This window comes from Capsicum annuum, chromosome 1 (genome assembly GCF_002878395.1).
Source record: "Capsicum annuum cultivar UCD-10X-F1 chromosome 1, UCD10Xv1.1, whole genome shotgun sequence".
Taxonomy (NCBI): Eukaryota; Viridiplantae; Streptophyta; class Magnoliopsida; order Solanales; family Solanaceae; genus Capsicum; species Capsicum annuum.
Window position 1 is genome coordinate 58,767,862 of NC_061111.1, and position 51,134 is coordinate 58,818,995.

The 51,134-nt window shown below is 31.9% G+C and overlaps 2 protein-coding genes across 6 annotated transcripts; both read left to right on the forward strand.

Moving 5' to 3' along the window:
- The first annotated feature begins 18,110 nt into the window (after window positions 1-18,110).
- LOC107875278 (Holliday junction resolvase MOC1, chloroplastic) lies at window positions 18,111-36,462 on the forward strand. Of its 4 annotated transcripts, none has more exons than XM_016721928.2 (6): window positions 18,175-18,620; window positions 22,450-22,555; window positions 23,718-23,770; window positions 24,106-24,237; window positions 34,767-34,839; window positions 36,000-36,462. In XM_016721928.2, exons 1-6 carry the CDS (start codon window positions 18,240-18,242, stop codon window positions 36,137-36,139), a joined length of 885 nt encoding a protein of 294 aa, XP_016577414.2. In that variant the 5' UTR covers window positions 18,175-18,239; the 3' UTR covers window positions 36,140-36,462. The 4 variants fall into 4 exon arrangements, with proteins under 4 accessions (XP_047251566.1, XP_016577414.2, XP_047251526.1 ...); XM_047395636.1 differs by lacking the exon at window positions 18,175-18,620 and adding an exon at window positions 22,022-22,372; XM_047395610.1 differs by lacking the exons at window positions 34,767-34,839; window positions 36,000-36,462 and adding an exon at window positions 25,532-25,754 and having other exon boundaries at window positions 18,111-18,620.
- A 2,836-nt stretch (window positions 36,463-39,298) lies between these two features.
- On the forward strand, window positions 39,299-44,813 carry LOC107875285 (GDP-mannose transporter GONST1). 2 transcript variants are annotated; one of them, XM_016721941.2, is made up of 11 exons: window positions 39,303-39,456; window positions 39,638-39,730; window positions 40,812-40,979; window positions 41,092-41,317; window positions 41,389-41,528; window positions 41,775-41,904; window positions 42,752-42,850; window positions 43,070-43,224; window positions 43,881-43,997; window positions 44,251-44,348; window positions 44,461-44,813. In XM_016721941.2, the coding sequence occupies exons 1-11, from the start codon at window positions 39,446-39,448 to the stop codon at window positions 44,517-44,519; spliced, it is 1,296 nt and encodes a 431-aa protein (XP_016577427.2). In that variant the 5' UTR covers window positions 39,303-39,445; the 3' UTR covers window positions 44,520-44,813. The 2 variants fall into 2 exon arrangements, with proteins under 2 accessions (XP_016577436.2, XP_016577427.2); XM_016721950.2 differs by lacking the exon at window positions 39,638-39,730 and having other exon boundaries at window positions 39,299-39,456.
- The last annotated feature ends 6,321 nt before the right edge of the window (window positions 44,814-51,134 follow it).

A 51,134-nucleotide genomic window follows, 5' to 3' on the forward strand; every position in this document is an offset into this window, starting at 1 on the left:
AAGACCAAAGATATAATGTCAGTGGGGTACAAATGATTTACTATGCAAAAGTAAAATTCGTAGGATATAAAGTATGACTTGTGCCTTGGGACATAAAGGCTTCACAAAGTTCCTGTCGTTATTGTAGGAGAATTGTTCTCCTCTAATGGATGAAATGAGGTTTATTTTAGTCTGACAATATTGAAAATCTTGAATATGTATAATAAATTATTGTCATATCTAGCTAGATGACAAAAGCTATATGAAAATTCTTAAAGGATTTAAAAGCGAGTCCACTAAATGCCCCAATGATTATAAGATCGCTTAATTTGAAAATAAATCAATTAAGTAACATATTTTAGTGCACTTATGAATTGTGGAGCATCATTTATAAGAGTAAAGTAATGTTTTAATCTATACGAGTATAATACGCTCCGCACTTTTTTTCCTTAGCCGAGGTTTTATCACACAGATTTTTCCTGATAAGGATTTTAATGAGGCAGCTAAGAGTGTGTATTACTGGATGTGTACTCGAAGTGTTTGACAAATGAAATATTTGTTCATTGATAAACATACATTGAAAAGGTATTTATCTGATAAACATGAAATTCAATCTCAAATGGACTATTTACTTATATATGGAGATACAATTATATCATGGCGTTCGGTGAAGTATACAACAACTGTCACTTTTTAAAATCATGTTGAGATAATTTCTATTCATAAAGCAAGCGGAGAATATGTGTAGTTGAGATCCATGATACATCGCATCCGAGAAAAATATAGTCTGGAATGTGATAAAGTGCCTAAGATTTTATATGAAGATAATGCGGCATGCATAATGCAATTAAAGGGGAAATTCATAAAAGAAGATAGAATGAAGCACATTTCATCAAAACTTTTCTACATACAAGAGTTCCAGAAGAATGGTGATATCAACGTGTGACAGATTCGTTCCAGTGACAATATTGTTGATTTATTCACCAAGTCTTTATCAACTACAAATTTTGAGAAGATGGTGCACAAGATTGAAATGTGGAGATTCAAGTCATTAAATTGAAGTTCCATCAGGGGGAGTAAAATACACGTTGTACTCTTTTTTTCTTAACCAAGATTTTGTCCCATTCAAATTTTCCTGGTAAGGTTGTTAATAAGGCAACACTAAAGGCGTATTACAAGATGTGTGTACTCTTTTACTTTCACTTGACTTTTTTTCATTGAATTTTTTCTAGTAAAAATTTAACGAGACACATTATCTATTAATGAACGTCAAAGGGGGAGTGTTATATAGTATGGATGTCATGTGACATGTATATGTGTGATATCATTTATTAGAGATAATAGTTAGTAGTCAAGTTGAATTTGAAGACCAAAGTTACTTGTTCAATTTGAATTTGAATATCTAAATAGTTGGCCAAATTGTCAACTTGCTGTCAAGTTTAGCAACTTTAAGGAGTAAGTTTGGAGTTCATAAATAGCCACCCTTTTGTACATTTTTATATATGTCAAAGTAGCAAAACAAAAGTATTACTAAAGTTCTCTTCTTTCTTTAAATTTGACTAGTTTATGTACCCGAGCGATGCGCGATCATTATAAATAAGAATATTGAACCAGTTTAGAGTCTTATGCATTAAAAGGTAAAAATTTAAAGTCTTACTAAAAAATTATGATTTATATGCAAATGCATTATGAACAAAAAAAAATTGTGTTTGAGCTGAGATATGTCTCAATTTTTGTTATTTTCTCTTTCATAATTTAATGAGAAAATGGTCAAAAGCCTCCCCAACCTTTACCCCAAATCTCAACTACACACTTATACTTTGCGAGAGTCCTATGACCCCTCTAAACTATTTTAAAATGAAATTATTACCCCCCCCCCCCTCCAACGCTGACATGACAAGAGAGTGTGTTTCACTCTCTTTAAAGAGAATGAGAATGAAAATAATTTATTAAAAAATTATTTTTATATAATTTTAATTATTATTTTTCTTTCTTCTTCTTCTTCCATTCTTCTTCTTCTTCTTCTTCAATGACATCCAAGAACTCATCAATGGCATTTCTTCTTCTTCTATTCTTCTTCAATTTTTCTTCTTCTTCTTCAATGACATCCTAGAACTCATCAATGTCATTTCTTCTTCTTCTTCTTCTTCTTCTTCTTCTTCTTCTTCTTCAATAACATAATGAATCATATGTAATTCATACGATAGGTAATCTTATCAAAATCAAATCAACAATTAATGTCCAAAAGATATTCGATTTTCACAAAATGGCACCGCTTTCAATTGTGCAGCTTCAATGGTGCACAATTTGTGGCAATGAAACGCCGCTGGACAGTGACGGCACCGGCAAAATTTAAAATTCCAACAACTTTATTTTTTCAATGAATTTCAACATTCTCAACGTTAATCAATTTTAGGGGAGCTAAGGAATGATTCTAACCTAGAAATTAATTTGAATTTTTCAATCTGAATTGATTTAATATTCTCACGTAATTCGAGTTCTTAGATGCCATTGATGAGTTCTTAGATGTCGTTGAAGAAGAAGACGAAGAAGAAGAAATGTCATTGATGTGTTCTTGGATGCCATTGAAGAAGAAGAAGAAGAAGAAATGAAGAAATGTCATTGATGTGTTCTTGGATGCCATTGAAGAAGAAGAAGAAGAAAACTTGAAGAAGAAGAAGAAGAAATGAAGAAGAGGATAATAATAATAATAATAATAATAATAATAATAATAATAATAATAATAATAGGAAGAGGAAGAGGAAGAGGAAGAGGAAGGGGTGGAAGAGGAAGAGGAGGAGGAGAAGAAGAAGAAAGAGGAGAAAGAGGAGGAAAAGGAAGAGGAAAAAGAATATGAAATAACACATTACACATATTTCATTCAAAATTCACATTATAATTTGTTGTACATATTAAAATTAAATCGTAAAAATCGAACAACTCATACAAATTTAGATAAAGAATAAATAAATTCAGAGAGCACTGTCAAATACATCCAAAACATTTCGCTTGTTAGGAATCACAAACATATCTAAACTGAAAAAAGACATCTCAGAAATTTTCTAATGCAAAACTTTTCTAATGCAAGAATGCATATAAAATTGAATAACCAAAGGAAAGGGAGTTTTTGAATCTTACAATCGGAAAATCTAGAGAACACTGAGTGGTGTTGTCGTCTTTCGATGCCGTACATCTGCCTTTTTTTGTATAGCACTTTTATAATTTTATGCAATTATCATATCATGTTCGATTTCTCACCTACACAAAAAATCGACACAAGCACACACTTCACTATGAAATGGGGAACTTGGGTGACGGTTTGGGGTTTAGTTTAAATATAAGAAGTTAATTTTGATTTTAAAAAGTGAATGTTAAAAATACTTAAATTGTTAAATTAATTTTTCTTTATATTACGATTACAAATTTATTTAAAGTCTCAAAAGATAGGACTTACAAATAAAAAAAAAAATATTTTTAATTTAAAAATAGTATATTAATTATTAAATCAAATATGTGATAAAGTTGCGATAAATTAATAACCATTATATAAAATTGAGAATAGTTTAAAAGTTGAGTAAATTAAGCCACAAATTTAAAACCTGATGTTATTTGAATATTCCATGTGCAGTTATTGAAGAAAAAATGTGCAGTTATTTTCTAAGCGTATTTATTTGTGGGAAATATACTTATGTCATTTTCATAGAAATATGCAACAATTGAAACTAAATTATAAGTTTATTTTAATAAGTTAATAATAATTAGTTTTAGTTAATGATAATTTCAAGTACATAAGTATTACGATGTCACTTACATTCCTTTCTTTTTATTTTTACTTTATTTATAAAAGATTTTTAGATAGATTTTTTAAATTATTTATTAAAAAAAAAAATTACTGATTTTCTATGATGATGTTACATAATAGTTTTGTATCTCTAATTATATACATATTTATTTATTATTTATAAAAGATTTTGGATTTAATTTTTATTTTTTAAAAAAGAAATTGATGACTTTTGTGACACATGATATTTTGCCCCTCCTATTATATATATAGAGATAGATAGATACATAGATAGATAGATAAATAGATATTGATATTTTGACTTTATTTTATAGCATATAGAATATATTATCCTATCATATATATTAGATAAATTATTCCATTATTATAATATAAATAGAAAAATAAATATCACAAAATTAAGTAATGCCCCTAACTACATATAGTATTTTATTTCAAAATTATCCAAATCCCTTCCACCAAACAAGTCAAAAATGACAAGAGTCAGTCAAATGTAAAGACTCTTCGGAACCTCATTTCTGAAGGTCATGAGCTTGATAATTAAAAAATATTTAAAATACCAACAATAAAAAATATATTTAGTAGAAAAAAAGACTACATAGTAAGCCAAAAAAACATGTAATAAACTGTAGATATGCAAAAGAAAGAGTTAGTATACCACTAGTAACAAAAAGAATAATTAATAAAGAAATAAACATATAAAAAAGTAAAGACCCAATAAAATATGTACACCTTGGAAGAACATAGATATTAATAAAAGCATGTTTTAGAGAAAGAATAGATACACCAATAGAATTATATTTAGCAAATGATAGAATTATAAAACCTATAGAAAAAAGCGTAATAACAGTCATAAAAGGAAATTTAAATTTATCATAAGCGTGAATTATTCAGTAGCAATAACAGATAAAAATGTAGATAAATCATTAGTATTATATTAGAAAATATCAGGAATATAACTAACCCCAATAAATAAAATATTTACAACAAGATGTAAAAATCTATATGTATTAACAACAAAACATAAAATAACACAAAAAAATAAAATTAATAAAATACAAATAGAAAGTCCTTTTGAATAATTTGTAAAAACAATTGATAATAATGATTATAGTTACAAAAATATAGACATAGAAGAAGATTTAGAAATAATAAATGATAGAATAAGTACATAAAAAAAATAGCTCATTAAAATCAGAATCATCAAGATCATCAAAAAGGACAAGTTATGAAACAACTTCAACAATTAATTTAAATAAATATTACATAACGGGAACAATAAATGAAAAAGAATATTTAATACGCTTAAACAAAGGACAAGAAGAAAATTATATAGCAAAATATCTAGTAAAAAGTGAAGAAATAAAATCTAATAATAATATATGCCCAGATCTACTAAGGAATCTAATAAACATTAAGGATACAACAGAAAAAGAAATAATAATAGAAGTTAGGAAAAAAAATAAAATTTCAAATAAAGGAAGAAATGTAAAAAACAGATATAATATTAGTAATAAAATGGTTAGAACAAATAAAACCATACAATATAGAACATACACAATTATCTATAACATATAATAAAGAGAAATTATTCATAAAAAGAACTTTGACATGACATGAAAATATATGTACTTGTAAAAATAATAGTAAAAGGATATTATAATAGGTATTATACACCTATGATAGATACAGGAACAGAAACAAACTTATGTAGATACAACTGTTTACCAGAAAATAAATGGAATAAATTAAAAACATCAATAGTAGTCAAAGAATTTAATCATGAAGAAAGTTTAATTACATATAAAGCTAAAAATGTAAAAATACAGATATGCGATAAAATAATAATAATAGAAAAATCTATAATCATGAACTAACATTAAAAGATTTGCTTTTAAGAATGTCATTTTTAGATAAACTATATCCACATATAATAATTAAAACAGATTGGTGGTTTACAACACCATGTAAACAAAAACTAAGAGCGAAAAAAGTTATTAATAAAATAAGAAAGAAAACTGATTAGATAAAAGGAAGTGAAAAAATTACACAAAAGTTAGAAAATGTAAAAAATATAGAAGACACAGTAGAACTAGTAATATTTTCGATAAATAAAAAAGAAATAACCATATTTTCAATAGATAAGGTAGAAATAATAAAGAAAATATTAAGACAATTATATAGTGAAGATCCATTAAAAGGACGGGGAAAATATAAAACTACTATAAAAATTAAATTAATAGATAAAAATAGCATAACTCAAAAACCATTAACATATAATTTTGATGATTTAAAAAAATTTAAAATGCATATAGATGAATTATTAGAAAAACAATATATACAAAAAAACAATAGTAAACATAATAGTCCAGCATTTATAGTAAATAAACATAATGATTAAAAAAGAGGAAAAAGTAGAATGGTTATTGACTAAAGAAATTTAAATGCAAAAACTATGACATACAATTATCCAATACCAAATAAGATATTAAAAATAAGACAAATACAAGGATATAACTACTTTAGTAAATTTGACTGTAAATCAGGATTTTATCACTCAAAGTTAGATGAAGATTCTAAAGAATTAACCGCATTTACGGTACCACAAGAATTTTATGAATGGAACGTATTACCATTCAGATATAAAAATGCACCAGGTAGATACCAACACTTTATGGATAGTTACTTTAAACAATTACCTAATTGTATAGTAGACATAGATGATATACTACTATACACAAAAACTAAACAAGAACATTTAAAATTATTAGAACAATTTACAGATACAATAGAAAAATCAGGAATAAGTTTAAGAGAAAAGAAAGATGAAATTAGGAAAAATCAGATTGAATTTTTAGGAATACAAATAGATAAAAATGGAGTAAAAATACAACAATATATAGTACAAAAAATAATAAATTCAAAAGAAGAATTAGATACAAAAAAGAAATTACAATCATTTTTAGGATTAGTAAACCAAGTAAGAGAATATATACCAAAATTAGCAGAAAACCTAAAGCCTTTACAGAAAAAAATTAAAAAAGGATGTAGAATATAATTACAACGAAGAAGATAAAAAACAAGTTCAGAAAATAAAAATACTTTGTAAAGAATTACCAAAATTATAATTTTCAGACGAAAATAAAAAATTTACATATATAGTAGAAGCAGATGCAAGTGAATATAGTTATGGGGGAGTACTTAAATATAGGTACGAAAATAAAAAAAATAGAACATCATTGTAGATATTACTCAGGTACATTTAATGAAACAGAAATAAAATGAGAAATAAATAGAAAAGAATTATGTTCATTATATAAATGTTTATTAACATTTGAACCATATATTGTATATAACAAATTTATTGTGTGAATAGATAATACCCAGGTTCGATGGTGGTTAACAAGAAAAATACAAAACTCGGTTATGATGAAGGAAATTCGAAGATTAGTATTGAATATATTAAATTTTACATTTACGATTGAAGTAATTAAGACTGACAAGAATGTTATTGCAGATTACATATCAAGACAAAACTACTCAAACTGATTTACCAATTGAAGAAGCTGATGTCAAAGATACCCAAACAGACCTAATATTATAAGTGTTTGAACAAATGAAGTTATTACAAGAACGAGTTATCACATTAACTATTGAAGTTACAAATGTAAATGTGCAGGTTGAGCACTATAAAAAACAAGAAGCTATTAGCAAAGATACTGTGCAGGAAGAGCACATTTAAAAAAATAGACCTAGAAGGTGACGATGAGAAACACCTAAAAACTCAAATTACTAACAAAATTATAGTTACAGCTGCAGACGCAGGTGATGTATCCAAGGGAAAGTATATAGTCACTCAAAATAAACCTAAACTACCAAAGAAAAAGAATTATAACCTCAACCAGATATTCTCAAAACCACATACACCAAATATACAAAAATCAGAGTCAGTATACCTCCCCAAGTACACACATATTCCGAATCAATCAATCAACAAAAGCAGACTTATAACTATATCACTCGTACATATATTGATAATATTTATACATTACAAAAATTGTTAAATACAAAACCTATCCAGAATAAAGACTTAGCAAAATAAAACCAAGAATATATTACACAAAAATGTCAGAACTATAACAAACTTATTATTTTGCCTGGCACCAGTGCAAACTTAATTTCTTCATGTTACTATTATGGACTATTATCTACAATTTACATAGTTACTGGAGAAGAGTTAACAAGAATTTCAGATATTCACAAAAAATTTATAGATTATAAAAAGATTACGAAGGGACAGTTATTCTATGTTGGTTTCTACTCAGCACCAGCAGAAATATTATTTGATAGAATAAAACAGACAATTACTGTTGTCAAGATAGGAATGACACGAGATTATATTATCCCTGAAGAAATATGCGAACCAAAAGAGACAACCAAAAATCAGATACCGGACTTCTACCAAAACAAGAGAGTTATTGGACTTAGCAGTATATTGACTGAGTTAGAGAATAATTATATAAATCAAAACCCAGTTTGGATTTACTATAGCAGAAATCAATTATTGGTTTACTCTACTTGTAAAAATATTAGAGAAAATGACAGAGAAGAGATAAGAAAATGGATCATAACGATCCTAAAATCAGAAGAGTTACTAGTCACAAGATCTATTATGAAATGAGTTATTTCAGAAGAAGTTATGGATCAATTCTGTAAACAAGTTGGCCAAAGATACGATGACCACATATGCAGCAGATGCAGTGGAAGACACAACTTTATTTCAGATAAGATGCTACAATAGCAAGAAGATAAAAAAGCAGCAGATACGACAAGAATAAAATAACAACTGATCAATAATAGAGAAATAAAAGACAAAAGAGACAAGTTAATAAAAGTTAGAAAGCGACATATGGCAAAATAGTTAGTTTTTCTTAACTTATTTTTACGTAAAATGTATGGCATTATTAGAGTGTCATTATTACACTTGACTTTTTGGCGCCTATCATTATTAGTCTTAAGTAGCCTTTAAGACTTTTTGATTTCTACTTTTTGTAAAGTAGTTTTTGTAGAAGTATATTAGAACAGGTGTAAAGATGTAAATAGGATAAACGTTTTCTTTATCTTTTTTAGATTATAAATAGAGGAGCATCCGCTCAGATGAAGGGCAAGCCTTCATGAGTTGAAGCAAAAACCCTTTCTTGTACACAAAAAACTTTTGAATTATTTAATAAAAAAATAGGTATATTTCTAAGGAAAAGCTATGAATCAGACATCTATGAAAAATCTAGAATTATCGGATTTACCAGAGCAAGTATTTATATTTATGATTATGAATAGCTAAATTCATAAATTCCTGACAATCATAATATGATAAAATAAGTTCATGTTAGTTACTTTATAGTAGAATTATTCGAAAAATAGCATGTTAAGAATTTTATTAGCAGAGAGGGAAAAGGAGAAAAATTCCTAAGAACTATGACATCCTAAAGGTGAAACCAGTGAGGCAAGAAAGCCGTGATAGGGGAATAGCTAGAGTAGAGGCATTGTATAAGGAAAAGAATCCAGATTATCATGCTAATAGTGACAGAAGAACATGTTATTTAAAAATAATCTAGTACATAGTAATCTAAAATGATCATATTTTGTTATGTGTATGATTGAAGGAAATATTTTGAAAAAGCATCATATGAAAAATTAATACTTATTTATCTGACGAAATGGTAGAAAAAATCAAATTACTTGTTTTGTATATACTTAAGGATATAGAAATTGTAGATATAAGAAAAATCATATTGAAAAAAATATTTGATAAATATTTTATGACTAGAATAAATTATATACCACACCTACATACCTACTCTTACAAATACTTACATACCAAACCTACACATCAACCATGATAAATTACATATATTTAGAAAATTGGAAAATGGATATGAAAAATATACAATTAATAGAAAAACTAATGAAAACAAATTTAGAAGAATATATGAGAACTAAAGATATTAAATATATAGAATTTCTTAATGAAAATATAGAGGAATTATTAAGATTAAAACAAACAACTAATAAATACTATGATAAAGCAATTAATTACTAGAATCCAATTCCAAGTTATCCAAGTTATTCGTAGAAACCTAAGCATAATATGAACAATATGGCAAGATATATATCTGATGAAACTAAGATACTAGTTTTATATATCATAAAAGACTTAGAATTAGAAAACATAAAGAAAATAATATGGGAAAAAATATTTGATTATGAAGATGAGTTACTAAGTACTAATTGGATAGAAGATGAATTAGAAAATATAGATTTCTATGGTAGAAATAATTCAGACAGTTATTATTCAGATAGATATTATACAAATTAAAAATGCTAGAATATATTCAGAGAGTTAGAGAAAAACAAAGTTGGCTATACGGAGAAATTAATTATAAAAACCAGCTTAGAAAAGGAAGAGAACAATTAAAATAAAAATTGATTTGGATAATTAAAACCATAAAACAACTAGAAATAAAAGACAGTATAGAATATGATTTAGACATAAAATTATTCATAGACGAAAAAGACAGGATAATTAATGAAATAGATAACCTAGAATTTAATATCAGATATAGTACAATTAGAATAAATTATTACAAAGAATTTGCAATATCACAACTACTTTAGGATAAAATGATAGACTATGAGTATTTAAAATATTGAAGACAAGATATGGAAGAAATAAGATTAACAGAAATACTTATGAAAGAGAATTTAATTGAGTATTTTAGAACAAAAGATATAGAATATTTAGAATACCTCTAAAATAATATACAAGAATTACAAAGACTAAGAGAAAAAACTAAAGAATATTATAGTAAAACATTTAATCAAATACCATCCAATCACCCCCAAAGATATGAACATTAATAAAATTAAAATAAATAAACTAAAAATAAAAATGATTAAAGAAGTTAAGAAATATCCATGCACAAACAAAAATAGATTCATTAGAGCTATAATAGATCTATTTTAGTTACCCAAGTTATCATCAAGCTCATAAAAAAGAACAATTTATGAAACAATTTCAATAGTTAATTCAACCCAATATTACATAACAATAATAATAAAAGTTATTATTACATATAAAGCTAAGAATATAAAAATACAGATATGCGATAAAATAATAACAATAGAAGAAAACTATAATTAAGAACTAACATCAAAAGTTATGCTTTTAGGAATGTCATTTTTAGATAAATTATACCCACATATAATAACTAAAATAGATTGGTGGTTTACAACACCATGTAAACAAAAACTAAGAGCAAAAAGAGTTATTAATAAAATAAGAAAGAAGACTGATTGGATAAAAGGAAATGAAAAAATTACACAAAAGTTAGAAAATATAAAAAATACAGAAGACACAGTAGAACTAGTTGTATTTTCGATAAATAAAAAAGAAATAACTATACTTTCAATAGATAAGGTAGAAATAATAAAGAAAAAATTAAGACAATTATATAGTGAAGATCCATTAAAAGGACGGAAAAAATATAAAACTACTATAAAAATTGAATTAATAGATAAAAATAGCATAATAACTCAAAAACCATTAACATGTAATTTTGACGATTTAAAATAATTTAAAATGCATATAGATGAATTATTAGAAAAACAATATATACAAAAAAACAATAGTAAACATAATAGTCTAGCATTTATAGTAAATAAACATACTGAACAAAAAAGAAGAAAAAGTAGAATGGTTATTGACTAAAGAAATTTAAATGCAAAAACTATGACATACAATTATCCAATACCAAATAAGATATTAAAAATAAGACAAATACAAGGATATAACTATTTTAGTAAATTTGACTGTGAATCAGGATTTTATCACTTAAAGTTAGATGAAAATTCTAAAAAATTAACCGCATTTACGGTACCACAAGGATTATATGAATGGAACGTATTACCATTCAGATATAAAAATGCACCAGGTACATACCAACACTTTATGGATAGTTACTTTAAATAATTTCCTAATTGTATAGTATACATAGATGATATACTACTATACACAAAAACTAAACAAGAACATTTAAAATTATTAGAACAATTTACAGATATAATAGAAAAATCAGGAATAAGTTTAAGAGAAAAGAAAGATGAAATTATGAAAAACCAGATAGAAACTTTAGGAATACAAATAGATAAAAGTGGAGTAAAAATACAACAACATATAGTACAAAAAATAATAAATTCAAAAGAAGAATTAGATACAAAAAAGAAATTACAATCATTTTTATGATTAGTAAACCAAGTAAGAGAATATATACCAAAATTAGCAGAAAACCTAAAGCCTTTACAGAAAAAAATTAAAAAAGGATGTAGAATAAAACTACAACGAAGAAGGTAAAAAACAAGCTCAAAAAATAAAAATACTTTGTAAAGAATTACCAAAATTACAATTTCCAGACGAAAATAAAAAATTTACATATATAGTAGAAGCAGATGCAAGTGTATATAGTTATGGAGTAATTAAATATAGGTACAAAAATGAAAAAATAGAACATCATTGTAGATATTATTCAGGAACATTTAATGAAACAGAAATAAAATGAGAAATAAATAGAAAAGAATTATGTTCATTATATAAATGTTTATTAGTATTTGAACCATATATTGTATATAACAAATTTATTGTGAGAATAGATAATACCCAGGTTCGATGATGGTTAACAAGAAAAATACAAAACTCCGTTACGATGAAGGAACTTCAGAGATTAGTATTGAATATATTAAATTTTACATTTACGATTGAAGTAATTAAGACTGACAAGAATGTTATTGCAGATTACATATCAAGACAAAGCTACTCAAACTGATTTAACAATGGAAGAAGTTGATGTCATAGATACCTAAACAGACCTAATATTATAAGTGTTTGAACAAATGAAGTTATTACAAGAACGAGTTATCACATTAACTACTGAAGTTATAAATGTAAAAGTGCAGGTTGAGCACTATAAAAAACAAGAAGCTATTAGCAAAGATACTGTGCAGGAAGAGCACATTAAAAAACTAAACCTAAAAGGTGACGATGAGAAACACCTAAAAACTCAAATTACTAATGAAATTACAGTTACAGCTGTAGGCGCAAGTGATGTATCCAAGTGAAAGAATATAGTCACTCAAAATAAACCTGAACTACCAAAGAAAAAGAATTATAACCTCAACCAGATATTCTCAAAACCATATACACCAAATATACAAAAATCAGAGTCATCCATACCTCCCCAAATACACACATATTCCGAATCACTTAATCAACAAAAGCAGACTTATAACTATATCACTCGTACATATATTGATAATATTTATACCTCACAAAAATTGTTAAATACAAAACCTATCCAGAATAAAGATTTAGCAAAACAAAATCAAAGATGTATTGCACAAAAATGTCAGAACTATAACAAACTTATTCCTTTGTCTGGCACCAGTGCAAACTTAATTTCTTCATGTTACTATTATGGACTATTATTTACAGTTTACACAATTACTGGAGAAGAGTTAACAAGAATTCCAGATATTCACAAAAAATTTATGGATTATAAAAGGATTACGAAGGGACAGTTATTCTATGTCCGTTTCTACTCAGCACTAGCAGAAATATTGTTTGATGAAATAAAATAGACAATTACTATTGTCAAGATAGGAATGACGCTAGACTATATTATCCCCGAAGAAATATGTGAACAAGAAGAGATAACCAAAAATCAGATACCGAACTTCTATCGAAACAAGAGAGTTATTGGATTTAGCAGTATATTGATTGAGTTAGCGAATAATTATATAAATCAAAATCCAGTTTGGATTTGCTATAATAGAAATCAATTATTGGTTTACTCTACTTGTAAAAATATTAGAGAAACTGACAGAGAAGAGATAAGAAAATGGATCATAACGATCCTAAAACCAGAAGAGTTATTTGTCACAAGATCTATTATGAAAGGAGTTATTTCAGAAGAAGCTATGGATCAATTCTGCAAACAAGTTGGCCAAAGATACGATGACCACATATGCAGCAGATGTAGTGGAAGACATAATTTTATTCCAGATGTGATGCTACCATAGCAAGAAGATAAAAAAGCAGCAGATACGACAACGAGAAGATGAAAAAAAGATAACAACGGAGCAATAATGGAAGAGATAAAAAACAAAGATAATAAAAGCTAGAAAGCGACATGTGAATTATTGTATAGCCTTTTAAATCTTGTTACGTAAATTGTATAGTTAGGAAGACTTTTTAGTAATAACCGTTAATAACTTTAACTCTTTAGGCATAGGCTTTTTGACTTTTCATGTATAGCATTATTAATTCTTATCTTTCTAACAAAAATAGGAGATGTAAATTAGGAAACGTGTAAAGTGTGTTAATAGTTTACGCGCTTTTTTAGGATTATAAATAGAGAGCATTTTGGTCAGTTAGAGGTAAGCCTTCAAGAGTTGAAGCAAACATTCTTTCTTGTATACAAAAAACTTTTGAATTATTTAATAAAAAATAGGTATATTTCTAACGAAAAGCTATGAATCAGACAGCTATGGAAAATCTAGAATTATCAAATTTACCAGAACATGTATTTATATTTATGATTATGAATAGCTAAATTCATAAATTCATGACAATCATAATATGATAAAATAAGTTCATGTTAGTTACTTTATAGTAGAATTATTCGAAAAATAGCATGTTAATAATTTTATTAGCAAAGAGGAAAAAGGAGAAAAATTCCTTAGAACTATGCCATCCTAAAGCTGAAATCGGTGAGGTAAGAAAGTCGTGATAGGGGAATAGCCAGACTAGAGGCGTTGTTTAAGGGAAAAGTATCCAGATTATCATGCTAATAGTGACAGAAGAACATGTTATTTAAGAATAATCTAGTATATAGTAATCTAAAATGATCATATTTTGTTATGTGTATGATTGAAGGAAATATTTTGAAAAAGCATCATATGAAAAATGAATACTTATTTATCTGATGAAATGGTAGATAAATTCAAAATACTTGTTTTGTATATATATTTAAGGATGTAGAAATTGTAGATATAATAAAAATCATATTGAAAAAAATATTTGATAAATATTTTATGACTAGAATAAATTATATACCACACCTACATACCTACTCTTACAAATACTTACATACCAAACCTACACATCAACCATGATAACTTACGTATATTTAGAAAATTGGAAAATGGATATGAAAAATATACAATTAATAGAAAAACTAATGAAAATAAATTTAGAAGAATATATGAGAACTAAAGATATAAAATATATAGAATTCCTTAATGAAAATATAGATGGATTGTTAAGATTAAAACAAACAACTAATAAATACTATGATAAAGCAATTAATTACTAGAATCCAATTCCAAGTTATTCAAGTTATTCGTAGAAACCTAAGCATAATATGGATAATATGACAAGATATATATCTGATTAAACTAAGATACTAGTTTTATATATCATAAAAGACTTAGAATTAGAAGACATAAAGAAAATAATATGGGAAAAAATATTTGATTTTGAAGACGAGTTACTAAGTACTAATTGGATAGAAGATGAATTAGAAAATATAGATTTCTATGGTAGAAATTATTATTCGAATAGTTATTATTCAGATGGATATTATACAAATTAAAAATACTAGAATATATTCAGAAAGTTAGAGAGAAACAAAGTTGGCTATACGAAGAAATTAATTATAGAAACCTGCTTAGACAAGGAAGAGAACAATTAAAAAAAAAGATTAATTTGAATAAATAAAACCATAAAACAACTAGAATTAAAAGACAATTTAGAATATGATTTAGACATAGAATTATTTATAGACGAAAAAGACAGGATAATTAACGAAATAGATAACCTAGAATTTAATATCAAATATAGTACAATTAGAATAAATTATTACAAAAAAATTTGCAGTATCACAACTACTTTAGGATAGAACGATATACTATGAGTATTTAAAATATTGGAGGCAAGATATGGAAGAAATAAGATTAACAGTGATACTGATGAAAGAGAATTTAATTGAACATTTTAGAACAAAAGATATAGAATATTTAGAATATTTTCAAAATAACATACAATGACAAAGACTAAGAGAAAAAACTAAAGAATACTACAGTAAAACATTTAATCAAATACCTTTTAATCACCCCCAACATATGAACATCATTAAAACTTAAATAAATAAATTAAAAATAAAAATGGTTAGAAAGTTAAGAAACATCCACGCACAAATAAAAATAGATCCATTAGAGTTATAATAGATCTATTTAAGTTGTCCAATTTATCCGCACCCCCTACAATTGATATCAGAGTCTATGTTGTTTAAAGTTACGGAAGTAGTATGTATTTGGATTTAGTTGATTAATTTATTAATTATGATAAAATTAGATTTAGATCTCCACCAAAATATTATAAATATTATTTGGATGAATAGCGTACAAAAGTTACAAAAATGTAAAGAATTAAAACAAATAATATCTGAAAAACGTAAAGAATTAAAAATAAGGATAGAAAGACTACAGTGTAACATAATTGTTGGAGTTAGTAAAAACTCAATAAATGCACAAAAAGAAGAAATATCAAATTTAGAATCAACAATAGATAGTCTAGAATATATATATCAATATAACCTATATACATTTAAGTAAAATGAACAAAAAAGAATTTATAATAAACGAAAAAACATATGAAAATCACGAAGGATTAAAAATAAAAATAGTATTCTCTAATTTAGGAAGAAGATATAAGAAAATAGGTGAGCATTTATATTTAATGTTAGAAAAAGAAGAATTAAAATTAGAAGATAAGTTGGCAGTCATGGTAAAAATAGAAAAAGAAAACGAAGAGATAGATAGAAAAAAAAAAGATAAGATAAAACAACAAACCACAGAAGAAATATGAAAAATAGAAGAAACTAAAAACAGTAGGATTGCTGAATTAGAAAATGAACTACAAATGCTAAAAGATTTGTATGAAAAAAGATAGAAAGAAAAATAAGAAAAAGATAAAGAACAAAAATTATTAAACGAGATAAGTCAATTTAAAGAAAAATTAGAAATAAAAAATAAAGAACCAGAAACCAGTGAATTAGAAATAAATACAATAGATACTGAAGAAACAGATAATTATGATTCGGAAGATACTGAACAGAAATTCTAGAAAATATAGAAAATCTAGAAATTAATAAAAAGCAAGAAGTAATTAATAAAGAAAATTCAGAACTAATAAATACAGAAGTAAATACTCTAGATAAAAATATAATACCTAGTACATCATAAATAAAATAACCAACATATAATTACAAAAGTAAGTTTAAAGGATATAATCCAAAGGATGAATATAATAAATGGATACCAAAATAAATAAGTAATTATAACTTTTTAAATTTAGACTGTGTAATAGACACAAATAAAACAATACAACTATGGGTAGAATACATGTCAAAACAATTATTAGATAATAAAATAGATATAACAAACACACCAGAATATATAGAAAAAACATTAATAGGAACAGTAAAATTATGATTTTTAAACCTAGCCGAAGCAAGTAAAAAAGTATTAAGATCTGATAACAAAACAGAAGGAACATCAACAACTACTAAAATACTACCAACATAAATATTGAAAAAATATGAAATAGCTATAAGAGATGAATTTAGCAGTGTAACAACAGAAGAAGAGGAGCAAAATAAAGAAAAATATATAAATATAAATTTAATATTAAAACTAGCAATATGTAATATGTGCTATATAGACGAGTATACGTGCGTATTTAAAGAATATTATTATAAAGGAACATATAATATAGAAGAAAGTAAGGAAATAAGAAGATTATATTTTAGTAAATTACCCGAATCATTTAGTTCAAAAATAATAAAGAGTTGAGATAAAACAAAAATAGTAGATATTTTAGGAGCAAGAATTTTTTTTTTACAGCAATGGTATAGAAATCTATGTGAAAAATATAGAGAAGAAATGAAAATGGAAAAAATATTAATAAAAAATTTAGCATGTTGCAAAAGATAAAATAGCACCTCAATTTGGATGTGAGGAAATATATTACAAAAAATTAAAATATAAATATAAGAAACCAAGAAAAATATATTATGTAAAAAATTATAAACATAAAAGATTATATAGGAAAAAGAAATGTATAAATGATATACTTGTTATAATTATGAAAAATTAGGACATTTAATTAGAAATTGTAAATTATCAAAAAACTTAAAAAAGAAATAAATATCAAAAATAAAAATAAAAAATATAGAATATATTTAGATAGATTATATACCTAATGAAATAATGAAATAGATGGTGAATTACGTGAATGAATGAAAAAATATAAAAATAATGATTGCAAGTAAGGAGCTTCTTTCTCATGGAAAAAATTATCCTACAAACCCAACTTCCATTGCAATTCATGACCCCAATTACAGCAAAATTCTTCCCACCAATTCGCTTTACTGTTCCCTCTAAATCATTCAAGGTTTTGTCCACCGCATCTTCAGTAGCCATTACCGAAAATGCTCTTGTAGTAGAGCAAAACCCATCCCAAGAATCCACTATTTCTCCAAGAAATGGGGTTGCAAAGGGTAGGGGTTGTAAGGGAATTCTTGAAAATCAGCTGAAAATGGACTGGTTGGAATCTTTGTCTTGCCCATTTCCTTATACAAAGGATTTGAATAATGGGTGGGTTATTGGGGTTGACCCAGATACTTCTGGGGCTTTGGCACTCTTGAAACCAGATCAACCTCCTCAGGTAGTATAAAGTTTTAAGCTTTATTTATTTATTATTCTCGCTGTTTTAATAAGATTGTCTGGTTTTGACTTGATATGGAGTTTTAAGAAAGTAAAAAGAGTTTTGGATCTTTCAATCTTAAATTAAAGTTATTTAGAATGTACCAAAATACCGTTTAATTTTGATCTCAAACTATCAAGTAAACACTAAAACTCGTCTTCACTCTGTGTTTCGTGGACACCTGATGTTGACGTGAAGTAAATTTTAAATTTGTTGTTTATTTTATTTATCTACTCCCTCTGTTTCAATTTGATTATTTGGTTTTGACTTGATATGGAGTTTACAACAACAAATACAACATACCCGGTATATTCCCACAAAATGGGGTTTGGGGAGGGTAAGTGTATGCAGTCCATTCCACTAACTCAGATGAGGTAGAGAGCCTGTTTCCTATAGACCCCCGGCTCAGGACACAAAGCAGTAAAAAAACATAGTACAAACAAAAACAAAAGTGGAATAACATTCCAATAGATAATAACCGAAACAAGACTCTCACAGAGTAGTTACAAGACACTAGGAACAGGAAACTACTAGACACATGCATAGCACTTACGACCACTGCCCCGACTAGAAACAAAACCATCCTACCCACTAGCAAGGACACACTCCCACCTACTAACTCTCTATCCGAATATGTGTCCCCCACACCTTCCTATCTAGGTCCATGTTCGCCGTAAGCTGTAACTGCTCCATGTTACATCTAAGAAAGTCAACGAGTTTTGAATATTGTGGTCTTAACGTAGTGATACGTAGAATGTACCAAAATGCCCTTTTATTTTGATCGACCTAGTTGTGTCTCGTGGACACCTTGTGTGATACATAAAGTTTTGAGGTGTCTAGATGATCATTTTGTAAGTTGAAGTGTCAACTCACATAGTGGAGACGAGTTGAAGTGTCTAGAGTCCATACTCAACTGTCAATCAAACCCTTCAACTACACCTGATGCTGACATGATGCATAAATTTTCACCCAACGGACATGACGCATAAATTTTGGAGGTGTTTAGATGATTATTTTGTAAGTGATGCAACGAAGACTAGTTGAAATGTCTAGATGCTCATTACCAAAAATGCCCTGTAATTGAGCAAAACCCATCTCAAGAATCAACTATCTCTCCAAGAAATGGGGTTGTAAAGGGTAGGGGTAGTAAAGTAATTCTTCCAACTCAGCTGAAAATGGACTGCTTGGAGTCTTTGTCTTTCCCATTTCTATGTACGAAGGGTTTGAATAATGGGTGGGTTTTTGGGGTTGACCCGAGTACTTCTGGGGCCTTGGCAATCCTCCTTAGGTAGTATAAAATTTTAAACTTTATTTATTTATTTATTTATTTACGCATTCCGTTGTGATTATCTGATTTTGACTTGACACGGGCGTGAAGAAAGTAAAAGAGTTTTGAATTATGTTGTTTTAATTTAAAGATACGTTGAATGTATCGAAATGTTCTTTAATATAAACTTCAACTCGTTGTCTCTATCTCGGGGATAACACACCCAATGCTGAGGTGACACATAAATTTTGGAGGTGTTTAGATGATTATTTTGTAAGTTGAAGTGTTCAACTCATACAGTAGAGACGAGTGGAGGTGTCTAGAGTCCGTAACCAACTGTCAACTAAACTCTTCAACTCGTCCTCACTGTGTTTTGTGGACAGCTGATGTTGCCATGAGGACGTATAATTTTGGAGGTGTATAGATGATTATTTTGTAAGTGACATAACGAAGACAAATTGAGATGTCTAGATGCCCATTACAAAACGTCCCTATCATACAACAAAACTCATCTCAAGAATTAACTATTTCTCCAAGAAATGGGGTTGTAAAAGGTACGGGTAGTAATGGACGGGTTGGAGTCTGTCTTGCCCATTTCCACTTACAAATGATTTGAATAATCGATGGGTTATTGGGGTTGACCGAAATACTTCTGGGGCTTTGGCACTCTTGAAACCAACTCAACCTCCTCAGGTAGTACAAAGTTTTGAACTTTATTTATTTAGGGGGTGTTTGGATGAGCTCTTTTTAAGTGACTTAAAAGCCAAAAGCCAAAAGTAGGGTATTACCTACCATTGTTTTTTTTTTTTTTTTTGTACTTTTTAAGCTTGATGTAAAGTGCTTAAAAACACACTTTGTCGTTGCCAAACACCTCCAAAATAAAAAAGTGCGTGAAAGGCCAAAAGCACTTTAAAATAAGCCAATTCAATCACCCTATTACTTTTACGTCCTCTATTTCAATTTAATTGTCTGGTCTTGACGAGATATGACGTTTAAGAAAATTAAAAGAGTTTTGAATTTTGTTGTTTTAAATTAAAAATATGTAGAATTTACCAAATTGCCCTTTTAGCCTGATCTCTACTGTCAACTAAACGCTTCAACTCGTCCTCATTGTGTTTCATGGCCACCCGATGCTGACATGACACATATTTTTAACATTTTTCTTACTCCCTCAACTGTCAACTAACAGTTCAATTTGTTCTTGTTGTGTCTCGTGAAATACTGATGCTAACGTGACGTATAAATTTTGGAGGTGTCTAGATGATTATTATTTAAGTTGAACAAGTGTTCAATTGAATCAATGTAGATGAATTGAGGTGTCTAGATGCCCATACTCAAAAGTTAGAGTGTGTACTTGTAAGCAGACTAAGTTTGAATGTCTGTTTGTAGGTGATGCTAATTATATTTATTAAGTTTAGTGATATTAGTACAGTTTACTTTAGGTCCAAGATTAGCTGGGAGAACTTTAGTTTTGAGGGAGACTTATATGTCAGGGGAAAATGTGGAGAGTTTCTAGTGCTATAACACTAATGATTTATAATACTAGAATGGAGCAGGATTAAATGGTGCGATATGGATGGTGAGGGTTCATATAGGTGATAGCAACTGTTTTGGGATTGAGGCATCATTGTAATTGTTGTTTGTATTATTGTTGCAACACGTTTTAACTTTTATTTATAACCATTGCATCTGGGCCAGCTTGCCTCCCACCATCTCAAAGGTACCAAGTAACTATATCTACCAAGATTCGGACATACGAGAAGGAAATAAACCTAGTGTTTTCGCCTCTGCTAGGATTTGAACCTATGACCTCATTGTTCTCACCCCACTTCATTGACTACTAGGCCACACCCGTGGGTGCATTTTTAACTGTACTATGTTCTTCCACATTTATATATTGTTCTTGAGGAGCCAAAATTAGATGTCGCTTTCATCTTTGAATTCTATTAGCATGTCAGTTGTCTGTTCTTCTAGCATTCATGGACCTTATTGTATTTAAGCCAATGTTATATCTAGCAGTTGTACCTTTTTCTAAGATATACATAAACTTGTAATGTTTTCTTGTCAGTACCAGTAGTAACATCCTTCTTTTCAGGCTTTGAGTCCAAGTTCGATGTCTAGAAGCTTGGCTAAAATTTTGAAACTGCAAGTAGTAATTGCCGAGACAAGTGAGGGCTGCTCGTCTCTAGTGATAAGATTCTCTCCTAACCATTAGGTTGGTAGTTTGAGTTACTTAAGTTGGAAAAGCAATGGGTAACCGCAGGTGATGTTCTTGAGGGTTGCATGGGGTTGGGTTAATCAAACAACTAATAATTGCTGATTGGAGCTTTTGTCAGTTAATTGTTCAATAGAGTTAGATGTGTTGAGAATGTATATCCATCGATCACAAACCACAACGGAAAATAAAGGAAGAAACAAAGAAAAAAAGGTCTTGTTCCCTAAAAAGTTAAGTACCTTTTCCACTGATTTACTTACTCTAAAACTGAAGTGTACTTCTCATTGATTTCCTATTCCAATCTCCAGGTATTTGATTCTCCTCACTTGAAGGTACGTGTTGGAAAAGGAGTGCGGAAACGCTTAGACGCAAAAGCTATTGTTCAGTTGCTTCAAAGTTTTGAAGCTCCTTTAGGTACAACAAACTTTGTCATGTTGGAAGTCTTTCAAGTATCTGTTCTTAACTGCCTCAGTAATCTGGTTTGAACAATTTGTGTAGTAGATTCTGCTGTTTCCTTGAAATTCTTGTGCTAGTTTGTTCGTTTGACATTGAAGGTGACCATGCTCTCTTTTCCTTTTTCCCTTCACCAAGTAACTAAATATTAGTACTTGTTTCTTGGTATATTTTTGTTTATTTGCTGTGCTGTTTTGATGTAGGTGTGGGGCTGTGGGCTAGGGAGGCAGTTGATGCATCTATATATGAATTCTGTTGTGTTTGCAAAGATTCTTAATCATATTATATAGGTTAAATACTTTTGCAGGATAACTATTGATGCCATCAAAATAAATTCTGTATTGATTCTTCAGTGCGTTAGCCTGGTTATTTGAATGAGTGTCCTTTATTCTGCATCCGTATAACATTGCAAGGAGTGATGCATGTAGTATTGGAGAGAGTTTTAGTGAAAAATCGATATCAATATGTGTGAGGCTGGAATGAAGGATTTTAGTTGTAGGCTGGAATGAAGGATTTTAGTTGTTCATTCTCTCACCCTCTTTTGGGGTTTTATTGGGAAATGCTCTTGTTGCTACTTCACAAATAGTTCCAGCTTACAGTTTTTTGACCTGAGGAAGGCCTTGATACTCAACGAATACTCTGTTTAAATTTTCTAGTGTCTTCTGTAAATAAATGTCTGTACTGAGACTTAAATTTATCTAGTTGAATGAAATATGACGACGGTGAGATGTCTTTTTTCCTAACCTCATCCTTCGGGCCATTATCTTGTGTTTCAAATATTTGTGTTGTCTGAAGAAGGATGGGAGTGCTTGGCTTTTGAGAAGATGTCTGTCTTTTCTTGGAGTCGCACAGAGGATTAGGGACTGTAAATTTCCTTGTCGATATAGTGGAAGGAGACGAGCCAAGATGGATCAGGATGGGTATTGATCATTCCTCTAGCTGATCCCAAAACTTGTCGGAATCATGTAGTTGTAATTTTAAATTTCCTTGTAGATGAGCAATCTGTTCCCATTTATGGTCTTATCAAATTTACTTGAATTATTAAATTCTTTCTGATGGTTTCTTAATTTTCATTTGGGGATAAGTATGTAGAGTAAGATGAGATATTTCATTTTGTTTTCAGGAACAACAGTGTATATTGAACAATCAACTCCGTATCCAAAAGATGGTAAGCAGGTTAGCAATATTATTAACAAGAATGTTAGTATGTACTGCCACTAGCGTATCTATTTTATTCAAATGTCAGTAGCTATTTCATGTACGCTTTCTCTTTAAATTTTGCACCATCGAATAATTCTGCATTCTATAGTGCTGAATAACTTCTTTGTTCCCCCACCCCGTTCCCCACGCCCAATTTTGGCTTAATGAATGCTAAAACGCTAAATATTTGTTGATGGTCATTTACCTTCTTGGAACTATCACCGTTTTGTGGATAGAACTTGTCTAGTGTATCGTATTTATATTTTATTTTGTTGGTACACTATTTATCAATATATCTTTACTGCATCAAGGGTTGGTGGAGCGGGGGATTCGGCTATGGACTATGGATTGGGTTGTTAGTTGCATCTGGATTTTCCGTTACTCCTGTGCCATCTAGTGCGTGGAAGAGTGAGTTTCAACTTACAAGAGAACGCTCAAACAAGGTTATTAAAGTTCCTGCAATTAGTTTAGTTGAACATAAATGCTTAGTAGTGTATACTTGTTTTCCCTCTCCTTTTTTTTTTTTTTTGGTAAATTAGGTATTTATATTAATACTTAATATGCATTGTTACAAGATAGTGAGGCTGCAACGCCTGGAGTGAGTATAGTAGGTACATTAGCTATATTAGATGGTACATTAGTAGATATAGTGGTAGAAGTAGTAGTGTGATAACAAAAAGATATAGGGACTGGCCTCTTTGGCCTTACAAAAGTTGTTCCTACTTTGTCTGCTTCCAACACGTGCCTAGCAAACAAGGGTGGAACTGTCCATTCTAGTAAGCTATTGTAGTAGTCAGCTAGTGCTCCCTCCTTTGCCAATGTGTCTGCCACCTTGTTCGCCTCATGACAGCTATGTTGTATGGGCGGGTCTCCGAGCTACCAAAGTAGCTCCCTACTTTCACAAAGTAGCTCCCTACTTTCACAGATTATGTTAATGTAAGAGGGATGACCTTTTTGGATCAGTGATATTATTACCTCTGAGTCAAGATTGATGCACAACGGTGTTAGCTGGTTGTTGTGTGCTATCCGTAGTCCTTGTAATAGAGCCATCAGTTCTTCTCTAATATTGGTGATGTTTTTATAGCTTCCCATGAAGCCTGTTATCCATTCACCTTTTTATCTCTTATTACCGCTCCTATCCCATCTTTGCCTGGATTACCTAGTGACGATCCATTGATATTTAATTTATACCCTTGATTAGGGGGTTGCCATTTAATGTATTGGTATGTTGTGGTTGATTTTGTTTTAAATTTCCCTGAAAGCATGACATATTCTAATTCTCTACTCATGGGAAGTTGTGTTGAGATAGAATTGTTGGTTTTATTATGATAATTATATTTCTCATGAGCCAAATGCTCCAGATGTAAAAGGGAAAGATCCTGTCCCAATCAATGGAGTTTTCAAATTTGTATGTATTAATCTTTCATAGTGAATCTAACCAATCGTCGTAAGATATTTTTAATCGTTCAATATAGTTTTCCAGACCTATCTTATCTTCCTCCAGAAGGTCTTGGCCTTTTTGCAATTGATGAATGTGTTTACAGGTCTCAGGCTATCCACGGTGGTAGCAAAGGGGGTTTATTCCAATGGATTTTAGATATTTACTAGTGGGTAATCTGTCATGTATACAGTGCCATAAGAAAATTTTTATTTTATTAGGGCATTTGAGTTTCCATATCCATTTATAGTTAATACTAGATTTTTTTTATGTGGGTTGGTTCTGTTACTCGATTTCAGGAATCTCAAAGATTTGAGGATCGAAAGATTGTCCAGGAATGGAGATTCGAGGATACAATCAAGAGAAATTAGAAGATGAGAAGAAACAGAGAAAATAGAATTTTAGGAGGAAGAGTTGCAATTTTCATATATGCTGTAAATGATGATTACAATGAGTATTTATAGGCAATGATGTAACTGAAATGATCAAAGCTATCTAATGAAACAGTTATTTGATAACCAACTCAACTTGTCACTCCTATCTAACTTCTGAAAACAGACTACTGTAGCTGCACTGTTTCTAATTAACTTTTAAAACCAACTGATTTGGACTTCCACTAACTTCAACTAACTTGAACTCCAATTTATGATAACAATACTCCCCCCCACCCTTAGAAAGATCCTTGTCCTCAAGGATCAAAAGAAGGAAACCTGCTCTTCAACACACTAGCAAACTCCCAAGTAGCAACATCGGCAGGTAGATCAGACCATTTCACTAACACTTGTGCCACTGCTTTATTGCCTTTCTTGACTAGTCTTTTCTGCAAAACAGCTTCAGGAGTAGGACAATTGGGATTGGCTAAGTCCACAGTAGGAGGACAAGAGATAGTAGAGGGTATTGCATAGCATTTTTTGAGTAGGGACACATGGACAGTTGGATGGATCTTGATAGAACTTGGCCGCAACAGTGTATAAGCAACAAGACCAACACTTTTAATGATCTGAAATGGCCCATAATATTTGGCAGCCAACTTATGAGAAGGATAGTGAGATATAGTGGTTTGCCTGTAAGGTTGCACTTTAAAATAGACCCAATCACCAACATTAAAACTTCTATCACTCCTATGAGCATCAGCTTGTTGTTTCATTCTATGTTGAGCTCGAGCAAATGGTGCTTAAAGAGCTTTAACTTAAGCTCTCTATTAATTAGTGTAGTATCCACCTCCGCAGAAGCCGATTCACCTGGCAAGTATGGTAGATGTAGAGGAGGAGGCCTACCGTAAAGCACCTCATAAGGTGTAGTTTGGATAGCCGAGTGGAAACATGTGTTATACCAGTATTCATAGGTAAGCAAGTAACCCAAGCAGAAGGATCATCATTGCAGTAACATCTCAAATAAGTCTCAAGACATCTATTTAAGACCTCCGTCTGACCATCAGACTGGGGATGATATGCAGTAGAAGTATGCAACATCACACCTTGAAGATTGAAAAGCTCTTGCCAGAAAGAGCTGAGAAAAACTGCATTTCTATCACTTGTTATGGCATCTGGTAGACCATGTAGTCTTACAATAGTATCAAAAAACACCTTAGCAACAGATTGAGCAGTATAAGGATGCTTGAGTGGCATGAATTGACCGTATTTACTTAATCTGTCCCCCCACCACCAGTATTACTTCAAAACCCTGCGATTTGGGAAGACCATCAATAAAATCCATGCTAATTTGAGACCACACGACCTCTGGAATTGGTAAAGGTTGTAACAAACCAGGATAAGCCGCCAAATCAGATTTGTTTTTCTGACAAACATCACATTTCTGAATGAAGTCCTTTACATCATATCTCAAAGTTTTCCAATAGAACAGTGTTAACAACCTTTTAAGGGTAGCATCTACTCCTGAATGGCCCCCCAAGGGACCAGCATGCCATAGGGACATATTATCCTTCCTCAAGTTCTGCACCTTTCCAATCACTAGCTTTTCTTTCCTTCTCAACTGACCATGTTCCCAGGTGAACTGTCTGTGTGATGTAGGATTTGCCTAATTCAGCAATTAGTTGAGTGAGCTCTGGATCTATATGCCAACTAGCCACAATATCATTGAAAAGGTCAGTGTTTGTAGGAGAGATAATTCAGCACCAGTCACTCTAAAGAGTGCATTAGCCACTTTGTTCTCAACCCCTTTTTTGTACTCAATGTAATAGTCAAAAGGCATCAACTTAGTCAGCCACAATAATTGTGAATTGGTGTGTAGTTTTTGTTCCATGAGAAACTTTAAAGCTTTTTGGTCTGTCCTGATAACAAACTTTTGGCCTAACAAGTACTGAGACCATTTAGTAACTGCTTGAACAATAGCTAATAAATCCCTATCATATACTGATAAAGCTGCATGTTTTGGTGATAATGCCTTGCTAATGAAGGCTATAGGATGTCCCTCCTGCATAAGTACAACACCAATACCATATCCACTGGCATCAGTCTCCACAATAAATGTTTTTCTCGCATCTGGCAAAGCTAACATAGGAGATTGAGTTAATGCTTCCTTTAATTGCATAAAGGACTTATGTGCTGTGTCATTCCATTTGAATTTATCCTTCTTAGTGAGGTCAGTAAGAGGCTTGGAAATGATACCGAACCCTTGTATGAACCTCCTGTATTATCCAGCTAACCCCAAAAACCCTCTCAATTGTTTCAATGTAGATGGGGTAGGCCATTCCCTTATAGCCTTAATTTTTTGCAGATCAGTAGACACACCTTCAGCTGTTATAAAATGACCAAGATACTCAATTCTTTTAACACCAAAGAAACATTTGCTCTTCTTAGCAAAAAGTTGATGTTCCACCATCTTCAAAACCACAGACCTTAAATGCACAATGTGTTCCTCCATAGTTCTACTGTAAATCAATATATCATCGAAAAAAACCAGTACATGTTTCCTTAAAAGCTTCTGAAATATAGAGTTCATCAGTCCTTGGAATGTAGCAGGGGCATTTGATAAGCCAAAAGGCATTACCAAATAGTCAAAGTGTCCAGGATGGGTTCTAAAAGCAGTTTTAGGTACATCCTCTTTTGCCATTCTTAGTTGGTGATATCCAGACCTTAAGTCGATTTTAGAGAAGACCTTGGAACCCCTAGTTCATTAAGAGATCTTCAACAATTGGGATTGGAAACTTGTTCTTGACAGTGAATTTGTTCAAATCTCTATAATCAACACATAACCTCCAAGAGCCATCTTTTTTGCCTACTAATACCACAGGTGATGCAAAAGGAATGCAACTAGGTTGAATGATACCTTGATCCATCATTTGTTGCACTATGCCTTCAATAATGTCCTTCTTAACAGAGGGGTATCTATAAGGTCTCTTATTGATAGGTTCAATCCCAGGTTGCAATACGATTCTATGGTCATATATACCTCTAGAAGGTGGTAGACCTATAGGTTCTTCAAACAATGCAGAAAATTCAGATAATACCTTAAGCAATGCAGGATCATCTTCTTGATTCTTGTCAACTTCTGGGGGATGCCACATGCTTTCTTCCCTACTTTGTGGAACCACCTGAATCATACACAGTTGAGATTGGTTTCCGGAGTGTTTTGTTAATTTCCCTGCACCCGAAGTCAATACTTGATTGTCGGCACCTCTGAGTAAATGTTTCTTCCCTTTATACCAGAATTTCATAGTTAATTTTCTGAAATTCAGTTTGATATCGCCCAAAGTGAGTAACCACTAAACTCCCAGCACCACTCCAGAAGAACCAAGAGGAAGTAAAAGAAAATCAGCACAAAATTCAGCTCCCTGCAGCAACCAAGTAATGGTTGTCATCTTATCTACTTGCATGCTACCATTAGCAGCAGGCCACCACTTCCGGTTTAATAGGTTTCACTTCACAACCTAATTTACTGACCAAGTCAGGGTCAATGAAATTATGTGAGCTTCCAGTGTCAATTAGGATATGCAACTCCATTTTGGAATGATAACCAGTCACCTTCAGGGTCCTCAATCCCAATGAACTATTCAAGGCATGCATGGAAATTTCCATATGTTCTATAGGCTGTCCCAACTCCAACTGATCACCTTGTTCTTCTTGGACTTCACCATCTTGTTCAATCTGTGACTCATCTATATTCTTCAGATTCATCCACCTCCAATAAGTACAACTGTTTTGAATTGTTGCATTTATGACCGGGCATGTATTTGTCATTGCAGAAATAACACAACCCCCTTGCTCTCTTATCATTCATCTCCTCAATACTTAGAGGAGTTCTCTTGTTCACCCCTTTAGAGAATCCAGAAGTAATGCTACTAGGAGTAGGTAGAATGCCCTTACTATTAGAGTACTTTTGATCTGCAAACTTTTTTGCATTGACTTGAAAAGAATTACGGGAATGTTGTCTCATAGCAAACAAATACGCCTTTTGCATTCTTGCACTCTTGTAAGCCAGAGAAAGAGAAGAAGGCTTTGTGATCTTGACAGCAATGCTGAGTTCAGTTTTCAAGCCTCCAATATAGCAACTGATAGCATTCTCCTCTAATAAGTTCACCCTAGTTAAACTTCTTTCAAAAGCTGCTTGATATTCTCTTACATTTCCTGTCTGCTTAATCTTTTCCTCCCTGGGATCAGATGATCCCAAACCTCTCTACCAAAGCTCCTACATATTCCTTCCAACTGATAGCCTGCACATACTGACTGTATCTCATGAAAGAAACATGCCACTGGATAGCTTCCCCCTCCAACTGCATAGATGCTATGGTTACCTTATCCTCAGGTGCAATATTCTCCATAAAGAAGAATTGCTCAATCTTGAATAACCAAGATCGAAGATTATCCCCGGAAAACTTTAAAAACTCCATTCTCGCCTATCTATTGAAATGAGAATGCTGAAAATTAGAAGAATTGGGAAATTGAGAAGTAGTACCATAGTTAGGGCTCCTTTCTCTATTTCCAATTCCCCCCTCCTGGTCATGATTTTCTTCATGCCCTAAAGGAACATTGTTCCTCCGACCTTCCCCTACCAGTTGTTGCCTCAACTCCATAACAACACTATCCAACCTCTCCAATGATGAGACCTTTCCCGCCAAATTACCCACCTCTGTAACCAGATTTTGCATCATCTCACGCAGATTTCCCATCTCTGCAGCAGCAACTTTAGTTATTGAATCACCCGTTATTCTTACACCTTTCACCATTGATGCCGAGGAAGACTAGCTCTGATACCAATGTTACTCGATTTCAGGAATCTCAAAGATTCGAGGATCGAAAGATTGTCCAGGAATGGAGATTCGAGGATAATTAGAAGATGAGAAGAAACAGAGAAAATAGAACTTTAGGAGGAAGAGTTGCAATTTTCATATATGCTGTAATGATGATTACAATGAGTATTTATAGACAATGATGTAACTGAAATGATCAAAGCTATCTAATGAAACAATTATTTGATAACCGACTCAACTTGTCACTCCTAACTAACTTCTGGAAACAGACTACTAGAAACAGACTACTGTAGCTGCACTGTTTCTAACTAACTTCCACTAACTTCAACTAACTTGAACTCCAATTTATGATAACAGGTTCTCTTTAATGGCCCACTATGCTGATTTTGTTGAGAATTGGCCAGTGGTAGCGTGCTGCCAAGAGGGTTCATCCCTTAACCCATCATAGTTAGGGATATGTAGACCTCTAATTAAGTTTATAGTGTCTGGGGGAAGTTCAAAGGATAGATTTTCCAGGTTCCATATACCATTTTCAATAATGTCTTGAACTCTGAAATCTTCCTCTTCTTGTTTCAGGGACCATGAATTAAGAATCATAGACTATTTTGGTTAGGTATCCAGTTATGAGGGTTGGTGGACTTTGGGGAGGAGTTTCCTCCTCCACAGTTGGAGAGCTTAGCTTCCTCATTGTTGGGTTCATCACCACTATAAAGTTCTCGATTGCTGGAGAGGCTGAAATCGTTATATCTAGTGATCTTTTCAACAGATTTGGTGGATAGATAAGGATGACTTTTTGTACGAGAATCTCTTTGAATACTATCACTCTTCTTTTAGTACTAGTATTTATGTCCTCATTTCCCTCATTAAGTCTATTGCTTCCTCTATTTCTTGTACGTATGTGTTTTCCTGAATATTTTTGGGGAGAGGAAGGAATGCGTGGTATCATGTGTACTTGCGAGGTCGATGCAATGTTGTTCGGGATTGGCCTGTTGGAGCTCTCTCCTGATGGTGCATATACCCCAGGTGGGTAGTAAGGAAGAGGTTCCACCAACTGATAGTTGGGATTCCACTGATTCATTAGTAGATCCATCTGGAGTTGGTGCATTGGAAAGACGGGCTGATTTGCTTGATTCCCATTCACAATTGATACTAATGGGTTTTGGATCGGCAATTCCGGACCTTGGGGATGGAAAAAAGAGAACTGTGGCATGGTATAATTGGGTAGAGGGAGAGTTGCTGCCAACCAAAAATGGTTGTAGTAATTCTCTGTTGTTGCCCGGAGTATCGCCGTCGCCACTTGAGCTAGATAAGAAGGGTTTTGGATTACTACAAAAACTTCTCTCAAGTCCAGTGTCACACTCAGTGTTATAGCATGACGTTGCATGGTTGATTCCATCCATGAGACACAATTGTGGTTCTCCAGCGGTGGTGTGGCATATACCATATGGTTCCCTAGCAAGCGGGGGTTCGTTGGGAATGAAGGAAGGGGATTGGTGATTAGATTGGCTATATTTTGGTGAGGATTGGCTTGGTTGTTGTTCGTGGAGGGGAAGTGATTCATGTGGGAATGTCTCTGTTGGGACAAAAGAGGAAGCCTTGGCATTGTCTATAGTAGGTAATTCGATAGTGATAGATTCTATTGGGATGAAGTGAGCATTTATAGAAGTGCTTATATTATCCGTCAAGTTCACTAAGGTACTAGGAATATCTAAAAAGGTGGAATATTTGGAGTTATTATTATTATCCACGTTGTGTAAAATTTTATTATTAAAACTATTTCTAGAAGAATTTGGAAGGTCGGGGTTAGGAACTGTTTTACTGCTTGGAGATTTAGTGAAGATTTTAGAGTTGACGGAAAAGATTTGTCTTATGTGGTTGAATGAGATTCCACGTCGGCAATCTCTAATGACGGTGAAGAGATATTTGTTGATGTGGGGGTAGATTGGTCATTTAATGTTAAGTTACTGTTTGAATGACTGGCTGCCAATGGAGCACGTGAGCTGGCATTTGCTGTAGGCGGCGATGTGATTGTATAGGGGTTAGAATAAGGGTTTGGTTAGAGATAACCATGGTTGAGTTAGAGGTGTGGTTAGATTTTGAGTTAGTATGAGTTTGGTTAGAACTCTAATTAGTGTTATACTTAAGTGAATGGATAATAGGCTTCATGAGAAGCTACAAAAAATCACCAATACTAGAGCAGAACCGATGGCTCTATTACAAGGACTACGGATAGCACACAAGAACCAACACCGTTGTTCGTCAATGTTGACTTAGAGGTAATTATATCACTGATACCACACCGTTGCTCATCAATGTTGACTTAGAGGTAATTATATCACTGATCCAAAAAGGTCATCATCCCCTTACACAAACATAATCTTTGAATGTAGGGAGCTACTTCGGCAGCTAGGAGACCAACCCGTACTACATAGCTATTGTGAAGAAACAAGGTGGTAGACGCATCGGCAAAGGAGAGAGCACTAGTTGACTAGCACAATAACTTATTTGAATGGACAGTTTCACCCTTGTTTGCTAGTCATGTGTTAGAAGCAGACAAAGTAGGAACTACTTTTGTAAGGCCAAAGCGGCCAGTCCCTATAGTTTTTGTTATTGAACTACTATTTCTATCACTGTATCTACTAATATACCATCTAATGTAGCTCATGTACCTCCCATTCTCACTCCAGGCGTTGTCGCCTCACTATCTTGTAATGATGCTTATTAAGTATTAATATAAATCTCTATTTACCAAAAAAAATCTTTTGGTTAGGTAGATTATTAATTTCTAAACCATGGTTAGTAGATGGGTTTGAAACTAACCCCTGGTTAATGACGTGATTGTTGATGTCAGCATCTTCCATGGTTGAATTTTCCTCAGTAAAAATTGTTATTTTTTTGTTTTCTGCAGAAGATTAATGGTGGGGTCCACCACTTTTAATTTGTCAAAACTATTATTGTTATTTAACGAAGCAGTGGCAGGATTTTTCGCTTTATAATTATAATTGTTTTTGATTCAAGAAATTTACTTGTTGAGGCATGAGAAATGTTAACGCTAATACCTGGATCTTGTTCATTGTTTTGCTGGGTTGTTCTGTTTTGCTTGATTTGTTTTCACCCCTTTGTGAATTTGACTGTTTGCCATTGTTCCTCTGTGGGCGGCATTGCTTGAATCGTTGGCTGGCTGTTCTGTACAAAATCAGTCGTGGTGTTTCTCCCTTGAATCATTTCTATTTTGATTCTATAAAAATTCAAGTTTCATTTTTGTTCCTTTGTGGCCTCCATTGTTGTGTGCTTCATTGTCTTTGGACAGAATCCACTAGTATGACCAATATGTCCACAGGTGGTGCATAGTATATTCGCTCCTTTATACTCGATCTCTTGATGGTGCAGTCCTATGATTTGTGTTTTTTAACGGCAACGTTCATAGGTACCTCAACATAGATTCTAGCATATCTACCTCTCAGTGTTGCAGAGGTGCATACATCTGTTTTTAACTTATCTTCCTAATTTCCTCCCCACTTTTGCTAGTATAGAGTGGTCGTAAAATTCTGTGGGGAGTTCTGGGAGTCTAATCCATATAGCAGAAGTAGTTTCTTTCGCTGTAGATGCAACAAAGTTTGGTTGCCATTTCTTCACAGATAGAAAAAAACCATTAATGAACCATGGGCCATTTTGTAGAGCTATTAGCATATTTTCTTCTTAGAGGAATTTGACTATGAAATAGTCCGATCCTATTTCTATTAAGGTGATTTCTTCCGTTGTTATCCATAGATTATTTAATCGTTTATTTTGGTATTGATGGCTCATTTTTCCCTAGTAGTTTGATTATGATTGAAAAAGCTCAAGGTCTATAGAGTCGGTTTCTATCTTCCTGTTTGAGGGTAATTATGTTGTCCGATTCCGTGTGCCCAAGATTTGATTCCTCATTACTAGAATCATCTATCTCCATCTGATAATCATTACTTTGGCTGTGGTTTAATTGGATCTTGGGGAAGTGGTGTCATTAATATGTTTTTAAAGTTCATCTTCTAGTTTTCTGGCTCTTTATACCTTCCCATGATGCTTTTTGTTCCTTGAGATCACTGTTTGGTTTGGTTAGAGGGATTGTGATGTATGTAATAATTTTAGAACTCTGTCTGAGTAATTAGTGGGGTTTTTATTTTAGAGATAAGGGAGAGCGCTCTCTCTCTATTCCTAGCAAAACTACTTGTTTTCTCTCTTGCAGTTCCGTACTAAGAATTTTTTTTTTTTTTTAAATATCTGCAACTGCAGATTTCCTGGAGTCATCATCTAATATCTGTTATTTTTATTAATTTTCGTTGCAGGATTATAGCAGGGAACTAGCATGTTCATTGTTTCCCTCTTTGAGTTCTTTATTAAAAAGGAAGAAAGATCATGGTAGGTATTTAGACTTCATCTGCTAAGCATTTCTATTTTTGAAAAAAGATCTATGGTTTCTTATATTTTACTGGTTTGTGTAACTTGTCAACCGAACTTAGTCATTTTAGCAGATTATTCATCTATATCCAGAAAGGGAGTATAACATGCAGTGACATGTTGATTCTTGTTATAATTAATGGTTAATGAAACTGATCAGGAGGAGTATCTCTCTCTAGGAGAGACTAATCTTATAAAAAAAGGAGAAATAAGAACTTGTATACTCAAACGTCTCAACCTGAGCCTTGTTGTTGTGAACAATGTCCTTAAATGTGAAATCAATTTTCTATTAACTTTTCCAGGTTGCCTTGTTATAAGTCCTGCTGTTCTCTGGCTGTAAGATTGGTAACTCAGGGTGTCACATGTTAGTTAATCGTTTCTTATAACCTAAAAAATTCATTCACATGTTAGTTAATCGTTTCTTATAACCTAAAAAATTCATTATGTCCAGCTTCTGATCTTGGTCGATAATGCTCTGCCCCTTTACGCTTCTAAATACCATATTTGGTTCACAACATTATTTAAATCTGTGACGTCTGCTTACCACACAATCCCATTTGTACTACCTTTACCATTGAACAGAAGCTCTAAGGTGCTTCATATTTTGTTTGATCTTGTAATATTGACTTTGTATTCCTTGGCTATTATAGACATGTTGACTGCATCTTGCTCCTAAACATTTATACATAGCAATTTTATCAGAACTGTGCATCGTTATACTTGCTCCGGTAGTGTATAAGTTTGTCTCATCTTTTGCTTTCTTTCCAATCACTAAATTTTTGTCTTCTGGTTCCCTCTTTACTTTTCTTCGTAGTCTTTGCGGTCAACACTAAGCTGGAACTCATTTCCCAACACTTCCAGTTGGTGAATTCCTATGTAGGACCTTTCTCTTGCAACCTTTACTGAACACCAACCTCAATTTGTATCAAATAGCAAATCCTTGATCAGCTTTTGGACTCCAAATCAATATTTCAACACACACCTAATTAACGGTGTTGCATCAATATCTTATTTGCTAATAGATTTATTTTTATTTTTATTTTATTTTTTAATTTTTTTATGTGGCATTAGTCATTACACTATCTAATGTGTTATTTCATGATTCTTTCTTAACGCTCCAGGCCGAGCTGAGGCTCTTCTAATTGCTGCTTATGGCAAAGGCATGAAGATAAATTCTGATTCTCTTTGCGATGGAAAATTAGATGTCGTAGCAACTGGAGAGCCGGTCAATGAAATCCTTTTATCAACCCCCAACGCGTAATTGTTACTGGAGTGTTAACCCTTTGGAAGAATCATGCAGTATAAGAGAAACAATTAGTCGACGAGGCTTTTAAATCAATTCGAATTTTCCCTACCTGACTCTGCGAAATCTCAACGTAAAGCAATGGCGAAATCTAACTCATCCTCTGTGTTTAACTTAATTGGCAGTTCTGTTTAATGTAACATCATCTAGATTGTAGGATAAGTTGTACAGATTCCTCATTAACCAAATTCTAAGGGAAGGGGAATTACAGACAATTCCTTTTCCTATATTGTTTCATCATTGTATTGAACGCACATTTAGCATGAAACACTGTTATGTATATATTTTCGTACGCACACACACTACTCTCGACCCTAATATATATATATATATATATAGGGTTGAGAGTCTATAGGAAAGAGTCTCTATATCCTACAAAGATAGGGATAAGGTCTGTGTACATCTCATACTCTTCACACCACTTGTTGACTACAAAGCTATGTTGTCGCCGTTGTTATACACGTACAATGGCATTCCACAATAGGTTGTCATTCTTGGTTTTGGCAGAATTCGATGTCTTAACACTGAATATGCCAAACCAATACGCGCCATTTCACAAGGAAAATTGTCTGTTTTGAATGCTTGAAGATGATGAACAATCAACATATGTAATTCCAGTATGCGAAAACAAGTACAGATAAAAGTATGTGGGCGCGAACTCCAAGTTCCTTCTCTTCTTTCTTTTTGATTAGAGATTTGAAATTCTGTAAGTAATTCAGTAAGTGCTTTCTAAGCGGGGCATGAAAGAAGAAAATAAAATAGGAACAATCATATTGGTTGTAATTCATCAACTTTCATGCTAGTTCTTGCTCCAGCATGAAAGTTTCATTTCCGCTGGAAGTTTCATTTCAATGAAGGATGACGTACTATGATACTAAACTACATTTTGAATGACTGTCATTTGACATTCCCTAATAAAGAGAGTCACTAAGAGGAAATAAAGAAGACTTTTTTGTGAAAGTTAAACAAAGTTGATTGTCATTTTTGTCATACAAAATTATTTAGTGACCGTTGTGGTACTTACGGGGAATCTTAGTAAATCAATTTGTTAGTTATCTGAACTCCCACTTTGTTGGTGAGGGTTTGATTCCATACATTGTAATCCCCTCCCTATTTCCTCTTTCCGTACCCCCATTTTTAAAGAAAGACCTTTGTGATACTTATGTAGAGTTGACTAACTTACCATGTTAACAAAATAATGACTTTGACACCATAAAGTAAAAGTTATAATTCATGTATCTACTATTTTTCGTATTTTTTCAATTAGACAACCGATATTTGGACAAAAGATGGGCGGAAGGAGTATGGAGATGATAGAGTGATGACGTAAGACTCGACTTAGTATCTTTGACTTTTTAGGAGCCAGTATATTACCATTACACGTAGTTTTGAAGACACATGCACAAAAAAGAAGTCAATGATCTTTGGTTGCATGCCGTTATTGATCTCTAGATAAGCTAATTATGAAATGTTATGTCGTGGAACTCAATTCTGAGGAAGAAGGCAAGATCATGTGTGAATTAAGTTTCAAATTGATAGTTATAAAAAAAAAAAAGAAGAGAATCTCGATGATGTGAGGTCTTTTGAGAAAAGTTATACAAATTTGATCCAAAATAAATAATATCACACCACGTGAAATAACAAACGGTATATTATATTAGATGCTTCAATTTAAGGGGGGAAAAAGCTGCTCTCCAACCCCCTTAAGAAAAAAATATCGACTATTACACTTTTTTGTGTATTCACTATACAGTAGTGCTCACTACATTTGATATTGTTATATGATAGTACTTGTTTGGTTGGCAATTCTATTTTTTTTTTATCATTAGTGGGATAACTAATTGCTTATATGAGCTGGAGATATTCAAATTAAATGCGAATTTCAGACACTACCTAAATAATCAAGTGCGTGCTAGCTGATCTCACCATCAATGATTTTTCAAATTCCTTTCTGTGGAATTAATTTGTTTTTCTTTTATTCTATTTTAAGTATTTAGTATTATATTTCTACTTCATGCATGTGTTTGTAGTTTGTACCAGCTAGAAATACATACATGTGGACACTAACAGTGAAAAAATTGTCATGGCACTTTTTCTAATGGCATGCATTTTTAATTGATTGAATTAGCGGCATTAAGTGTCCCCAAACTTAATCCGTAGTGAATAAATCAGAATAATGATTATATTGAGCCAATTTCTTATAGTTTTAGGGTAAATTTAATTTTTGACTTCTTTTAATTTCAATAAGACCAACAAAAACAAAGTGTATAGTTGTTCTATTTTGGGCAAAAGTAACTTTTTTCCCTAAAATCAACAGCTCGATTCATAATTCTAAGGGAAAAGTCTACTTTCAAAATTTTTTGTACTTGACCTAAACTATACTCTTTAAATAAATTTGCCATCGTCATTAGCCTTTATTCAAATATACAGATTTTCCTAATGAAGGCGAGGACATCTACAAAGTATACGGGTAAATTTGACAGGTTTCGAGAAGTACAAGAATATATTTGCTTTCTTAAGTATAGAGTTTTCTTTAGGTTTTCATCGTAAAATTCTTGTGGTAGCTTATTCTAACTGCCGTTCAAAGTAATTAAGCTTCAGCTCCAGATAAGAAAATTTAAGTTCTGTATTAATATAATTCTCTTAAGATATTTACTAAAAATAATTATTGTTAGCATATTCGTAGACAATTAGATCAATATTTAGTTTAAATTTTTCTATGCAGAGTTGAAACTTAAATACTATTAAGGACTCGTCTGGTTGGAGAACGTATAAGTTGATTAATTATTCTAGGATTGTAATTCAACTCTCGATGGGGGATAAAATTATCACTATAAGTCCGGAATAACTAATTCTAGTATAAATTATCCAGCATAATTTGTCCAAGCAAACATAAGATAAACTCATTCTAAAATTAAATCTCTATATTAGTTATTCTTGAAACCTCATACTAAACGTGCCTAAAGTGCATGCAATCTATAAAACGAGTTGAAAGATCAAGTGGGATTGACTAACGAAACTTGGATTTTGACTCTATCAAATAATGCCTGCTGCCAAACGCACTGACTCCTTCGTGAATTTATGCCTAATAAATTACATTACAACTTCAAACAACAACATATACTAGTTTATTAATGAACCTTTCAAAAGCTCAAGTGTGCCATTCTCATTAAACCTTTCAAGATTCAAAGAAAGTATTAACTGTTTATGCATATATTGAGTTTCTTCTTTGTACAAAGAAAGAAGTTAACAACCTTCGTATAGATGAGTCCAAGGTAAGTCTTTGTGTTGTGTTTTTTCTTTCCTTGCTTTATTTGTCATTTGGATTTTAGCAAACTATGCAAGAAGGGATATGTTTAATGGATGAATTACATTTCTTCTGAAGATGATTACATGCTTATTTATAAGGAAAAGAAATGAGAAGGGAAGTTTTGATGTTTGTTCGAGTGATGTTAGGAACATAGTTTTCGTTGTGTGCTGGTGGAAGGTAGTACACGCAAGCTGTCCAAGCACCATAAACAAACACTCAAACTTGGCCTCTGTTGGCAAGTAAGCATTCCAATTATGAGTATGCCATCTTCTAGACACCTCATCTTCTCTACTATGTCAATTGAACACTCTATCTTATAAAATGATCATCTAGACACTTCCAAAGATTATGTGCCATGTCAGCATCAAGTATCCACGAGATACACTTGGGAATGATTAGGAGTGTTTATTTTCCAGTTGAGGCCAAGTTCAGATTTCTAGATGTGCATTCTCAAAATTGGAGTGCGAAATTGCCGGTCGAGGCTAAGTTGGAGTGTCTATTTATAGATTATGCCCAAATTACATATTTAGTGGATTTTTAAACACAAATACATGGCTTGTATCAATGCTAGTGGGTTTTGCCGAACTCGTAATCGCAAATACAGAAGCTTTCTTAGAAAGTAATGGAAATGACCATAGTACTATACAGTTTTTCCTGCTGATTTTGATGAGGTTAGTAGTCTGGAAAGGCACCGTTATTTTGTTGTTTCTTGGGTTGTGCAACCATGTGCTAATCCAAAGTCATGGAATGAATAGACTTTCCAACTCAAGAGTGATGCCTAGTTGTCATTGAAGTGATTGAAATCACAGAAGATCAAAGCAGAGACAAAAAAAATGCAAGGTGATTTATTCCAATCTACATAAGTATTGATGGTTGAGTTATCCAATGTCTCCGGTGGTGGGTGGTAACAGGTACACCAGTGGAATAAATGAGGTGTGTGAAGTTGGCCCGGACACATGTTTATACAAAAAAGTCAATAAGTAGAAAGTTTTTGGGTGATTTGATGAGCATAGTTGGCGAGAATTCACACCATGTTCGTTGTTAATAACATCTTTTACCTCTTAGATATAAGGAATTTTGCAGTTTCTTACTTTGTCTTAATTTGTACTAAATTTGAACTCAAGCTGCTTTTGATGATCATGCTCACTACCGTATATATTTTTTCCCCGTGATGCTCAACATGCATACGGAAAGCCTAGTGTTCAATGCGTTTATCTATGACGAAATACTACATCTGATATCTAATTTTGGAGATTGCTCTACCACTGTCTTATTTCTTGAAAGTTGATGCCTGGATCCCTTTGTTTGTTTTAATTGAAGAGGTCTGTCCGTGGGCGTTTCTCTGGATTCTCCTGATTCAATTTTGGAACGAATTCATATTGGAGATACTAGCAATGGTATCCAAGGAGGAGAAAGAAGCTTCATGGTTTACCAATCCAATTTGTTTGATGAGGTCTCGAGTCCAGTTAGAAGAGAAGTAGCTAACAGGTGTTTCATTTTTTAAATTTGCATATATTTTTCTTATCATTGATTCTTCTTTCTATTTGTTCAGTTGGGAGATCTACTGTTTCTTATTTCTGTTAATTTTTACTTGCTTCAGATCTTTTTCTGGGAAGGTTCTAAATAGAATTGACAATGATGTGGAAAATGGAAAGTTGGAGATCAAAGAGAAGTCTATATGCAATAATATGCTCATCACTGTACATAACAAGGCGCTGCTATCAGGAATTGCATACTGTATTTCTTCTTGTAGCATGATATTAGTTAATAAATATGTCCTTTCTAGCTATAACTTTAAGGCGGGCATATCCTTGATGCTCTATCAGGTACCTTTAATCATTTGAACAATTTGATAAATTCCATATATTTAGAAATAACATTTCAACTCGTTTTGCAGAATTTTGTCGCGGTGGTGGTGGTTTCTATATTAAGCTTCTTTGGTGTAGTTTCTACAGAACCACTCACGTTGCGGCTAATCAAAGTCTGGTTGCCTGTTAATGTTATATTTGTTGGAATGCTTATCACAAGTATGCTCAGGTATACTCTCTTTGTATCTGCGGTACCTTCACAGGGTAGGGTAAGAATTGCATCTTTTTTTTTCAAGAAAGCTTCTTATTTCGTCTTCAAAAGCACTTCTATCACCAACATCAACTCCTTTGAAACGTATCCTTGATTGTACGTTGTTAGGCATTAATTTAGCAAATGGTTTGCATATACTTTCACTTGTGATTTCGGAGGAATATCTTGCTCGTAATTTACTTGTGATTGTCATATTTCCTGCAGTCTGAAGTACCTAAATGTTGCTATGGTCACTGTGCTGAAGAATGTTACTAATGTGATAACTGCTGTTGGTGAAATGTATATATTCAACAGACACCATGTTACCAGAGTGTGGACTGCTCTTCTTCTAATGGTATGCTCGTAGCTTTAACAGAATCCTCACTTGTGTCATTTCTTGGATTCATTTCTGTACATTTAATTCTCTGTATTTATAGATCGCAAAAAATAAGTATCCGTTCTCACCTTACAGCACAATTTATGCTTTCATCATTGTCTTGACATTGCACTTTGTGTGGGAGAGGTACGGGGTTTAGCCGCCGCCTCTCCTCTTCTTCCTTTCTTTTTTTAGGAATTTATTTACTTATTGCATAGTTTCTTATTGTTAAATGTGTATTACTATTTGTTGCTTCACTTGCCTTGTATCTTGTTGTTTTGCTGTTTTTATTTTTCTTACAAACCTACACTGTGTCAACTTCTTTTAAGCCAAGGGTCTATTGGAAACAATCTCAAAAAGCTAGGGTTAGGTCTCTGTAGATGCCACTTGTGGGATTACAGTGCGATGCGTTGTGTGTAGGAATCACTAGTCTTCATGTGCAAAGGTAGCTACGCAAATAACCACCGCTATTACGTTTTACCAGCCTTAGCCAATCCCATCACTATCACATTTTACTAATTCCATTTCTCTTGCATCTATATTTCTTCTCCCTATAACTCTTTAGTAAAATCTATATGAAGGTATTCTATATGGTTTTAGGAATGACAGCTCAAGTACGAGTGTCTCTTCTTTGGCATACATGATACATTTCAACTAAATGATTAAAGATCTCATAATAACTAACTTTTGTTGATTATGCCCCCTTCTATTTGCCGTATACAGTGGCCTTTGGTACTAGAGATGTATATGCAGGAAATAAATTTCAAACGTGATGTTCTCACGAGATCAAAATCTGAAGATAGTAACACTGTAGTTTGCTATGCAGATTGTTTCAGCAGTTTCCGGTGGAATTACAGACCTTTCTTTTAATGCCACTGGTTATACCTGGCAGATTATCAATTGTTTCTTGACAGCATCATATTCTGTAAGTACATTTTTTTTTCCTGGTACTTTACCTTGTAATCAGATATTTATGTGTGTGTTTGATGAAGTGATGAGTCAAGGTTAACCCTGTTGTATCTACACTTTACATGCTCTGTCTGTACCACTTAAACAAAGTCCTGGGGGCAGCGTACCTCATAATTTTTTTTTTTCCGAAATAACAAGTAATTAGACCTGTCATGTTTTTGATCTTATGATGCAGTTGACTCTTCGAAGAATCATGGACACTGCTAAGCAAGTGACAAAATCAGGGAACCTGGATGAATTCTCAATGGTTCTGCTAAATAATACCCTTTCACTGCCTTTAGGCATTCTCCTTGTATTATTGTTCAATGAGGTCGATTATCTTTCCAGGACGTGAGTTCTACATTCTCATTATACCACTCTCTTCGTTTTTTATATTTACAATAATCACCTATGCGATTATTCTTTTACGTTCTACTGTTGCACATGCATACTCATGATTTGATGTTTGGCATCGCGGTCAGATTGTAAAATTGAAAAATCACAAGTTCTTTTCTGGTATTGAGTTCTCTCATCGAGACAATGTTAAGCAGTTTTTGTTTGACTTTACCCTCTATTTTAATAGTTACCGGAGATGTTAAAATCAACCTTCTTACGTTTGACGCCCTCCCTAAATGTGCACCTTCTGAGGTGCTGCTTAGTGTTTAGTTTAACTGTTAAGATGTAAGAGTTGAAGAAATGCTGATTACTTTGTTGGTTTCAGCAGCGCTCTTACAATCTATGTTGCTCAGACTTTTCAAAATGCCCTCGGTGCTTGTCAGATCATCCAAAAGTAGTACATTTTTGGATGATCTGACAACGAGTGCGACATCATTTTTGGAGAGTCTGAGCAACATAGCATACAATTTTAATGTTCATTCAGCAAGTTAATGACATTGTCTAAAATTTAGTGCTTCTAGTACCATTTCAATTATATGATATCTATATCTGCCTATTTCCATCAATATTTTTGTTGCAAGTGTACAACTTTTGTATATTTTTTTTGACAGACCACTATTACAATTGCCAGCATTCTGGATGGTAACAACATTAAGTGGATTTTTGGGCTTAGCTATTAGTTTCACATCTATGTGGTTTCTTCATAAAACAAGTGCAACTACATATAGGTATGTTTTTGTCTTGGAGCACTATTTCTTCCTCTTCATTAAACTACGTTGCTCAACTCTCCAAAAATGTTGCCGCACTCATATCGAACCCTGCAAAAATGCACTACTTTTGAAGGATTTGACACGTACATAACAAAATTTTTGAAGAGTCCGAGCAACATAGTTTTGGCAGCTTTCATTTCATATTGAAACTTTCATTTACTTGATATTCGATGATATCTTCATTTTTTTTTAATGATTTTGCATTCTGCAGCCTTGTGGGATCACTAAATAAGATACCCCTCTCTGTTGCTGGTATTCTCTTTTTCAAAGTCCCAACTAGTCTTGAGAACATTGCCAGTATATTTTTTGGTTAGCACCAGCTTATTTTCTTCTTTCTCCTCTTTTCCTTTTAACAAATTGAAGACGTACTTTGTTTAGCGTAGAACAATCATGAAAAATATGTTTGTAAAATAATTTGCAGGCCTCTTGGCTGGAGTATTTTTCGCCCGCACAAAGATGCAGGAGAAATCTCAATCCTGAAACAAGAACACACTCCGTGTAATCTCAGATGTGAGGTCTGCAGAGGGTGGCGTGTACACAGCCTTACCTCTACCTTGAGAAGGTAGAGAGGATGAGAAATCTCAATCCTAAATTGTTGAAAACCTTTTCTTTTCCACTTCATAGATTAGAATTTGAGTTGAATTGTAAGCATGTTGTGTAGTTATAACGACGTGATTCACTACACGTTGAACACTAGTATATTGAAATGCAGTGTAACTTTATCAGCATAGAAAGAAGTGTTGAAATGCAATGTGCTTGAGACGGTTATTATTATTATTAGGCAAAAAAACATCGTTTTCACCCCAAACTATAGTCAAAAAGTCGAATTCATATGTAAACTATATAAGTGACCTATTACACACCTTAACTATAAAAAAGTGATGCTTTTTACACCCTATCAGACATTACACCACTTGCATTAGGTGTGGTGTTTTACACATGCTGTCACGTCAGTACCACGTCAACATAATTCGAAAAAATAAGGAAAAAGGCATCATTTTCATCCCAAACTATAGTCGAAAAGTCGAATCCACACGTAAACTATATAAGTGACCTATTACACACCTTAACTATAAAAAATGATACTTTTTACACCCTGTCAGGCATTGCACCACTTGTGTAGTGTTTTACACGCGCTGCTACGTCAGCATAATCCAAAAAAATAATAAATTTATTATTTTCATAATTGTTTCTTTTTTCTTTTTAATTTTTTTTTTCCTTTTTCTTCAATGTCTAAAACCTCCATTGTTGTCAATGTCCAAAACCTTCATTACCTCTATTACAGCATATTCACCACCATAAACTTTATTCCACCAACAAAATTACCATAACAATTAATTTCTTCTAACATTGTTCTTCATCCGTAACCTATCGTCTTTTCTTAAAAAAAAAATAAAAAAATTCTCAGTTATCATGGCCATTATTGTTTCAAAAAATGGTCACTCGACTGTCGGCCTCTATGTTTTAAATGGTAATGACCAACACATTTTCGTACATTTTCTATTTGTTTTTCAGCTTTAATTTTTAAAAAAAAAAACTAATATGGCGGTAAGTTACATTTTTGGATGGATTAATAATTAACAGACACAGAGGAGAAAGTAGACGATGAATCCGACTTTTCTGACGAGAATTCACCGAAAAACATCCTTGCTACAATATTTTATATTTTTTTTTTATAAAATTTGATTTTGCCTGTTTAAACATCAAATATAATTTGATTTTGTTCATTGTGAAATTGACATTGATTCGATAAAGGTGGAGGATGAATTGTGTTATTTGGGGATGGGGTTGGAATTTGAAGGTGGGATGATGAAGAAATTGTATTGGTTAGGGTGGGGGTGATGAAGAAGAAGATGGTTTGGGGTTAGGGTTGGAGTTTTGGGGTGGGGGGTGATGAAGAAGATGATTGTTTGGGGGTGGGGATGGGGAGATGGATGTTGGGGTTGGGGGAGAAGTATTTTAATTTTTTTTTTGCATTAATTTTTAATATAAACACGCCAATTTTTATTTAAATAATTATGTATTTTCCACGTCAGATCTAGGAAATAAAAAGTATCACTTTTTTATAGTTAAGGTGTGTAATAGGTCACTTATATAGTTTAGGTGTGAATTCAACTTTTCGACTATAGTTTGGGGTGAAAACGATGTCTTTTCCCTTAATGTTTTTAGCCGTTTACTTTTGTTATTTAATAGGCTGGACGTGCCTAAAATAAGTGTAACATACGCGCCTTAGAATGGGGGTCGCGGGGAGGTAATAATATCACTTTTATATAGTTAAGGTATGTAATAGATCACTTATATAGTTTAGGTGTGGCTTCGACTTTTCTTGTATAGTATGGGGTGGAAATGATGTCTTTTCCCTTATTATTATTATTATTATTATTATTATTATTATCATTATACATGTTTTTGAGACGGTCACTTGTATAATATATATAGAGATAATACTCAATTACCCTTTGAACTATACCCAAAAAAGCTATGACACCTCAACTTAAAGGGAATCCTATTACCCTGAACTAATTAAAAGTGTAATTTTGACACCCTTAGTGCCTACGTGGCACAACACACTAAGTGTCCACATAAACCACGTATGTGCCACGTAGATATTAATGATGTCAAAATTATACTTTTAATTAGTTTAGTGGTAATAGATGTGTCATACCTTTTTGGTATAGTTAATTGGGTATTTTCTCTAATATATATTACAAACTTTAGAGAGGAGATTATGTATCGGAAAGTAAGTTGTTTGGCTGCCGGTCAGGAGGGGAGTTATTCATATATTAACACTAAAACTAGTATCGCTAATATCACAATTGGTAGCTTTTAGGTTCTTAGTACAAAATTCAGTACAGTAAGTGTGGTACTGTCATAATGTACCAATCCCACATGAATAAAATATAGGCTATTAGTTAATTTATGTAGTAATTAATATATAAAGACTATATATTGAAATGACAATTTTTCCCTTTTGGGGAGCAAGAATGGAGATGTTGATGCTGCTCACTGCTAGGCTGTTCCTATTCTCAATTTATTAGAGGCAAAATCAATGGGAAACTATAGAAATAAGTTTAAAATAAGGTGACTTTTAAATTTTGATCCCAAATAAAAAAACTTCATAAAAATAATCTTTCGTCATTAATTGATATATTTACAGACAAAATTACCCCTTATTAATATAGTAAATTACATAAATGATCCTTATAGTGGATAACAACTTCATATATTCATCCTTCGCCTCTTATTTTTTTCTCTTTTTAATTTTACTTTGATTTTTATTTTTCTTTTCTCGTTTTATTTTTGATTGTTCTCAACCCTTACGCTTTTCCTCTCAACTTTTTTTTTTCTTTTTTCTTTTACTTTGATTTTTTATTTTTTCTTTTTTTTTATTCTTTTTGTTTTTTCTCAATCCTTACTTTTTTTTTTTCCTTTACTCCACTCAACGTCTACTTTTATAAAAAAGAAGGCCGCAGAGAAAGAAAGAACGGCTGAAAGCGGAAAGCCTATCTAAAAGGGAAAACAAAGTAGTTGCTCAACAAAGTCTGACATTTCGGAAAAGGGCATAACTAGTTGGCTGATTTTTCTCTTCTCTCGGTCACGGACTTGGAACTTTTTCTTTCAACTTTTGCTTAGTGAGGACTTTTACAGAAGTTGCTTTCACCGCCATGGATTTTTTAGTTTGATATTTTGACGGTTGATTGAAAGTCTAATGCATCTCTCAAAATAGTCGAGAGACTGATTAGCAAACCTTGTTTTATTGTGGTCAAGGGCGAAGAAATCAATCTTCTGCCACAAAATACCAAGAGAAAAAGATTTTTTGTTTATTTTCTATGATTTTTATTTTTTTTCTTCTTTAATTTTTCTCGGCCTTTATTTTTATATTATCTTTTTTCTTATTTTTATCAACCTTCATTTTTTTTCATTCTCTCTCAACTTCTACATTTTCTTTGATTTTTATTTTTAAATATTTTTTCATTTTTTTTTTGTAATTTTTATTATTTTTGTTCTTTTCTTCAATTTCTTTCAATCAAGTTACATATCATGAGAAAGAGTTGACACTATCACATTATAAAGATAAGACTTATGACTTTCAAACAACAAGCTACATTTCATGGGTAAGAGTTTACACTATTATAGTGTAGAGACAAGGCTTATGACTTTCAAACAACAAGTTATATTTCATGGGTAAGAGTTGACACTACCACATTATATTTTGATTTATGAGATGTTCTATAACTCTTACCTTAGAGGCAACACTTAGCTCAAGGACTTTCAAACAATAAATTATGCTCCACGGACAAGAGTTGACTTTATTATGTTATGTCTTCATTTATGAGATGTTCTACAACTATTGCCTTAGAGACAAGACTTAGCTCAAGGACTTAGATGTTCTACGACTATTGTTTTAGAGACAAGACTTAGCTCAAGGACTTTCAAACTACAAATTATGCCCCACGGGCAAGAGTTGACATTACCACGTTATATCTTTATTTATGAGATGTTCTACAACTTTTACCTTAAAGGTAAGACTTGGCTCAAAGACTTTCAACCTACAAATTATGTCCCACGGGTAAGAGTTGACACTGCCACATTATGTCTTCATTTATGAGATATTCTACAACTCTTGCCTTAGAGGCAAGACTTAGCTCAAGGACTTTCAAACAACAAATTATGCCCCACAAGCAAGAGTTGACACTATTATGTTATGTATTTATTTATGAGATGTTCTACAACTCTCGCCTTAGAGGAACAACTTATTCTAAGAATTTTCAAACAAGTTACGTATATTGGCAAGAGTCAACCCTAACACATTGTGTTTTTTACTTATAAAATGCTCTATAACTCTTGTCTTAGAGGTAAGACTCAACCTAAGGACCATCAAACAACAAGTTATGCCACCACCACATTATGTATTAATTTATGAGATATTTTATAACTCTTCTTTTAAAGGCAAGACTTAGACTAAGGACTTTCAATTAACAAGTTGTGCCTCATGGGCAAGAGTTGACATTATCACATTGTGTTTGAATTATGAGATATTCTATAACTCTTGCCTTAGAGGCAAAACTTAACCCAAGGACTTTCAAGTAACAAGTTACGTCCCATGAGTAAGAGTTGACACCACCACATTATGCTTTGATTTATGAGATATTCTATAACTCCTGCTTTAAAGACAAAACTTAGCCCAAGAACTTTTAAACAAAAAGTTACGCTCCACGAATAAGATTTGACACTACCATATTGTGTCTTTATTTATGAGATGTTTTATAAATCAAGGACTTTTAAACAACAAGTTATGTCCCATGGGTAAGAGTTGACACTACCACATTGTTTTTTGCTTTATGAGATTTCGATAACTCTTGCCTTAGAAGTAAGACTTAACTCAAGGACTTTCAAACAACAAGTTATGCTCCACAAGCAAGACTTGACACTATCACATTGTGACTTGATTTATGAGTTGTTCTATAATTTTTGCCATAGAGGCAAAACATATCCCAAAGAATTTTCTAACAACAATTCATGCTCTTAAATTTTCATTGATGACAAAAGCAGATCTCTTTGCAGATTATCTAATTTTTTATTTATTAGCAAAATATAATAGAAGTTGAGAAAAAAGAAAAAAAGAGATCAATCAAAATAGAGAAATGAAAAAAAGATTGAAAAAAAAAGACAAGAAAAAAATAAAGATTAAGAAAAAGGCGAAGAATTAAAAAAATTAAGAAAAATAAAAATAAAGTTTGAGAAAAATGAGGGTACAAAAAAGAGAAGTGATAAAAACAAAAATAAAATAAAAATAAAGGTTGAGACAAATGAATTTAAAAATTAATACAAAAAGAAATGAAGAAATAGATAATGTTTGAGAAAAAAATAAAAAAGAGAAAAAAATAAAGGTTGAGATAAATAAATTAAAACATGAAAATAAAAATTAAAGAAAAAATAAAAAAGTGAAAACAATAAAAATAAAAATAGAATTTGAGAGACAAATGAGTATGAAAAGTTTAAAAATATTTGAGATGTAGAGGGGCAAAATTATACTTGTATTATACTTTAAAAGAAAGGAAGATTAGTCTTTAAAAGTTTTTCTTATTGGGGTCAAAATTCAAAGTCACACACTATTGGGGCCATAGCATGTAATTTCCTGAAAATCAATAAACTAGAGGAAAAAGGACACAGTGACCCATTTAAAAACAATTGGTCTATGTTTGGGTCATTGAACATGAAGTTATTAGTCGACTATTTTAATTCCACTAATTGACTCTTTTCTTCTAATTTGGGTTAGATAATTCAGATACAGTTCATATATCATACTGATACAATTCATATGATATATTGATGCAGTTCGTAAAAAAAAAATAAAAAAACAAATTTATGGGTGAAATTTGTATTATTGTTACATAGAATATGTATTTTTTTAAATACGATATACATAAAATTTGTACCTTCTATTGTATAAAATATGTATATATATAAGATGCGAAAAGAAATTGTATATTTATAATATACATATATATGAGATATGTATCGAAATTATATAAAATATGTTCAAAATTATATCAGTATTGTCTAAACTGCTAGCAAATGGCTAAAAATGGAACTAAAATTCAATGACCATTTTCGTATTAATAATTTCGGCCAAAATGCTATTTGTGTCCTTTTGCCCAACTATAATATATTTCTCTCGAAACAAAATGTAGGTACGCATTTTGTCGATAATATGCAGTGACTTACTCGTCATTAACAAGCGACAAATTTTAATATTTAGCTAAAAAAATATGTCTGTCATTAGTTCTTATTTTTTTAAGTAGCATATCATTTGTCAAATATATTCCTTTGATAAACTTTGCATATATATATATATGAACGGTTGAATGGTTTTTTTTTTTTTTTAATTTAAAATATGACAAAACTAGAATTAGATGATGTAGCATATCGATAACACGTTCTATTTCGTTCAACTTAGTACTTTTAATATGGAACATTACGAAAATCAGAATAAATAGTTGTTATGAATTCATAACTTTAAAGATATAGGGTGTGTTCGGTGCGGAGGAAAATATTTTTCATCTAAAACATTTTTTAAGAAAATATTTTTAA

Bases quoted from the DNA above. Each gene is read 5' to 3' on its own strand.
- LOC107875278 (XM_016721928.2), top strand. From the start codon at position 18,240: ATGGAAAAAATTATCCTACAAACCCAACTTCCATTGCAATTCATGACC. The intron at 22,556-23,717 runs GTACAACAAACT...TTTTGTTTTCAG, and splicing joins AAGTTTTGAAGCTCCTTTAG to GAACAACAGTGTATATTGAA. The intron at 24,238-34,766 runs GTTATTAAAGTT...TTTTCGTTGCAG, and splicing joins CAAGAGAACGCTCAAACAAG to GATTATAGCAGGGAACTAGC.
- LOC107875285 (XM_016721941.2), top strand. The intron at 43,225-43,880 runs GTGAGTTCTACA...TTTTTTTGACAG, and splicing joins GTCGATTATCTTTCCAGGAC to ACCACTATTACAATTGCCAG. The intron at 43,998-44,250 runs GTATGTTTTTGT...TGCATTCTGCAG, and splicing joins ACAAGTGCAACTACATATAG to CCTTGTGGGATCACTAAATA.